Below are 72,089 nucleotides of genomic sequence, written 5' to 3' on the forward strand. Positions count from 1 at the left end.
TAAGTTAAATAATTCCATGCATTAACTCAATGGGCTGAATTTTACCAGTGCCAAGAGACAGGAAGGAAAGTGAAGATGGTATTATGCTGTTACAGGGAGTGGAGTGGGATTGATACAGTCCTGGCATCAGGAAAGTTTACCTACAGATAGACCAATTTTGACAGACTCCTCACCACAAGGAGGCGAGAAACAATTTTACTTATTGAAATGCTCCATTAAAGGCCACATTGCCAGGCCATTGACATTTAGCTGATAGTGGATCAACCACCTCCAAACCACACAGAGTAGGCAGGCTGCCGGCTGAATACAGATGGCCTCTCGCAGCAGCTTAGGAAGAAAGTTGTTTTTATGAATCACAATTGGGAAGCAGAAGGGAAGGCCTACTTCCTGGCCCAAATAACTTGGTAAGAGTTTTAACAACACCAGGTTAAAGTCCAACAGGTTTATTTGGTAGCAAATACCATTAGCTTTCGGAGCGCTGCTCCTTCGTCAGATGGAGTGGAAATGTGCTTTCAAACAGGGCACAGAGACACAAAATCAAGTTACAGAATACTGACAAGAATGCGAATCCCTACAGCCAACCAGATCTTAAAGATACAGACAATGTGGGTGGAGGGAGCATGGAGATGCCGGCGTTGGACTGGGGTGAGCACAGTAAGAGTTTTAATCTCATCTGTATCTTTAAGATCTGGTTGGCTGTCGGGATTCATATTCTAATCAGTATTCTGTAACTTGATTTTGTGTCTCTTTGCCCTGTTTGAGAGCACATTTCCACTCCATCTGACGAAGGAGCAGCGCTCCGAAAGCTAATGGTATTTGCTACCAAATAAACCTGTTGGACTTTAACCTGGTGTTGTTGAAACTGTTACTGTGTTCACCCCAGTCCAACGCCGGCATCTCCATATCATGCCCAAATCTGAAGACAGGAATGGGTTAATGAACTCTAATACTTAGAGTGAAATCTGTTATACTTAGAGATGTTGTGAGAAACACTCTAGACCTCATGTTTACGTTAGAGCTCGGTGTTTTCATGTCTGTGGAGCTCCTGTTTTCATGTATCCAAAACAGATAATAGAGACAGCTGTCCTTGTTGTTCCCAGCTAATTGTGTATCAGGAATGTGGCTAAGCTAAGCAGAATCAGCTAAGCAGACTCCATTTTATGTTCCTTTCTATTATGTACCTTTGTTTAACACGGTGGAGCTGACATGTATGCCTTCTGTGATCGTATAAGCATAGATTCATATATATTCATTATATACCATTCATCCTTATCAATATAAATTGCTATATAGGCCCCTGTGCGTCAGTTAACCTGTTTTTGCAAACTTATAATCTTGTGAAATAGTTAAACAACGCACAGGTGGCAACAAAACAGATATTCGCAGCCTTGAGAGGGCCACGGTTACACGGGAAAGACAGAACTGCCGTGACAGCAATAATCGTGGGAAGATGCGGATGTGACCAGGGGCGAAAATATATGTATAAATGTTTGCTCTTGACCTGTATTTGATGAGAGGTCTGGAGACCATGTTAGGGATTGGACCTCTCCCACAATTGTGCAAATAAACCACTGTACTTTGACTCTAGTAAAGGTAAAATAAAAGGTAAAATAGACCACTAGTCTCAGAGGTATTATTTTACCTACAACACCTCCATAAGAGTATTTTTAAGGTTTTCCTTCCATCTTGGCCTACCTGGTTTAGGCTGCAGTGCCTTCATCAGCAGTGGTCACCATTTTTCGACATGTGACTGAGGTTGCCAGGCTTCTGCACAGGAGCTGCTGCCCATAAAAAACTGGGTGTGTTCTGACTTCTGTCAGGACTCTAAAAATTCAGTTAAATTTCACAGCCGAACCGCAAGGCCATAAACATCAGTTGGGAAACCGGAATCAATTACTGTTCAGTTACAGATTGTATTTCCTAATATTATTCATAAGTTATGATTCATGGGGGTGAATTCAGATTTCAGCTTAATCTTCTGTAATTTTGTTGGAAGAGCAGTAAAAACCTCACTAAGCCAATGTCAACACCACTTCCAGAGTTCTGAGGATTTTCGGTCAGGTTTTGTTGAACAAGTGGGAGAAATCCTTGGATATTCATCCTCTAAATGTCAAACTCCCCTCACATTCCATCCTGGTCACTGGACTGGATGTTAATGTCAAAGCCAAGATTTAACAGTCTCACTCAAACTGAATCAACCTTTGCTGTTCAAGGAGGTCTTATGCAGTAATTGCAAAGATTGGCGACCACAAGTTACTAGAATGAACTTAACGACTTATTTACAAACAGATAAATATACCAAATACTTTTACAATGTTAACACTTCCAGCTCTAGGATCCATGCCAGTTGCAAGAGCCTGCACTCTGCACCGAGATTCCTGCGCTCATTCCCCATTGGGCAATCAGGTAACATGAGCCTCTCAATGTATGCTCCTTATGGGGTCCAGCGACTACATTCCCCCCCTCCCTTAAGTCCCTTACTATACAATACATAAATAACTCATACAACTCAGAATAGTTAACTATTATGGGTGGTTCCTCCCAAATTTATCAACATTGTTAAATGTGTTGCTAAAGAAGTGTCAAAGTTGGTAAAAGAAGAGTCCACATAAAGAGGATTTTAGTCAAGTTAAGCAGAAATGTCAATCTTCAAGTTTATTGGTGCATTTTGACCCTTGTAACAAGATCGTACTTAATGTGACGTATCACCATATGAATGGGGCTTTATTATCCCATGCAATGCAAGACAGGCTGAGAGACCCATAGGATAAGTATTAAGAACACTATCTGATGCTGAAAAAGGATACTCTCAGATAGAAAAAAGTCCTAACTATTATCTTTGCCATCAAGAAATTTCATCAATACATTTAAGGAATCATTTACTACCATCACAGACCATATCTGTATGGCACCTCTTACTATATTTATGGATTCTCCGGTAGCTAGTTTTGCTGCAGTGCTCCTCAACATCAGGGGTTGAACTCTAATTGCTGGCTTCTATGTTTGTGCCTTAAATGACCTTTTTGCAGCAACCGAAGCATTCTGTTCCTCTAAATCTTATGGGAGGTGGCTTTCCCCAAATCAAAAGCATTGTGTTACTCCCCAGCTGCTTAAATCATATTTAGTGATTCTTCCCACTTCTACATTTAATGCACTGCTTGAATTTGACTCCACACCCTCACATTTGGCAACATTGCTGCTCACAATTTCCCACCGTAGCTGGTGGACCTCAATGCTTCGTTTGTTTGAGAACTCTTGAGTGCCTTTCTTTGTGCACTCTGTAACTGTTGCCATTTTATCGTCTTCTTAAAAGTCAATTCAGACTCAGCCAATAGTTTCTTTTGTTTAGCTGCATTATTTACACCGCATACAAAACGATTACTTAACATGACATTTAAAGTGGGCCCAAAGTCGCAATGCTCAGCAACCTGCTGCAATCTTGCTACGAAGGCTACAATGGACACCCCAAGGCCCTCCCATTGAGGCTGTAGGGTGGTAATGCCCCTTTGCAAACTTAACGAGCTCTGCAACTGTTTTCATGTTGGGAGTCTCTGGGAGTTAAACTTCAGATCAAGTTATATGTCTGGCTCCCACATGCGGCTAGGAAAATAACTTTCTTCTTATCTTCTCCCTCGATTCCATTAGCACTGAAAAAGTACTCCAATGATTTCACATATTGTACTATGTTCTCAGTGGTCTTGTCAAAGGTTTCTAGCTTCCCAATGAGAGGCATGCCTGCTCCCTCTTTTTCAGGCTGGGATCAATCTGTTTCACTCTGCAGTTTTGCAATGACATTTGTTGTGAATTCCTGGCTGCAAATGGAGTTGCTCTGATTTACCGTGTCGCCAATGTAGAAATTGCAAGGATTGGTGACCACCATTTCAGTATAACAAAGTATAAGGGTTAACTTACAAACAGATAAATATACAGAGTACTTTCCCAATGTTTACACTTCCAGCTCTAGGATCCACTCTGGCTGCAAGAGTCTGCCCAAGATCCCCACACTCATTCCCTATTGGGTGATTGGGTCACATGACCCTCCCAATGTCCTCCCCATAAAGTGGCCAGCTACTCCATGTCAGAAACAGCAAAAACACAAAAATGGAAGAAAAGAATTACAATTAGATTTCACACAACCACTAACTGTCACTTGCTGTCCAAAACCTTTAAAATATTTACATGTTGGAGGTTATGCGGCAAAGTTTTCATGATTCCCACTGGACAGCGGGAGTGAAAGATCCTGCCCTTAAATTCCCAACCAGCAGAAATGATTTGCTTTGAGGCCACAGTATCATTCTGGTGAACCTCAGCTCCAAATCCTCTGGGGGAAGCATATCCTTTATAAATTGTGATGACCAGAACTGATCACAGTACAATTGGAGTAGTCTAACTATGATCATCATTGGCCTTTTGTATTTTAGTCCTCAGAAGAAAAGACTGACATTCCAAATTAAAGGAATGCCTTCCAATTCAATAAGATCTTTGGAAGATTATAGTTGGGGGATTGGTGATGTTTTGGTGTACTTTCTTTAAAACTTTCGGATCAAAGCCATCAGGTCCTGGGGATTCTGCATTTTAATGTCCTTCAGTATTCTTAACTCATTTACATTCATTATGGTGAGTCCCTGTCCCAATGGTAATTCTCTTGGGATGTTTGACATGCTGTCCTCTTCCTCTATTTTAAGCACTGAAGTAAAATTATTCTTCAACATGTCCACTATTTCCTTACTTTCATTAATAACGTCACTGTTATCAGTTTTCAAGGACACACATTGCTCCTGAATGCAACTTTTAAAAAATATTATTGGAAAAGTTTGTTGCGTTGATTTTGATATCATTTTCAAGTTTCTTTTCACACTGCCTTTCTGTACAAATACAGATGAACATATGAATTAGGAGCAGGAGTAGATCCTGGTTACCATTTAATTTTCAGTTCACTTCTGAAAGTCTGGCGGTAAGAACAATCCCCTACGGAAAGTAAATGTTTCACTCCATTTACCCTCTTTCTGTTTCATTATCCTTTCCTCTTCTTAAGGTCACTCCCTGTACTAGGGTCTTGAGTAGGATTTTTTTGCATTTTTGTATGCTATTTTCCTTTGATTCATGTTGTCTCTTACATTGTTATCACCATTTTCTCACAGGAATAAGGGATGGGCAATAAATGCTGGCCTGACGAGTGGCACCCACATCCCATGAATGAATACAAAGATTGCAGTATAATCCAAAATAATATAACTAAATTCAACCAAATCACATCTGTGTGACTGGATTTCTAAGTATCCATTTCTTGCTATGCTTTCATTGATTATTTTCACACTGAGAATTTCCTTGAATTGGAGAAACAGTGAAATAAAATTTTCTTTGGCATCATCTTGAATTGTGTCTGGTTCCTGTTGCTCTGTGTCAACTCCTGCTGACTCCTGCTGTCCTGGCTGTGCAAGTTAAAATAAATTAACAAATGAATAAACAAATTAAACGTCAAAAGACACCCAAGATATGAACCCAGATCCATTCAAGTTTCCCTCATTTTCTGATGAATCCTCTATGTTTCCACAATGGGAAAGCTGTCAGGGTTGATTTCATTCTGTATTAATAATCCTAGTAAGAGGGAATTCAGCTGGAATAGGATGTGTGTGACCAGTTGCAGGAGTTTATTTTTCACTGGGACCTCACTAGGAGTCAAACTCAATTTATTCGGGATGGTGAGGTCCCAGCAAATTGGAGTCTGACGTAGAGGCCTGAATTTGACATTGGTCAGGAAAGCATGATGGGCGGGACTTGGAGAAAGATGTGAAATTGCCTCCCACCTGTGATTGTCCTCCGACAGCGACTACACTCTGGCTGCTCAATTAAATGATGTGGAGATGCCGACGTTGGACTGGGGTAAACACAGTAAGAAGTTTAACAACACCAGGTTAAAGTCCAACAGGTTTATTTGGTAGCAAAAGCCACACAAGCTTTCAGAGCGCTTGCTGCCCCTTCGTCAGGTGAGTGGGAGTTCCATTCACAAACAGGGCATATACAGACACAAACTCAATTTACAAAATAATGGTTGGAATGCGAGTCTTTACAGGTAATCAAGTCTTAAAGGTACAGACAGTGTGAGTGGAGAGAGCATTAAGCACAGGTTAAAGAGATGTGTATTGTCTCCAGACAGGACAGTTAGTGAGATTTTGCAAGTCCAGGCAAGTCGTGGGGGTTACAGAAAGTGTGACATGAACCCAAGATCCCGGTTGAGGCCGTCCTCATGTGTGCGGAACTTGGCTATCAGTCTCAACTCAGCGACTCTGTGCCGTCGTGTGTCGTGAAGGCCGCCTTGGAGAACGCTTACCCGAATATCAGAGGCCGAATGCCCGTGACCGCTGAAGTGTTCCCCAACAGGAAGAGAACACTCTTGCCTGGTGATTGTCGAGCGGTGTTCATTCATCCGTTGTTGTAGCGTCTGCATGGTCTCCCCAATGTACCATGCCTTGGGACATCCTTTCCTTCAGTGTATCAGGCAGATAACATTGGCCGAGTTGCAAGAGTATGTACCGTGTACCTGGTGGATGGTGTTCTCACGTGAGATGATGGCATCCGTGTGGATGAACTGGCCGTCTTGCAGAGGTTGCTGTGACAGGGTTGTGTGTCGTAGTCAATGTTCTCCTGAAGGCTGGGTAGTTTGCTGCGGACAATGGTCTGTTTGAGGTTGCGTGGTTGTTTGAAGGCAAGAAGTGGGGGTGTGGGGATGGTCTTGGCGAGATGTTCATCTCCATCAATGACATGTTGAAGGCTCCGGAGAAAATGTTGGAGCTCCTCCGCTCCGGGGATGTACTGAACGATGAAGGGTACTCTGTCCACCGTGTCCCGTGTTTGTCTTCTGAGGAGGTTGGTGCGGTTTTTCGCTGTGGCGTGTCGGAACTGTGGATCGATGAGTCGAGCGCCATATCCTGTTCTTATGAGGGCACCTTTCAGCGTCTGGAGGTGTCTGTTGTGATCCTCCTCATCTGAGCAGGTCCTGTGGATACAGAGGGCTTGTCCGTAGGGGTTGGCTTCTTTAACGTGTTTAGGGTGGAAGCTGGAGAAGTGGAGAATCGTGAGGTTATCCGTAGGCTTGCGGTACAGTGAAGTGCTGAGGTGACTGTCCTTAATGGAGATGCGTGTGACCAAGAACGCAACCGATTCCGGAGAGTAGTCCATGGTGAGTCTGATGGTGGGATGGAACTTGTTGATGTCATCATATAGTTGTTTCAGTGATTGTTCACCATGAGTCCAAAGGAAGAAAATGTCATTGATGTATCAAGTGTTTAGCATCGGTTGAAGGTTCTGTGTGGTGAAGAGGTTGGCATATTGAGGTGCAAATTTGGTCCCCATGGCTGTTCCGTGTGTCTGGATGAAGAACTGGTTGTTGAAGGTGAAGACATTGTGGTCCAGGATGAAGCGGATGAGTTATAAAATTGCATCTGGAAACTGGCAGTTGTTGGCGTTGAGTACTGAGGCTGCTGCAGCAATGCCATCGTCGTGGGGGATGCTGGTGTAGAGTGCCGAGACATCCATTGTGACGAGGAGTGCTCCTGGTTCAACTGCTCCATGTGTGCTGACTTTCTGAAGGAAGTCCGTAGTGTCGCGACAAAAGCTGGGGGTTCTTTGTACAATGGGTTTCAGGATGCCCTCGACGTAGCCGGAGAGGTTCTCGCACAGGGTCCCATTGCCCGATACGATGGGACGGCCGGGTGTGTTTGCCTTGTGTATCTTCGGGAGGCAGTAGAGATCTCCAACGTGGGGAGCGCGTGGGATGAGAGCACGGAGGATGCTCTGAAGGTACGGATCAAAGGTCTTGATCAGAGTGTTGAGTTGACGGGTGTGTTCTTTGGTCGGATCTGTGGGTAACTGTCTGTAGTGTTCCCCGTTGTTCAGTTGTTGGTACACTTCTTTGCAGTAATCTGTTCTGTTCAGTATGACGATGGCCCCTCCTTTGTCTGCTGGTTTGATGACAATGTTGCAGTTGGTCTTGAGAGTGCAGTTGGCATTGCGTTGTGTTTGGGTGATGTTCGGGGCTGTCTTGTGAACATTGTCAACTCGTCGGACTACACACTTCAACCAGATAAAATCGAAGTTCTCAGCCGAGGGTTCAATTTCTGCCCCACCACCAAAATAGACCCCATCAATCTCGCAGCAGACAGAGGAATTCATCAGGTGAATGAGGCTGCGGGAGTTCTTCCACAAACCCCAAGAGGCCAACAGCGAACATAATGAGACAGCCAACGAACCAGACAGCCGACAGAGAGATCCGCAGTGCAACAACTGAAGAAGAAAGTGTCGAATTGGACTCCCCCGGAAGTCCGCTGCCCTCAACTTGACATGTATGCCCAAGCCATCAGGAGGTGTGTCAACACCAGATTCATCAGCCGCACTCACACGACGTGATCAACTTAACACTCTGATCAAGACCTTTGATCCGGACTTTCAGAGCACCCTCCGTGCTCTCATCCCACGTACTCCCTGCATTGGAGATCTCTACTGCCTCCCGAAGATACACAAGGCAAACACACCCAGCCGTCCCATCGTATCGGGCAATGGGACCCTGTGCGAGAACCTCTCTGGCTACATCGAGGGCATCCTGAAACCCATTATACAAAGAACCCCCAGCTTTTGTCGCGACACTACGGACTTTCTACAGAAACTCAGCACACATGGAGCAGTTGAACCAGGAGCACTCTTCGTCACAATGAATGTCTTGGTACTCTACACCAGCATCCCCCACGACGACGGCATTGCTGCAACTGCCTCAGTACTCAATGCCGACAACTACCAGTTTCCAGATGCAATTTTACAACTCATCCACTTCATTCTGGACCCCAATGTCTTCACCTTCAACAGCCAGTTCTTCATCCAGACACATGAAACAGCCATGGGGGCCAAATTCGCACCTCAACATGCCAACATCTTCATGCACAAGTTCGAACAAGACCTCTTCACCGCACAGAACCTTCAACCGATGCTATACACTAGATACATCGATGACATTTTCTTCCTTTGGACTCATGGTGAACAATCACTGAAACAACTATATGATGACATCAACAAGTTCCATCCCACCATCAGACTCACCATGGACTACTCTCCGGAATCGGTTGCATTCTTGGACACACGCATCTCCATTATGGACGGTCACCTCAGCACTTCACTGTACCGCAAGCCTACGGATAACCTCACGATGCTCCACTTCTCCAGCTTCCACCTAACCACGTTAAAGAAGCCATCCCCTACGGACAAGCCCTCCGCATACACAGGATCTGCTCAGAAGAGGAGGATCACAACAGACACATCCAGACGCTGAAAGATGCCCTCATAAGAACAGGATATGGCGCTCGACTCATCGATCCACAGTTCCGACGCGCCACAGCGAAAAACCGCACCGACCTCCTCAGAAGACAAACACAGGACACGGTGGACAGAGTACCCTTCGTTGTCCAGTACTTCCCCGGAGCGGAGAAGCTACAACATCTTCTCTGGAGCCTTCAACATGTCATTGATGAAGACGAACATCTCGCCAAGGCCATCCCCACACCCCCACTTCTTGCCTTCAAACAACCGCACAACCTCAGGCCATTGTCCACAGCAAACTACCCAGCTTCAGGAGAACAGTGACCACGACACCACACAACCCTGCCACAGCAACCTCTGCAAGACGTGCCGGATCATCGACAGGGATGCCATCATCTCACATGAGAACACCATCCACCAGGTACACGGTACATACTCTTGCGACTCAGCCAACGTTGTCGACCTGATACGCTGCAAAAAAGGATGTCCTGAGGCATGGTACATTGGGGAGACCATGCGGACGCTACAACAATGGATGAATGAACACCGCTCGACAATAACCAGGCAAGAGTGTTCGCTTCCTGTTGGAGAACACTTCAGCGGTCACGGGCATTCGGCCTCTGATATTCGGGTAAGCGCTCTCCAAGACGGCCTTCACGACACACGACAGCGCAGAGTCGCTGAGCTGAGACTGATAGCCAAGTTCCACACACATGAGGACGGCCTCAACCAGGATCTTGGGTTCATGTCACACTATCTGTAACCCCACGACTTGCCTGGGCTTGCAAAATCTCACTAACAGTCCTGTCTGGAGACAATACACATCTCTTTAACCTGTGCTTAACGCTCTCTCTACTCACATTGTCTGTACCTTTAAGACTTGATTACCTGTAAAGACTCGCATTCCAACCATTATTTTGTAAATTGAGTTTGTGTCTTTATATGCCCTGTTTGTGAATGGAACTCCCACTCACCTGATGAAGGAGCAGCACTCCGAAAGCTAGTGGTTTTTGCTACCAAATAAACCTGTTGGAATTTAACCTGGTGTTGTGAGACTTCTTACTGTGCTCATTTAAATGCCAGCCTGTGTAAAAACCACACTGAGAGGCTCAGCACTTCCCGATGGGGGCAGGCAGTAGCTGGATCCGCCCAATTAGAGCTCACACAGGCCCTGCTGAGCAGAAGATGGCCACCAAATGTATTCATGCCGACAGACACACTTGGCATGCGCCTGCCAGCCAAAATATCGTGAGACAACAAAATGACATTGAGAAGCTCATCCCAAGGTCATCAGATGCACTGCATCATGACTGCATCGCACCCACACGCCAAACATAAAATGTCACCTCTTCGAGCTCCAGTGACAATGAATGAATGGAACATTGCAGCAAAAATAAGTGGCTTCTCATTTGGAAATAATGCTTTTTATGCTTTAAAAACAAACAGATAGGGAATAACAGGCCAGAGGTCCAAGGGCACAGTGGACAGCCCCAGGAGGAGATGTTTGTACTGAGAATGAGTTGATCAGGGTGTCAAGGGGAGAATTGATCCTTCAGAATATTGTCAAGGGAGGGGAGGGGAAGTTGTGTTTGGTGATGACATCATACTGGAGACGGCGGAGATGAGGAGGGTGATCCCAGAGTTTGATGGGGTGGAAGATGTGACTTACAATTCCACCAGAAACCAGCCCTGCATGTAAGAATTAGAAAATCAGTGTTCATCATGTGCAGGCAGCCTGCTCTGTAGCCAACTGGTCAGAAAATAAATAAACACAAACCAACCCCCTCAGCAGAATCTGGCCTTCCACAACTTTAAATGTGACTCTTGATCCTCTGGAACACAGGAACAGAAGTGGGTCATTTATCCCCATGAGTGTACCCACTATTCAATGAAAACCTGATTGACCTTTGATCTAATTCTATACCAACCTTTGCCCCATAACCCTTAATGTAACTGGATAACAGAAATCTACTGTTCTCAGATTCAGAATTATCAATTGATCCAAGTATCAATTGCTGTTTGCGGAAAGAATTCCAAACTTTCACAACCCTTTTTGTGAAGAAGCGCTTCCTCATTTCTCTCCAGAAAGGTTTGCTTCCTTTAATATAATCAATTAAATTACCCTTTAACCATCAAATTTCCAGGGAATTCATCCCTAGTTTCTATAATCTCTCTTTATAATTTAACTCTTGGAGTCCAGGTTGTCATTGGCTTTCCATTAATTCAAAGTCACTAGTTTCTGCCATGGGTCTTCATGCAGCTGTACTGCCGATTCTCAACCCACAGAGCTTTGGATACATGGGGGAGGTCATCCCATGAGATATTTGTATCTGGAGTTCAGGATTTACTTTCTTTTCTTTCCTTCTCTGTTGCTACTCTGCCTCATCACTAAGGCATTTAGCCTCAAAGTGTGATGTAGCTTGATTGACAAGTGTTCATCATTTTGAATAATTGGCAGCAAACTCCTCCCATCATCAATGTCATTGCTGCCATACTTTAAACATGCAAACATACAAATCAGGAGCAGGAGTAGGCCACTCAGCCCTTCAAGTCTGCTCAACCACTCAAGTAAAATCATGGCTGATCTGATTGGAACATCAAATCCATATGATCCCACATGCCCCAAATAACCTTTCACCCTTTCTCTAATCAAGAATCTATCTAGCTTTAAGAATATTCAAAAGCTCTCCTTCCACTGCATTTTGAGGATGAGAGTTCCAAAGACTCAAGACCCTCTGAAAGAAACAAATTCTCCTCATCTCTGTCTTAAATGAGTGACCAATTACTTATAAATTGTGACCACAATTTTAGATTCTCCAACAAAAGGAAACATCCTCTGCATATTTACCCTGTCAATATCCCTCAAGATCTTAAATGTTTCAATCAAGTGGCCTCTTACTCTTCCAAATTCCAGAGGAACTTGAGGAGAGCTTTCAGAGTGCTTTTGATGCATTTTCTTTTCCACCACTGTATGTTAACTATTTGAGTGTTGAGAAAACAGGACTTGGTGGGCAGACAATTCTTTGCTCTCTGGTCACAGCAAAGTTGATTTTGCAAGTCCAGTCCAGAATATCAAAGTTGATTTGCGAGAGTTTTGTCTGAATGCTTATGGTACTGGCTTCAAAAAGTGCTATGGTGTTTCTTCAATTGTCATCCCATTGAATCTGGAGAGTATAACGGATTGTTGCTGATGGAATTTCTCTCATGCTCTCATGTGTCACCGATGCACAGTCCAGGTCTTGCTGCAGTACAGGTGTGTGCTGATGACAACTACTCTGTAGACTGGGACTTTTGTTGACTTGCAGAGATCATTGATGAAGGAACTGAGGGCATTGTGGCTAAGTTTGCAGATGATTCAAAGATAGGTGGAGAGGCAGGTAGTATTGAGGAGGTGGGGAGGCTGCATAAGCACTTCGACAGGTTAGGAGAGTGGGGAAAAAAATAGCAGTTGGAATACAATGCGAGAAAGTGGAAGTTATGCATTTTGGTTCGGAAGAATAGAGGCGTAGGCTATTTTCTAAATGGGGAAAAAATCAGAAATTGGAAGCACAAAGGGACTTGGGAATCCTAATTCAGGATTCTCTTAAGGTTAACTTGCAGGTGGACTTGGTAGTTAGGAAGGTAAATGCAATGTTAGCATTCATTTCACGAGGATTAGAATACAAAAGCAGGTATGTACTGCTGAGGCTTTGTAAAGCTCTGGTCAGACCGCATTCGGAGTCTTATGAGCAATTTCGAACCCCATATCTAAGGAAGAATGTGCTGGCCTTGGAGAGAGTCCAGAGGAGGTTCACGAGAATGATCCCAGGGATGAAAAGCTTGATATATGAGCAGCGTTTGAGGACTCTGGTTCTGTGCTCGATGGAGTTTAGAAGGATGACTGGGAATTTAATTGAATTGTCATTGAATACTGAAAGGCCTGGATAGAGTGGACATGAGGAAGATGTTTCCGTTAGAAGGAGAGACTAGGATCTGAAGACACAGCCTGAGTAAAGGGCCGACGCTTTAGAACTGAGATGAGGAGGAATTTCTTCAGCCAGAGGGTGATGAATTAATGGAATTCATTGCCACAAAAGGCTGTGGAGGGTGGGTCATTGAGTGTATTTAAGACAGAGATAGATAGGTTCTTGATTGATAAGAGGATCAAAGGGTACAGGATAAAGGTGGGTGAATGGGGTTGAGAAATCTATCAGCCATGATTATATGGTGGAGCAGACTCAATGGATAGATTGGCCTAACTCTGCTCCTATATCTTATTGTCTTGTGGTCTTAGGGTTGTCAAACACTCACCGCTGTAGTTTGTCGAAGGCTGACCAGGCACAGTTGATCCAGTGTTGCATTTCCTTGTCAATGCAGGGTATAGGGAAAAGGCAGGGGAACAGCATTCAGTCTTGATGTATGTGAGGAGTGCTGGTTCAGAAACGATGGCCTGAATGGCCTCCTTCTGTGTCCTAACAATTCTGTGATTCTGTGATGGTCTTTTCACAGAGGTAGTATGGAAAGTACACAACATTTTCCAGAGTCTCTCCATCGACATATTTGGGAGGTGGAATATTTGACTAACCAGTTGTGGGCTGATGTGAGTTTTGTTTTAATAACATTCAAGGACAGACCGGGTTTTTTATATGCATAATTGAAGAGATGGAGAGTGACTTGCAAATCAGGTGCAGAGTGGACAATGACCCTGCAGTCATCTGCAAACTGTAGATCTTGTATATTTATGGTGGTCAGTGTATTTTTGACACAGAGACAACTGAAGTTAAAGAATTTTCTTTCTAGGCAGTACTTAAGACTCACACCAGAAGACAGTTGATCTTTGATGAGGGGAATTGGCTCTGTCAGATAGATTGTGAAGAGTATCGAGGCTATAGGTTGACTTTGATCTGAATTTTGAGAGCCTCTGTTTCAGATCTCTTACTCAGGACAGTTTCAGTCACATCATCATGCAGCAATTGCAGGATTGAAATGAATGTCTCCAGTGCAGAAGCCAACCTCAAAGTGCAGGCTGCAGTGTGTTGCAGTGATGGTACCAGTCGGTTCTGGTGATCAGCCTGCTGGATGGCCGTCTCCTGCTGTGTTTCAGGGTTTTGGGCCCTGCGCCACTCCGTCGAGCAGTCTGGTTAGTGCCGTCTCTGTGAAGCACGGTGCTGCCTTCTTGGCTGCCATTCCCTGCAATCGTTGTGGAACAAATGCTGGGGAGCTGTTTATATGGAGCTCCACAGTACCTGCAGCAGTTAAGTCATTACGCAGCGGGCATGTCAGAAGGAATGTGCTGCTGGAGTGGTGTGAAACTCATGGAATAGAAATTAATACTAACGAGCCATAAGATTTGGCCCAAAAACACGTCGGCGCTGTTGGTGCAAAACACTCCATATTTCGTGTCGCACCCAACACTCTGCCATTTTTTGTTAAGATTTTGCCCACAAATAGATTGTTTCACACATTTTTGCAACTTTTAATCTGCCCTTTCCTGCCAAGCGATAAAGCAATCTAATCAGATAAATATTACTTCCGAATGAAATAACCTTAATAAAGATAAATAGTTTAAAAGGATTAAAATGAAGCCAATGCTTATATGAAGTCATTATCAGAAAAGTATGATAGACCAATGCCTTCAAAAATTAAGGTACGAGCATTTCATAAACTCAATCTCCCACCATCTAGAAAATACATCCATATTCAGACCCACTGTTCTTACTCAAAAGGAGTAACGTGATGAAATTTTAGAAGAGATACATTTCAGAGCGACTGAGTTACGACGTGATTGATTTTGATGTTTTCCTGACAAATCTAAAATCTCCTTAAGTATATTAAGATCTTCTATTTGATTTATTTTACATTGAACATTGATGTCGCCACATAGAAAGGACACCTTAACCACATGATTTGTTGATGGTGTCAAATCTTTTATCATCCTTAATAGGGCACAGCCGGTATCTCTCCATTGAACTGTGGGAGACCCAAACTTCTGTCTCTCATTTTCAAATGCAAAATTCCATCAGTGATATTGGAATAAAACCTAAAATGTTTTTGATGACGGTCAAGTTTAGTTCATGTATTCTGGGATATCTAATCATTAATCCATTCCTCCCATCTTTGTAATCTGGAAGAAATCATTTTGTCAAATATTTGTCCAATCAAATTTTTGATTTGTCTTAATTTGGTCCTCTTCATTTTTAACTTTATCAATCAATTCATCAACTGAGTTAACCAATGTGACAATATCCTCTTTATAATTATTAACAATCTCACTTTCTACACTGGTTGGAATTAATTTCCTGCATTATAATCAGTTATCCCATCATTATTTCTTCAGAATGTTTTTCAATTTTGTCCTCAGATGATGTAAAAGTAATCTCATTAGATGTTACATGACAGAATTATTTCTTTCCATTTTTTGATTATCTCAGCCTATCTCCACTTAAAGTGTGCTAATTTATTCATGTAACAAGTAGGCTTAAATCAACACTTTAATGAAGTTACTGTGAAAATCCCCTAGTGACCAGACTCTGGAATCGAACCCAGGTCCCTAGAGCTGTGAGGCAGCGGTGCTAACCACTCTGCCACCATGTCGCCTATGTGTTTCAATTCCAGCTTGGGTCACTCTCTGTGTGGAGTTTGCACATTCTCCCCCCCTCTACCTTGTGTCTGTGCGGGTTTCCTCTGCGTGATCCGGTTTCCTCCCACAGTTCAAAATGTGAGGGTAGGTGCATTGGCCATGCAAAATTGCCCCTTAGTGTCCTGGAATGTGTGGGTTAGAGGGATTAGTGGGGTAAATATGTGGGGTTACAGGGATAAGGCCGAGGTGGGATTATTGTCGGTGCAGACCTGATGAGCCGAATGACCTCCTACTGCACTGTAGGGTTTCTATGGTTCTTTGGACTATGGGAGGAAACCAGAGCACCCAGAGGAAACCCGCACAGACATGGGGAGAACGTGCAAACTCCACACAGACAGTCACCCAAGGTGGGAATCAAACCCAGGTCCCTGGCATTGTGAGGCAACAATGCTAACCACTCTGCCACTGTGCCGACCTGGTATACATGAAGATGTGCAGATTAGGTGGATTGGACATGTTAAATTGTCTCAGGATATGTAGGTTAGGGGGGGGTTAGCAAGGTGGGGTTATGAGGATAAGACCAGGGTAAAATGCTCTGTGGAGAGTCAGTACAGACTCGATGAGCCGAATGGCCTTCTTCTGCACTGTAGAGATTCTATGAATTCTTCTATGAAAAAGCAGGGGACCTAGTGCTGAGCCCTGTGGAAGTGCACACTTTTACTTTTGTGGGAACAGGTTTACTCTGGAACCCTTGAATCTCACCTTTTAATGCCTCTCACCGCTCTGACACTGATCTGCCTTCAAGTAGCTGTTTCCACTCCACTTTAACTAAATCACTCCTCAGCTTAATAAAATTGGCCTTCCAGTCACACAAACACACATCAACAATTAACCTTTGTTTCCTTTCACTGAGTCAATTTTCTGCCCAGTTTGTAACATTTCCCTGGATTCCATGGGTTTTTACTTTTTTAACCAGTTCGCTATGTGAGAACTAGTCAAAGGCCTTGCTAAAATCCATGTACACCACATCGACTGCACTACGCTCATCAATCCTCTTTGTTATTTCCTCCAAAATTCATTTGGGTTTAGCAGACATGATCTTCCTTTAACAAATCCACGCTGATTGGTCCTTGATTAATCCATGCTTTTTTAAGGGACAATTTATCCTGTCTCAGAATTGATTCCCAGTATCAAAGTCAGAATGACTGGTCTATAATTATTTGGTCTATCCCTCACTCCTTTTGAACAAAGGTACAACTTTAGCAGAACTCCAAACCTCCAGCACCCCAGCTGTATCCAATGAGAATTGGAAAATGATGGCCACTCCCTCCATTATTTCCTCCCTGGCATCTTCAAACAATCTGGGGTATATTTCATTCAGCCCTGGTAATTTAATCACTTTCAAGGATGCTACATCCCTTAATACTTCCTCTCACCCTATGTTTATCATGTTCAATATTCCTTAACTACAATACCTGCCTGTCCCCCTCTTTTGAGAAGATGAATGTGAAGTATTCAATAAGAACCACATCCGCCACAGGTAGGTTTTGTTTTGGTCCGTTATGAGCCCAACTCTTTCTTTAGTTATCCTCTTACTCCAAATGTATTGATGAAACATTTTTAGGCTATCCTTGATATTCTTCCCTGCCTTCTCTTTGCTTTCCTAATTTCCTTTTTGATTTCACCCCTCCACTTTTTATATCCCTTTTGGTTTTCTATTGCTTTGACTTCTTGATATCGGTACATTGAGGAGGCTCTAGAATTGTTCACCCCACACTTCTACTTTTGTGGGAACATGTTTACTCTGGAACCCTTGAATCTCACCTTTCAATGCCTCTCACTGCTCTGACACTGATCTACCTTCAAGTAGCTGTTTCCACTCCACTTTAACTAAATCACTCCTCAGCTTAATAAAATTGGTCTTACCCCAGTTTAGAAATTTAACTCCTGTGCTAAATTTGTCCTTTTCCAAAGTGAATTACAATCACTCTGACCAAAATGCTCTCCAACTGTCACTGCTTCCATCTGCCCAGCTTCATGTCCAAAATCTAAGGGCAGATTTTCTGACCCTTCCTGCCACAAAGGCGAGTTTCCAGGCGGGTGGGCGAGCCGCGCAAATGCCATAAAAATCAGTGGGGCCGGAAGATTCCACTGATGGCCAATGGAGAGCTTCCTCCACCAGCAGGAAACACGGCACTGGGTAGGTTGATGGTGGGGGGGCCTTGGTGAGGTGGAGAGGGGGGTGCTGCGGTTGGTCTGGGTGCCCGGGCATGGCAGGTGTTGCAACTCGGGCCCCCGCGATTGCGGAGGGGGAGAGCTAGTTGAGGCTGCCTGCAGTAGCAGGGGCCTGACAGCTCTCTCTCTGCCCGTCAGACCCCTGCTACTGCTAATGCGCGTGTGCAGCATCAGAGGTCTGCACATGCGCAACACCACCCACTACAGGCTGTCTGATGATTTAAGCCCCACCACAGCCTCTCTGGCTAGAAACTGACGAGCACATCTTTTCAGAGACAGAGTGCATAAGATTGGGCACGAAAAAACGGATCTGGAACTCTCCCATTCCTACCGACTGCAGGTAAAGAGGCCCCCTTCTCCCCATTGGCCCCACCCACACTGTCCCCAACTGTGGCCCCGTCCTCTGACACACACCTCACTGGGCCCACCCCCTGGCACTGGCTGGTGGAAGGTGCCAAGGTGTACAGTGGCCATTGCCCTGTTGCCAGGCTGGCAGTGCAACGATGCCAGTATGGCACTGCCCTTGGGGCACCATCACCTTGCCCTTAGCCTTGCCTGGGGGCCTCAATGGCCTCGAGTTCCACCAGCAAGACCAACATGACTGTACCTCGTCCATGGGGAGCAAGTGCTATCCTCACCGGACAGAACCTCCCCCAACGAGGCCATAAAGGTAAGTCAGCCCAGACAATTGAGTGCCGGGCTTGCTAAGCAGATGTGTTTACATGAATTTAAATAAATTAATCAGCCTGTTACCCATTTCCGGCGAGAGACTGACTGCGCTGGAAATCCAGGTTTCGTAAAATCGTAAGAGCTGAGAAATCGGGCGTGATCCAGATTTCTTGGCTTTGCGCGATTTTACTGGCTCGCTCCGCCCATCGATGGGCATGGCGAGCCGGCAGAATTCCGCCCTCAGAGCCCATTGTAAAGGATGTAATAGTCGAACATTTAGAAATACTTAATATAATCAAGCAGAGTCAGCATGGCTTCATGAAGGGAAAATCATGCCTGGCAAATATATCAGAATTCTTTGAGGAGGTAATGATCAGGATTGATAAAGTCCAATCAATAGCTGTAATATAGCAGGGTTTCTAAAACTTATTCAATAAGGTACTGCACAAAAGGCTACTTAACAAGATAAGAATGTACAGTGTTTGGGGTAGTATATTAGCACCGATAGAAGATTGGGTGACTGATAGTAGACATGGTTTGGGATTTTCTGTGCAATCCGCAACATGTTTCGCGGCACTGGAGATAACCAGCCATTGGCCGGTGAGGGATTTTCTGGTTCCATCATTGTCAACAGGTTTTCCTTTGAATGCACCCCTCGCTGCTGGGAAACCTACAGCTGGGGTGTGCTGTTGGCGAGACTGGGAGATTCCACCGGCATGAAAATTCCAGCCAGAGAGTTGGGATAATATGGGCATTTTCAGGATAGCAACCTGCAACTAGTAGAGTGTAACAGGAATCTGTGCTGGGACCACTATTTTTACAAAAATATATTAATGACTTGAATGAGGAAAGAGAATGTACTATTGCCAAGTTTGCGGATTATACAAAATAGGTGAAAAGACAAGTGGTGAGGATGATGCAGAGTCTGCAGAGGATTATAGACAGGTTAGGTGATGGGCAAAAACTTGGCAGATGGAATATTGTGGAAAAAAGTGTGAAGTTTTGCACTTCGGTAGAAGGAATAAAGGAGCTGAATATTATGTAAATGGAGAAAGACTGCAGAAAACTGCAGCACAGAGGGATTTGGGGGTCATTGTGCACAAAATACAAAAACCTAGCATCCAAGTTCAGCAGGTAGTAGGGAAGGCGATTGGGACCTTAAACTTTATTTCAAAGAGAATGGAATATAAAAATAGGAAAGTCTGGTTGAAAATATGCAAGGCACTAGTTAGGCAACACCTGGAATGCTATGAACAGTTTTGGTCCCCTTAACTAAGGAAAGATATGCTGGCATTGGAGAAGTCCAGAGAAGGTTCACGGAATTGATCCTGGGTATGCAGGGATTTTCTTATGAGGAGAAGTTGAATAGTTTGGACCTATACTCAGTGGACTTTAGAAGAATGAGAGGCGACCTTATTGAGACATATTGGTTTCTCAGGTGGTTTGACAGGGCAGATGCTGAGACTTGTTTCCCCTTGTGTGAGAGTCTAGGGCCAGAGTACATAATTTCAGAGTAAGGGGTCACCCATTTAAGGCAGAGATGAGGAGGAACTTATTCTCTCAGAGGATAGTGAATCTGTGGAATTCAGAGGGTTGTAGAGGCTGGGTCATTAAGTATGTTGAAGGCTGAGATAGCCACCTGTTTAATCAGTAAAGGGAATCATGGGATAAGGCGGGAAAGTGGAATTGAGGAATATCATATCAAATCAGTCATGATCTCATTGAATGGTGCAGCAGACTGGATGGGCCAAATTGCCCATGCCCAACTGTTCCTACATTCTATGGTCTTATAGTCTTATCTGTGACAGGTAGATTGTTGAGGATATGGTCAAGTTCACTTTTCCTTCTTATTAGTTCCATCACCATCTGGTCCAGTCTAGCAGATTTGTCCTTCAAAATGTAAGCTGTTCAGTCAATAGTGGTGCTACCGAGGCACTGGTGAAGATGAACATTCAAGTCTCCCACCCAGAGGTGATCCTGTGCCCTTGCTACCATCAGTGTTTCTTCCAATAGATGACAATAGGCGGTAATCAGCAGGAGGTTTCCTTGCATGTCTTAGTCCTGAGGCCATGAGACTTCATAGGGTCCAGAATCAATGTGGAGGAGTCCCTCCTGACTGTTGCTGTCACCTCTGGTGGGTCTAATCTACCAGTTAGAAAGGGTTGATGCAGCGAAGATAATGAAGGTGTCTGGGACATTGATTGTAAGTTATGATAGATATGTTAATACGTTTTTTTTCCTCATGAGTACACACTCGCATTAATGACATTTACACAATGGATAAGCAGGACGTGGGGATGACTGGGTGTGGTGAAGATGGTGGATTTCTCAGAGTAAGCTAATGCTATTGTGGAAACTACTTCTTGCTGTGAATATGAATCAAAAAAGTGTTCAGGGATTTCTGAACTTTACCATTTAACCCTTTCACTAAAGGCTGGTGCACACAATGAGGAAGGCATTCTCTGCTCTTTAATGGTGAACACGAACCAGAATAGGCTGCCCATGATGCCACATGAGTCACACAGGATGTTAATTAGAGAACTATACCACACAGTAGCAGGTAGTTAATGACAAATAAATACTCACCACAATCTTCAAAATTAAAAGTTTCAGCATTTATTGAATCCAGCACATGATGTATGGCTATTACCTGCCTGACCTGGTACAGTAATGTCACAACTGTAGGCCAGGATTTTCCAGCAGTCACGGTGGAAGCGGCTGTGGACGATGTGGTGGGCCAGCCAAAAATTTCATTCACTTTCGGTGGGACCAGCAAATCCAGAAATTCCCAGCCACAGTATTCATGATGACATTTCCCACAACACCTTTGCAAAAGTACAATACATTTTCATATAAACCATAGAAACCCTACAGTACAGAAAGAGGCCATTTGGCCCATCGAGTCTGCACCGACCACAATCCCACCCAGGCCCTACCCCCATATCCCTACATGTTTTACCTGCTAATCCCTCTAATCTACGCATCCCAGGACACTAAGGGGCAATTTTACATGGCCAATCAACCTAACCCGCACATCTTTGGACTGTGGGAGGTACCGGAGCACCCGGAGGAAACCCACGCATTTTACCAAGGCAAATTTTATTGCATTCATGTTTAGAATATGTTGTGGTACAATTACACTGATCATCAATGTGACTTGTTTATATTACAATCTGATATTAACAGGTAAATATTAATTCATTCTAGCATGAATAATTTTTATTTAGATAGATCCTTTAACAAATATTAGGACCCAGTTTGGGACCATTAACATTCAAAGAGAAGTCCAAATACTCAGTAGTGTATTTGCAGACCAATTTCAACAAAAAAAAACATAAGGTGCAATCTTACCGGCCATTCACGCAATTCTCCCGCTGCAGTGAGGTCGGAGAATTTGGCGCCCAACCAAATCTCCGTTCACTGCAGCGGGATGGGAAAGTCCCGCCCGCGTGAATGGTGGTAACATTCCAGCCATAAGCTTTATTGTACTGAAAGAAGTAAACAAAACCGGCACTCTTAACACAATGGGTGAGGTTTTTCAGTCCCAGCAGCAGCGGCCATCATCAGGAAGTGAAACTTAGGAGAGTGGCAAAAGTCAATTGGCTAGTTTTAATTTTTCCAGTCCCATCTGTGATGATGTCCACTGCTGGTGGAATCGGAAAATCACACCGTATGTTTGTTCACTTTCTCAATATTTCCAAGCTTTCTTTTGGGTGCTTTCTTTTGCTGCAAGACCCTGTGAGGACCTGTGATTTTTGCACCAGCTGCAAGCTGGAAAATGTTTCCCAGTTTTTCCTCCTTCACAAAATTTAAATTGAGATTAAGTCTTAGACACATTTCATGCAGCGTAAAATGAAGTCAACATTTTTTCTGTTTATTCTACAAATCTAATTAACTGTTATTTATTTTGTTTATCTTCTCTCAGTGAGCTGCAGCACACAAAATCCAGTTTGCAACTAAAAGTACTCTCAGTAAACTCTCAGTAAAGCACTCCCAGATAAATTGAAACCAGAGAATTTCCCTAAACTCCATTCATTCCATGATGACATGGTGTGATCTGGGATGTCCTCAAAACTAACTTTTATATCAAGTATCCCTCGTTTAAAATTCCTTCTTTGATCTGAAGAAAGAAATGGATTTTGTTACCTGTCAGGGTTTAACAAATGTTTTTGAACTAATTTAGCTCCAATTCCCAAAACAAAAATATATCTCTCGAGACTGCCCTTACTGAAGGGATTACTGATGTTATGTCTCCACTGAGAGGCCCACAGATTGGTCACCAATTGTTTGAATTTCTCAATCAGCTGTTTAATGATTCTTACCCTTCTACTCTGACCTTCTGTAATGACCTCAATGAAGTCCATGAGGTTGGCCTCTTGGAGTATGAGCTCCCTGATTGAGGTAATGATTGGCTGCCCAATCAGGGCATCTCACCTGTATTTAAATGTTGAGGAGTTTCCAGATTCTGACTTTGTACCTGAAGCACTTTGAGTGAAATTGAGTTTGTAAATAAAGAGAATCTGGTGAAGAAACACTGGCCTCTGAGGAGGTATTTTAGTGGCAATGAGGAAAATGAATGACCCCAAGGAACTTGCTCACCAACAGCCCGCTTCGTTTAGAGCAGGGGTCTCCAAACTTTCAGTATGAGGGCCACATCATATATTTTACACATTTTTGGGGGCCAAAGAAACAAGATCAGTTTTATAAATGAATGAATAAAATTTAAATGAATGAATAAGTTTTATTTGGATCATCTTTGTAATCAGCATGATATGATTCAGAACAAAAGAGAAATGTGACAATTACAAAGAAACAATGCCGTGCTTCCACTGAGAAATGATATATCATGAGTAAAAATGTCAAACATTAGCAAATGCTGACAAAATAATTACTTAACTGCAGATGAGAAAAGCAGGCTATTCATTTTTAAATTAATTTTATTTACTGAAATTTTACAAATGTTTACTTGAAATGAGAATTTGCCCAATTTTGTGGCACACAATAAAGAAAGAAAAAGCAAAGAAATTCAAAATAAACTTGAACCATTAATAAAGGTCGAACAAAAATAAATTCAGTCTGCACCTTTCTACACAATTCTGGCAATTGGAGTTTTCAATCCTAACCAACAAATCATGAAGTTTTGCACAAGATTGATGGAACTGCTTTTTTAATTTCAAAATATTGCTGAACTGAGGTTTCAAGCTTGAGGAGCCAATTATTAGAATGGACTTCAAATGCTCATCAGATAAATTTGCTCGATGTTTGGACTTGACATACTTCATTTTTGAAAATGTTTGTACCAAAAACTGATACAAATCCACAAGCAAATCGCTTCAAATTTGGAAACTGCTCAGGCTGCAAAGATTTATAAAATTGGATCAGATTTCCTTCTTTATACTTGTCTTTCAGCATGTCATCTGATTGGAGACCAATAATTTTCATTTGAAACTGACTTGGGAGTGTTTCAACATTGCAGCCAAATGGATTTTGAAACAGCTTTATTTCATCTGTGTTTCCATCAAGATCAGAAAATCATTCCTGAAATTGTTTTTGCGAGTCCTTAATGATTTCTGTTGCAAATGAAGAAGGAAATTCTGCTTAACTTTCTTCATGAATTTTTTCACAACATGGAAAACGAACCAAGTTATGAACTTTCAATTGTCCTTGAAATAGCATCAATTTTGCCCTGAATGCCTTGACATGTGCGAATAGATCACAAATCAAATTTGTTTCACCTTGCAACTTCAGATTCAATTGATTCATATGGCCTGTCACGTCTGCAAAAAAATGCCAAAAAAGACGTGACCCCGTACATTCTTCATTAAACAGGCGGCACTCGCTGTTCACTTTTCTTTTCTTTTTTCCTTCCATAACTGAATTGGTGCCATCATTGTCATTGTTCTCGCTCATTTCAGACAGATGGAGCTTACGGATTAGATAAAGCAGCTGTCACTCAGTCAATGCAGAGTGGCAACTGGATAACAGATTTCTCAATTGCTGATTCGTTTAAGTGAACTGTCAGTCACAGGACGGCAGCTCTGATTGGACAATGGGCCTGTAAAGAGGGCAGGGATTCCCATGGGTCCAGACACCATGCGGAGCAGCAGCAAATGTCCGGCCCTGTGGCTTCTGTCCCCGCGTCTGGATCCTGAGTCAGCGGCGGGGTTCCAGATGTGGGAGTGTTTTCGGCGGCTGGAATCCCATCCCGCCCCACTGGCTGCAGGCCAGATGTTAGCCCGCTGCGGGCCAGATGTGGCCCGCGGGCCGTAGTTTGGAGACCCCTGGTGTAGAGAAACAGCAACTTAGTGAGAGGTAGGTCTATTCAAAAGTCTGATGGCAGCAGGGAAGAAACTGTTCTTGAGTCGGTTGGCACGTGTCCTCAGACTTTTGTAACTTTTTGCTAATGGAAGAAGATGGAAGAGTATATGTCCGGGCTGCGTGGGGTCCTCAATTATGCTGGCTGCTTTTCTGAGGCAGCCGGAAGTGTAGACAAAGTCAATGGATGGAAGGCTGGTTTGTGTGATGGACTGGGCTTCATCCATGACCCTTTGTCATTTCTTGTGGTCTTGGATCAAGCAGGAGCCATACCAAACTGTGATACAACCAGAAAAAATGCTTTCTAAAAAGGTGCATCTGTAAAAGTTGGAGAGTTGTAGCAGACATGCCAAATTTCCTGAGTCTCCTGAGAAAGTAGAGGCGTTGGTGGGCTTTCTTAACTATCGCATCCGCATGGAGGCACCAGGACCGGTTGTTGGTGATCTGGATAGCTAGAAACCTGAAGTTCTCGACCATTTCTATTTTGTCCCCATTGAAGTAGACAGGGGCATGTCCTCCACTATGTTTCCTGAAGTCGATGATTATCTCCTTCCTTTTGTTGACATTGAGGGATTATTGTCGTCACACCAGTTCACCAGATTCGCTATCTCTTTCCTGTACTCCATCTCATCATTGTTTAATATCTGACCCAGTACAGTGGTGTCTTCAGCAAACTTGAAAATCAAATTGGCGGGGAAATCAAGTTGGCATCACCTGAAATCGATAACATTCTCATCTTCACTGGACACCAAGGTAATGCTCCTGCTTGGCAGTCAATTGATTCCTTTGTCTGCAGTTCATAAAATTGTTGGGAAATCACTGGAAGCTGATCATTCCAGTTGTCTTTATTGATGCTGTCCCTGGTCACCAGTGATGCTAATACAGCTGTCGATGGGAATGATGTAAAACAGAAACAACCTCACCCTCACTGGAGGCTGGGGCAATTCCCATTCAGATGGCTCTTAGATAATGATGTAGCTGTTGATGTGTCTGGTATGAATCCTAATCTTCACTGTAGACTGGGGCAATTGCCCTAGTGATTCATCATAAGATCAGAAACTTGAAGAACCCTAACATTTTGCTCCATTTACAGCCTGATCTTTGGATTGTTCCAAAACCAAGCTGACCAGTCTGTCTGAAGATTGGAAACAGGGATGAGTACCCAGAGCTATGATGAACATCCTTGACCTGATTTAATTCTAGTCACCACGTTTCACTGCCATAAAGTCAAGAATCGTCTTTGGAAAGAAAACGTAAATTGAACAGCAAGAATTCCAGCTGTGCATCATTTACTATGTCAATATTGATGAAGTATCAGAACTCTTTGTGGTTAGTGTTGAGTTCTGGATTGAGGACTGACATCTATTTTGCACCATTTATATGGTTAATGTTGTCCCAAACCACAGAGAAGAGGCAATTCAACCAAATTCTAACTGTTCTTGCTGTGGCTGCTCATGGTGGGATTCGGGACTCATGTGTCAACCATCATTGTGAGTTTAACTCTTTTTCCTGATCAGTGAGTTGCTCACACAATGACAGGTATCAGTGATATCGCCAGTGAATATCTGGATTGTTGCTGTGCAATGTTTGATTAAAGGATTTGCCTGGCTGTCTAAGAGCTGAGAAATCGAGGATGGGAATTTTAAAATGATCCATAAATAGGAGATAGAGATTGGGGAAATCTGTTGACATTCAACTGAGAGCTGAAAGTAAAGCTTGCACCATGGGCAGTTGCCAAGTCAATCGTCTTACCAGCAGAAAGGAGAGTAACAGAAGCACAGGGGGGTTGGGAAACAGGGTTTACTGCGAGTTAAGACATGTGTAGCTGAGATGGCAGAGACTATTCTCGGAAATTGATGAAGAATATTGCTAAAAATGAAATCAGCAAAAACAGAATACTGCAGAATAAAATTCCTGTAGGGTTAGACCTCTTTAACATATCAATTATAGCTCTGACTTTCAGGATTAATATTTCGCATAGACCAATTTCACGAGTTTTAAAAGCAGCCGTCACCACTCACTGTGCATTCTCTGTGAGATCATCCAGTGCATTACGCAGCAACTTGTAGGTCATAAGAAATGATGATCCTGCTCCAAAGATGGATCCGACAACTGGGATGAAGTCAAGTGCAAGCTCAAGACTAGAGCTGGCAACAGCAATGTAACCCCAGTACATCCTTGCAATTATATCTGGAGTTATTTTTCCGAACAGGGGAGTTTTCACCACGGCTTTCAGTTCTTCCACAGGTTTCCCTGTCATGTTGGCCAATCTTTGAAGAGAGACATCATCCAGACCCAGACATTTACGGAAATGTATTATTTCTTTAATCACGATCCCAATGTCACAAGCAAGGGAGACGCCAGGAATCGGCACTGCTCCCACTGCTCCGGAAAGTGTTGCCAACATCCAGATTCGTTTCATTAGCTCTTTCTTTTTCTGCTGTACAATTTCCACACTTACATTTGGAAGGGACAGTATGTACACCATTTTCTTCATCCTGGGAAGATCATCTTCAAGAGTTTTATTTAACAGATTAAAATCATACAGGTCCAGATCAAAGCTTGATATCAGGAAAACACAGGGCGATGGGATCCCTGCCTTGTCCAACTTGCTGATACAGTCTTTCCTGATCTTTTCCAGTTCTTCCACTTCATTAAATTTCCTCCTTCCCCTTCTCACTGAATCGAAATCCATGTCAATTTTAGATCGAATGAAGTAGAATTTCTTCCCCAGTTTTTTAATCTTTTTGGCAAGTTTTACATCATTTTCTCTGAATCGACAGGCTGAAATAATGATGAAGAAATCGTATTTTTCAAATTTCATTTTACTCAGGTATTTCTCCGCTGGGAATTTTGTCGTTCCAATTCCAGGCAGATCCCAGAGACAAACATTGGGCAGGTTGGGATGTTTGTATCCGATTGGTTCCATTGTGGTTTCTGTGGTTCCAGTTTCAGCTGCTCCCTCATCAGCGTTCTGAAGTCCCCTCAGTGCATTGATGAAGGTGGATTTCCCTGCACCTGATTCTCCTGACACTGCGATGTTAAGCTCTGTATTGTCCAGCTCAATTAACTTCTTCTGTATCAGTGGTTTAATATTTTCCATCCCACTCCTTTCAAAATCAGATTTCAATTTGGTGACCTCTTCCTGACTGAAGAAAGAAGAGCTTGAAGTCTGAGCCATCTGATTTCTAAAAGAAAACAATTTACGTCAGAAAACATCAGAGCAAAATAATTTGTATTGACGCAATACATTGTCACATTCCCATAGACTTCACATTTAATTAATCACTGAAGAGGTGTAATCACTGTCGTACACAATCATAATCTGTAACCTCATGGCCCAGCATTTCCCCACATGACAATTTCCAGGGAGTCAACCTGGTTGAAAGAGTGCAGGAGGGCATGTCAGGAGCAGCACCAGACATACATAAAAATGAGGAGTCAACCTGGTTGAACTACAGCACAGAACTACTTGTGTGTGTTAAACAGCAAAAGAAGCATGGAATAGACGAGGCTAAACAATCCCATGACCAACAGTTCAGATCTAAGATCTGCTGTCCTGCCACATCCAGTTGTGAATGGTGGTGGAAAATTAAGCACCTAAATTGAAGAGGAGGCTCCACAACCATCCCTCTTCTCAATTATGGAGGAGCCTAGCACATCAGTATAAAAGACAAGTATAAAACATTTACAACCATCTTCAGCCAGAAGACTCTTTCTCTTTCTCGGGCAGTCTCTCAGAGTGGGGCAGAGGGTGATTGGAGGAGGGGATGGTGAGGTGCCCAGGTTGCCATGTGCTCCTTTCGCTGTCGACGCTTAGCTTCAGCTCACTCTCGGTGATGAGACTCGAGGTGTTCAGCCTCTTCCCAGATGCTTTTCCTCCACTTCAGACTGTTTTGGGCTAGGGATTCCCAGATGTCGGTGAGAATGGTGTAATTTCCAAGGGGGTTTTGAGAATGTCTTTGAAGTGTTTCCGCTGCCCTCCCGGGGCTCGCCTGCTGGGTCGAAGCTCCAAGAAAAGGTATTTCGGGAATCTCATTTCAGGCATGTGGACAATGAGGCAGAGCTGATTGAGCGGGGTCAATTCTTCACTGTTGGCCCAAGGTGAGAACACTGATATTGGTGTGCCTATCCTGCCGATGAGTTTGCCAGATGGCGCAGAGGAAATGCTGGTGGTACTTCTCCAGAATTTTGAGGTGCCTGCTATACATAATCCACATTTCTGAGCCATGTAGGTGGGGGTATTATTACTGCTCTGTAGGCCATGTGTTTGGTGTTGGTTTTGCGGTCTGGTCTTCAATGCTCTCTTCCTCAGGTGACCAAAGGCTGCGCTGGAAAACTGAACACAGCATTAAACCTTGCCATTGATGACTGCCCTTGTTGGTAGGTGGCTCCAAGATCTGGAAAGTGGTCCATTTTGTTCAAGGCCTCATTGTGGATTTTGATAACCAGGGTGGCAGTGCTGTGTGGTGGGGGCAGGTTAATAGAGATCCTTTGTCAGGATCACAGATGATTGTCATTGTGGAGCAGGCAGAGGATGGTGAAAAACCTTTGAGTGCAACCGAAACAGAGGAGGACACTTCATAATCCCTCACAGTTGACATTGTCAAAGACCTTTGAGGTCAAAGAAGGCAAAAGACAAGGGTTGGTGCAGTTCCCTGCATTTCTCTTATCATTGCCACAGTGAAGATCTTGTCCTTTTTGGCCCCTTATTGGGCATAATCCACATTGAGGATCTGGGAGAAGGTGATTAAGGAGGAAAAAGTACAAGTGTCAAGTGAATGATAAATCTCAACTTCCTCTGGAGGTCCCCAGCATCATTCCAGTCTTCAGCCAATTTGATTCACTCCGGATAATAAATGGCTTAGCCACAGGATATTATTAAACTCACATCCTGAACTCCAATGACCCAGTTCCTCAATGGATGTCAGACCTCCTAACCTCCAATTTTCAATGATGGCAGATAAGGACGATGGTACTGAAGACTTGCACCGAGATGGATCTTCTTTTCAGCATTTCGGTTGAAGATGGTTGCAAATGCTTCAGTCTCTGCCCCCAATTCAATTTTTGGGATGTAGGTGTCACTTGCAAAGCCAGCATTTATTGTCAATTGCTAACAGGCCATTCCAACCATTACAAAGAGTTATACATTTCTATCTTGAGCACTTAAGGACTGTCTGAGGCAGTTGCTATGTACACAGTTAAAGCTAGATAAGAGCCGATTCTGCATCATTCCATATTCCATTGAATACCAATAATTTCATCTGAATGCTTGGAGACAAGTGAATGTTCATAACTGATCTCACTAAGTGCTGTACAAATTCATCTCAGATCAGTGACTTCGACTGATTACTTTCAAATGTCTAATGATGACTGAAAGATGGCTTCATAGCGTCTCACACCAAAGTGCAGGTTAACACTGTTACACACAGAATTCTGTCAGTTTTCAAGTAGGGAAGGTCATTAAATGGAACGGTTGAGCCTGGGACACTATTCTGAGTAACTTCTGCAGTGATGTCCTGGAACTGAGATGATTTACCTTCGATGACAAGAGCAAGCAGAGTGGTTTGCCCTTGATGCCCATTAACTCCAGTCTTGCTAGAGCTCCTTGATGCCACACTCAGTCAAATTCAGCTGTTTTGTCCATGTTTGAACCAAGGCAGTAATGAGGTCAGGATCTGAATGACCCTGTCGGAACCCAACTAAGTGTCAATGAGTAGGCTATTGTTGAGTAAGTGCCACTTGATAGCATTGACGACAGTGCTTTCCATCACTTTTCTGATGATCAAGAGTAGGCTGTTGGGGTGGGGACTGGCCAGGTTGGGTTTATCCTGCTTTTTATTAACAGGACATAATTTCCCATGTTGCCTGGTAGCTGTCAGTGTTGGAGCTGTACTGGAACAGCTTAGCTAGGAGCATGACAAGTTCTGAAGCACAATTCTTCACTAGTATTGCCAATATGTTGTTAGGGCCCATAACCTTTAGAGAGTGACCAGTATATTCAATTATTTGTTGATATCATGTGGAGTCAATGGAATTGGCTAAAGACTGGCACTTGTGATGACAGGCACCTCCAGAAGAGGCCAAGATGGAACATCCACTCGGCACTCCTAGCTGAAGATTGTTGCAAGTGAGTTGTTTAATCGTCCACCACCATTCAATGATGTGACAGGGCTGCAAAGTTAAATCAGAGCCTTTTGGTTGAGGGATCACTTAACTCTGTACATGTGCTTCTGCTGTTTAGCCTACAAATTGTCCTTTGTATCTTCACCACATTGACACTTCTATTTTAGGTTTGCTTGGTGCTGCTCCTGGCATGCCCTTCTGCACTCATCATTGAACCAGGGTGGATTCCCTGGCTTGGTGGTAATGATAGAGTGGGGAACATACTTGGCCATGAGGTTATAGTTTGTAGCTAAATACTGTACAAACACCCAAGGTGCAGGCAGATAGACGGGTGACCACTACAAGGGGCAGGCAGTCAGTGCAGGAATCCGTTGTTGTTGTCCCCCTCTAACAAGTATACCATTTTGGACACTGTTGGGGGGGGGCGGGGGGGAATGGCCTATCAGGGAATAACAGCAGCAGCAGCCAGGGCAGTGACACCACGGCTGGCTCTGTTGTTAAGCAAGAAGGGACAAAGAGCACTAGAGCAATAGTTATAGGGGACACTATAGTTAGGGGTGTGTGGTGAACCATTGTTGGTTACCACCAGGAGTGCTGAGCCATGGTCTGGCCAGTAATATGAATCTGTAGATATGTTACTGTTGGGGTTAGGGTTGGGCTGTTCTACCTGTTAATATAGTCCTATGGTACACCCCAGTTGGCTCCGCCTCCTGGGAGAGGTATAAAGGTCATTGCTCTGCCTGGTGACCCTTTAGTCTGGGATTGTATATTGTATATAGTAGCTCTGTTATTGTTGGCAACAAAAGCCTTTATTTCCCGGGTACATCCTGCCTCCCGTGTGATTTATCGCGCATCAATTTTATTGCCAACAAGTAACACATCTACAGACTCATAGTACTGGCCAGACCATGGCTCAGCACTCCTGGTGGTAACCAACAATGGTTCACCACAGGGTGCAGATAGGCGCTTCTGTGGACGTGAAAGAGACTCCAGGATGGTGTGTTGCCTCCCTGGTGCCAGGGTCCAGGATGTCTCTGAACGGGCAGAAAGCATTCTGAAGGGAGAGGGTGAACAGCCAGAGGTTGTGATACATATTGGTACTAACGACATAGGCAGGAAGAGTGATGAGGTCCTGCAGCAGCAGTTTAGGGAGTAAAGTAGAAAGTTAAAAAGCAGGACTTCTAGGGTTGTAATGTCAGGATTACTCCCTGTGCCACGTGCCAGTGAGGCTAGAAATAGGAAGATAGTGCAGCTCAACGCACGGCTAAACAGCTGGTGTAGGAGAGTGGGTTTTGGATATCTGGACCATTGGGATCTCTTCCGGGGCAGGTGGGACCTGTACAAGAAGGATGGGTTGCAGCTAAACTGAAAGGGCATAAATATTCTGGCCAGGAAGTTTACTCGTGTCACATGTGAGGATTTGGCAGGGGGTGGGAACCAAAGCAAAGGCGATTTAACTGACGGGGAACCAGAGAGTAGGGCCAGTAAGACTCAGAGGAAGAGCAGGCAGGATGTGGTTGCGAATCAGAGAGGGTCTGGTGGACTGAAGTGCATTTGTTTCAATGCGAGAAGTGTAACAGGTAAGGCAGATGAACTTAGAGCTTGGATTAGTACTTGGAACTATGATGTTGTTGGTATTACAGAGACTTGGTTAAGGGAAGGACAGGATTGGCAGCTTAACATTCCAGGATACAGATGTTTCGGGCAGGATAGAGAGGATGTAAAAGGGATGGGGGAGTTGCACTGCTGGTTAAGGAGAATATCACAGCTGTACTACGGGAGGACATCTCGGAGGGCTCATACAGCGAGGCAATGTGAATAGAGCTCAGGAATAGGAAGGGCATAGTCACAATGTTGGGAGTTTACTATAGCCCGCCCGACTGCCAGCAGGATATGGAGGAACAGATATGCAGGCAGATTTTGGCAAGGTGTAAAAGTAACAGGGTTGTTGTGATGGGAGATTTTAACTTCCCCTATATTGACTGGGATTTACTTAGTGTTAGGGGCGTGGATGGGGAAGAGTTTTTAAGGAGCATCCAGGAGGGCTTCTTGAAACAGTATGTAGATAGTCTAACGAGGGAAGGGGCCATACTGGACCTTTTATTGGGGAAATGAGCCTGGCCAGGTGGTCAACGTTTCAGTCGGGGAGCAGTGACCACAATTCAGCAAGCTTTAAGGTACTGATGGATAAAGACAAGTGTAGTCCTCAAGCTAAGATGCTAAATTGGGGGAAGGCTAATTACAACAATATTAGGCAGGAACTGAAGAATGTAGATTGGGGGCAGATGCTTGAGGGCAAATCAACATCTGGCATGTGGGAGGCTTTCAAGTGCAAGTTGATAGGGATTCAGGACCGGCACATTCCTGTAAGGATGAAGGATAAGTATGGCAAGTTTTGGGAACCTTGGATAACGAGAGATATTGTGAGCCTAGTCAAAGAAAATAAGGAAGCATTTGTGAAGGCTAGGAAGCTGGGAACATACGAAGCAAGTGTGGAATAAAAGGAAAGTAGAAAGAAAATTAAGCAAGGAGTAAGGAGGGCTAAAAGTGGTCACGAAAAAGCACTGGCCAGTAGGATTAAGGAAAATCCCAAGGCTTTTTATACATATATAAAGAGCAAGAGGGTAGCCAGGGAGAGGGTTGGCCCACTCAAGGACAGGGGAGGGAATCAATGCGTGGAGCCAAAGGAAATGGACGAGGTATTAAATGAGTACTTTGTGTCAGTATTCACCAAAGAGAAGGACTTGGTGGATGATGAGTCTGGGAAAGGATGTGTAGATAGTTTGAGTCATGTTGACATCAAAAAGGAAGTATTGGGGTTCTTGAGAAACATTAAGGTAGACAAGACCCCAGGGCCTGATGAGATATACCCCAGAATACTGAGAGAGGCAAGGGAGGAAATTGCTGGGGCCTTGAGAGAAATCTTTGTATCCTCACTGGCTACAAGGAGGTCATGATGTGGAGATGCCGGCGTTGGACTGGGGTGAACACAGTAAGAGTTTTAAAAACACCAGGTTAAAGTCCAACAGGTTTATTTGGTAGCAAACACCATTAGCTTTCGGAGCGCTGCTCCTTCATCAGATGGAGTGGAAATGTGCTCTCAAACAGGGCACAGACACAAAAATCAAGTTACAGAATACTGATTAGAATGCGAATCCCTACAACCAGCCAGATCTTAAAGATACAGACAATGTGGGTGGAGGGAGCATTAAGCACAGGTTAAAGAGATGTGTAGGCACAGTGTAAAGAGGATTTTTTTTAGAATAACAATGAGTGGCTGATAATCAGTTTTGACATTTACAAGATGACCATATATAAGTGATGGAACTTCTGACAGGCGAAGATTCGAGCAAGGAGTTTCTTCTCGACCTGAGCCTAACCAGTCTCACTGTCAGTGAGGAATTAGTTTAGAAAGATAATTCATCACCCCAAGGAAGCACTGTAAAGTGTACTTGTCCATTGGGATGGCAATCTGTTGTATACAGTAAGAAGTCTCACAACACCAGGTTAAAGTCCAACAGGTTTATTTGGTAGCGAATACTATAAGCTTTCGGAGCGCTGCTCCTTCGTCAGATGGAGTGGAAATGAGTGGAACATTTCCACTCCATCTGACGAAGGAGCAGCACTCCAAAAGCTTATGGTATTTGCTACCAAATAAACCTGTTGGACTTTAACCTGGTGTTGTGAGACTTCTTACTGTGTTCACCCCAGTCCAACGCCGGCATCTCCACATCAATCTGTTGTATAGCCATTGTCTTGTCTGAATCTAGATTCACACTATCGGCTGTGAATTGGTGACTCACGTAGGGAACCTGGTTGGCTCTGAATCTGCATTTCGTAGAGTTCGGCTTCAGCTGTCTGATCCCTAATCTGTCAAGGACGAGGCGAAGATGGGCATCGTGTTCCTGTATTGTACAACCCCAAACCAGGATGTCATTAACAATGATTTCACAGGGTTGTCCTGCACTGTTAAGAACATAAGAACATAAGAACATAAGAAATAGGAGCAGGAGTAGGCCATCTAGCCCCTCGAGCCTGCCCCGCCATTCAATAAGATCATGGCTGATCTGACGTGGATCAGTACCACTTACCCGCCTGATCCCCATGACCCTTAATTCCCTTACCGATCAGGAATCCATCCATCCGCGCTTTAAACATATTCAGCGAGGTAGCCTCCACCACCTCAGTGGGCAGAGAATTCCAGAGATTCACCACCCTCTGGGAGAAGAAGTTCCTCCTCAACTCTGTCTTAAACCGACCCCCCTTTATTTTGAGGCTGTATCCTCTAGTTTTAACTTCCTTACTAAGTGGAAAGAATCTCTCCGCCTCCACCCTATCCAGCCCCCGTTGGGATTCTATGATCAACAAGCACCTAAAAAAAAACTCCCAAAGTTTCTGAGCATTAATGCAACCTACTGATTTCACTTTCTCATATACACATTTTCACATTGAAGTCCATCTGCCATTGATATTCCCATTAACCTAATATGCCTCTGTCATTGTGCATCTTCCTGCTCCCAATCAAATTCTATTTCAAACTGGAGTCTTCTGGGTTAATTAAAATCTAAAAATAAGTAACAAACTGGGTGAATATTATTATTTTGATCTATTTGTTATTCTTACCTGCAATGTTTCTCTCTGAAAAATTTCTGCTACAGACACGTCCACACCTCAATCCTGTGACAGTTGTACGGTTTCAGCGTTGGAGCTACAGTGGGAGGAGAAAGAGAAAAACTCTGTTTAAAATTGTCTGTACCTTTGAGACCTGGCTGGCTTTAGGGATTCGCATTCTAATCAGTATTCTGTAACTTGATGTTGTGTCTCTGTGCCCTGTTTGAGAGCACATTTCCACTCCATCTGACAAAGGAGCAGCGCTCCGAAAGCTTATGGTATTTGTTACCAAATAAACCTGTTGGACTTTAACCTGGTGTTGTGAGACTTCTTACTGTGTTCACCCCAGTCCAACGCCGGCATCTCCACATCAAAATATGGCTTCACAGCCTTGTTAAAGGATCCGATTGCATTGACTGTCCAATGAGACTTCAATGAAGAACTGCATCATTTGTTGTCAGGCAGAATGCTGTCAGACAGGTTAGCATTCATTAAAAAGCATATGCTCATTAACTCATTTATTTCCGTGTTCCATTTTACTACAAGGATGACAATCCTGGCTAATAGTGCTTATAACTCAGCTTTGTATTTCCTGCTGCATTACTTTATCTATGGAATGAGAAAGATTAGGATGGTTTTAAATTGTTAAATACTTCCATTCAAAGAACAGGGGGCTTATCCACAATGGCCTGACTAATATTTGTCCTTCAATCAATGTCACTAGAACAAAGAACAAAGAACAAAGAACAATACAGCACAGGAACAGGCCCTTCGGCCCTCCAAGCCCGCGCCGCTCCCCGGTCCAGGATTGAATCCTGAATCCAGGATCCCCGCCCAATTTTCCAGCCTATCTACATACCAATATCCTATCCACCGAGCTGTCCCTCACAGCTACGATGCTTTGTTCATTACAACCTATTAACTCACCCCCACCCCCCTATTCCAGACCATGTGATCCCCAGGGAGAGGCGAAAACCCAGAGTGAAAAACCCCAGGGCCAATATGGGGAAAAAAAAAAATCTGGGAAATTCCTCTCCGACCCCCTGAGGCGATCGAAACGAGTCCAGGAGATCACAATGGCCCTGATCGGAAAATGCTTCCCAACCCTAGTCATTTCCACTTCCATGAACACCATATGAATTCCCTGCCCCCGAGACAGGTTCCCAACTATCCGCAGTCTCGCTCTGTACTGGCAGATTAATTAATTGAGCAGTATCACGACTTGTTTCAGGGATCTTGCTGGATGCAAGCACATGGTTGCCGTTTATCCCACATTATAACAATGATTACAGCTTAAACTCTTTATTGCTTTGGGACATCCTCAGCTAACAGATCATTTTGTCAAAGGAACAGATGCATCATGATATAAAGGCATGATATAGTGATCCCATGGTGGCCAGATTAGAGACCAGGGAAGGTATAAAATGAAAAAGGGACCGCACTGGACCAGTTTCACAATGTTATTCCACTGTTGTCCCTGATCCATATCAGACTGCCCTGATAGCACAGCCTTACAATGAACAACAGCAGGTAGGTAATTAATGCTATTAAATAGCCAGTTGACAGCAATTTGGGATTTTTAAAGGATTGCCTGGAGTGTTAAATTTTTTAAAATGTTATTCCTTTCTCAGAATTACAAAGCCAATGCACAGAACGGACAGGGCAAGCCTTTAATCCATTGCCTTTCTTGCTCCAAAAACCAATTCAAATTTAAATTGAATCCAATTCGTAGTCCCCACAAGAGAGAGACATATCAGATGCAAATAGCTGACAAGAGCAGGCATTACGCTTGATCTCGAGTTTGACCACAAGTATTGAGAGCTTTTTGGCAGTGGTGCAGTTGTGAGAGTGGGATCCACTGTTTGCAACTTTACTGCATAGAAGTGAGGCTGGGTAGGTGTGAAGGCAGTGCAGAGGGTGAAGCTGAAGTGAAGACTGTTAGTGGAAGACTGTTAGTGGAAGGGTAATCCACATTTGGCATGTGGGAGTCTTTTAAGGAGCAGTTGATAGGACTGCAGGACAGGCATGTGCCTGTAGAGAGGAAGGATAGGAAAGGTAGGATTCGAGAGCCGTGGATAACCAGTGAAATTGTGGGTCGAATCAAAAAGAAAAAAGAGGCATACATGAGGTCCAGGCAGCTAAAAACAGATGGAGCGCTGGAGGAATACAGAGAAAGTAGAAAAGAACTCAAACAGGGAGTTGGAAGGGCGAAATGTCCTTGGCAGACAGGATTAAGGAGAATCCTAAGGCATTTTATACATACATTAGGAACAAGAGGGTTGTTAGGGAAAGAATCGGACCTCTCAGGGAAAAAGGAGGGGAATTATGCTTAGAACCAAAGGAAGTAGGTGAGGTCCTAAACGAATACTTTGCATCGTATTCACAAAGGAGAGGGACATGTTAACTGGTAGTGTCTCAGAGAGATGTGTTGACCCGTTAGAAAAAATCTCAATTACAAGGGAGGAAGTGTTAGGTTTTTTAGGAAACATTAAGACAGACAAATCCCCAGGGCCGGATGGCATCTATCCTAGACTCCTCAGGGAGGCAAGAGATGAAATTGCTGGGCCTCTAACAGAAATCTTTGTCTCTTCACTGGACACAGGTGAGGTCCCAGAGGATTGGGGGATAGCAAATGTGGTCCCGTTATTTAGGAAGGGTAGCAAGGATAACCCGGATAATTATAGGCCGGTGAGCTTGACGTCCGTGGTAGGGAAATTGTTGGAGAAGATTCTTAGAAATAGGATATGTGCGCATTTAGAACAGAATAATCTCATTAGCGATAGACAGCATGGTTTTGTATGAGGGAGGTCATGCCTCATCAATTTGGTTGAGTTTTTTGAGGCGGTGACAAAAACGATTGACGAGGGAAGGGCCGTGGATGTAGACTATATGGATTTTAGTAAAGCGTTTGACAATGTCCCTCATGGCAGGCTGGTGCAAAAGGTTAAATCTCACGGGATAAAAGGTGAGCTAGCTAGATGGGTGGAGAACTGGCTTAACCATAGAAGACAGAGGATGGCAGTGGAGGGGTCTTTTTCCGGTTGGAGGTCTGTGACTAGAGGAGTTCTGCAGGGCTCTGTACTGGGACCTCTGCTGTTTGTGATATATATAAATGATTTGGCGGAAGATGTAGCTGGTGTGATCAGTAAGTTTGCGGACGACACAAAGATTGCTGGAGTTGCGGATAGTGATGAACATTGTCAGAGAATACAGCAGGATATAGATAGGCTGGAACATTGGGCGGAGAAATGGTAGATGTAATTTAATCCAGATAAATGCGAAGTGATGCATTTCGGTAGATCTAATGTAAGGGGGAGCTATACAATAAATGGCAGAACCATCAGGAGTATAGACACACAGAGGGACCTGGGTGAACAAGTCCACAGATCCTCACAGGTGGAGAGGGTGGTGAAGAAGGCATATGGCATGCTTGCCTTTATTGGACGGGGCATAGAATATAAAAGTTGGCATATGATGTTGCGGCTGTATAGAATGTTGGTTCGGCCACATTTGGAATACTGCGCCGAGTTCTGGTCGCCACACTACCAGAAGAAAAGGTTTACCAGGATGTTGCCTGGTATGGAGGGTCTTAGCTATGAGGAGAGATTGGGTAAACTGGGGATGTTCTCCCTGGAAAGACGGAGGATGAGAGGTGACCTAATAGAGGTGTATAAAATTATGAAGGGCACAGATAGGGTGAACAGTGGGAAGCTTTTTCCCAGGTTGGAGATGACGAACACAAGGGGTCAGAGGTTCAAGGTGAGGGGGGCAAGGTTCAACACAGATGTCAGGGGGACGTATTTTACACAGAAGGTGGTGGGGGCCTGGAATGCACTCCCAAGCAAGGTGATTCAGGCGGACACGCTGGGATCATTTCAGACTTACCTAGATAGCCACATGAACAGACTGGGAATAGAGGGATACAAATGAATGGTCTAGTTGGGCACATGAGCGGCACAGGCTTGGAGGGCCGAAGGGCCTGTTCCTGTGCTGTATTGTTCTTTGTTCTTTGTTAACTCCTGTGTCCGCTGCAGAAACTGGAGGCAGAACTAGATGCTTGAAATATTCATCACCCTGAAGTTTCATTTGCCAATTGGGCCTCAACGTTCAGAGTTTGAATCCTCCAAATGAGGAGGAGAGTGATGGAGAGATGGGGATTCAGCAACATGGAAGTGACTGTGCTGCAGCGATGAGTCTCTAGTGATTTGAGGAAGTGCAACCACATGGGACAAGAGCGCAGCTGCTATTCATCTCAAAATGTTTACCATCAGAGGTTGAATTCCATGGAGATGACCCAGCGGGTGCTCCGGTTTCCTCACACAGTCCAAAGATGTGCAGTTTAGGTGGATTGGCCATGCTAAATTCTCCCTCAGTGTACCCGGACAGGTGCTGGAGTGTGGCGACTGGGGGATTTTCACAGTAACTTCATTGCAGTGTGAATGTAAGTCTACTTGTGACTAGTAAATAAACTTTAAACTTTTTTTCATTAGTTTCAATGAAGACTGTCTAGGTAGTGGGGAACTGGTGAAATGTTGGTGTGGGAATTGACGCCACTGATTCATGGTTGAAACCCAAATCCTGTTGCATTGAACGTGACAGTGGTGCTCAATTCTTTCACCTGTAATTCAATATGGGCAGTATGGACTCTCTCTGTGCCAGAGGCCTGGTCGTTATATCAATGAATATATCACTGAGAAAAAGAGGATAGTCAACTTCAGGGCAATGGCTAGATGGGGCAAAAGCAGGATTTTGGGAGAAAACAGGATTAGGTTATTGAGTTGGATGATCAGCCATGTGATGAATGGCAGAGCAGGCTTGTAGGGCTGAACAGCCTCCTCCTGCTCCTATCTTCTATGTTTCTATTTTCTCAAGTAGGTGGGTGATTGCATTCTTGAGGTCATCAAGTCTCCCTCAGAGCAACCAGATTCCTTTTATAAACAGGAAAATCTTTCACTTGCTCAAGTCGTCTGTGACAACAGGAAGTGGATCATGTGGGTGTGCATTAGTTTTCCTGGAAGAGTGAGCAGGTCAGAGAGGCAACATACAAACATACGAGCAAGGAGCAGGTGTAGGCCTTTCACCCCCTCGCGCCTGCTTCATCATTTAATAAGATTATAGATGATCTGATAGTAACCTCAAATCTGCATCCCGCCTAGCCCCTGATAACTTATCATACCCTTGCTTACCAAGAATCTATCTACCTCAGCCTTCAAAATAGTCTGCTTCCACCACCTTTTCAAGAAGAGAATTTCAAAGATTCACAACCTTCTGAGAGAAAAAAATTCACTTTAGTCATATTTTAAATGGGCGACCGCTTATTTTTAAACAGTTATCTCAAGTTCTAGATGCCCCCACAAGAGGAGACATCTGCACCACATCCACCCTGTCAAGACCCCTCAGTATCTTATATGTTTCAGTCAAATCAGCTCTTACTCATCTAAACACCAGTGGCATGAAGCCTAGCCTTCAGAAGACAACCCACCCATTCCAGGGCCTGAATTTTCAGAATGGCAATCACTCAGTTGATCGGACTCTGACAGTGTCACTGTCAGTTCAGATTCAATGAAACTCTGCTTGGTAGCAAGCGAGACTTCCATCCTTACATGGATATTCCACCTTGGAGAACTGTCAGCCAATCTGCTGTCCAGCCCATCCAGCTGTAGCACCGTATTGGCCAGAACATCTGTCTTTTGTGAGGACACTATTTTACAGAAAATTGATTACCATTGCATAAATGATGAGAACACACTCATTTGATTTTTCACCTATTTCAAAGTAAACACTGAAAGCATCAGCACTATGATATGTTGTCCAGATGGACATCCACATTTTGCAATGTTAGCACCAGCTGTAGGCAACCTGGCCAACAAAGTGTTAACACAAATTCAATCACATATTCACACATGATGTGAAGTTGCAGGCATTGGACTGTGGTAGGCACAGTAAGTAGTCTCACAACACCAGGTTAAAATCCAACAGGTCTATTTGGTAGCACAAGCTTTCGGAGCGTTGTCCCTTCATCAGGTGAGTGAAGAGTTTGGTTCACAAACAAGGCATATATAGACACAAACTCAGTTACAAGGTAATGATTGGAATGCGAGTCTGATCACATAATCAAGTCTTTACAGGTGCAGACAATGTGAGTGGAGAGAGGGTTAGGCACAGGTTAAAGAGGTGTGTATTGTCTCCAGCCAGGACAGTTAGTGAGATTTTGCAAGCCCAGGCAAGTCGTGGGGGTTACAGATAGTGTGACATGAACCCAAGATCCCGGTTGTGACCGTCCTCAGGTGCGGAACTTGGCTATCAGTTTCTGCTCAGCGATTCTGCATTGTGTGTCGTGAAGGCCGCCTTGGAGAACACTTACCCGAAGATCAGAGGCTGAATGCCCTTGACTGCTGAAGTGTTCCCCAACAGGAAGGGAACACTCCTGCCTGGTGATTGTCAACGGTGTCCATTCATCCATTGTCGTAGCATCTGCATGGTCTCACCAATGTACCATGCCTCGGGACATCCTTTCCTGCAACGTATCAGGTAGACAATGTTGGCCGAGTCACAAGAGTATGTACCGTGTACCTGGTGGATGGTGTTCCCATGTGAGATGATGGCATCCGTATCGATGATCCGGCACGTCTTGCAGAGCCAGCTGTGGCAGGGTTGTGTCGTGTTGTGGTCACTGTTCTCCTGAAGGCTGGGTAGTTTGCTGCAGACAATGGTCTGTTTGAGGTTGCATGGTTGTTTGAAGGCAAGTAGTGGGGATGGCCTTGGCGAGATGTTCGTCTTCATCGATGACATGTTGAAGGCTCCGGAAAAAATGTCGTAGCTTCTCGCTCCAGGGAAGTACTGGACGATGAAAGGTACTCTGCCCGCAGCAACCTCTGCAAGACGTGCTGGATCATCGACACGGATGCCATCATCTCACGTGAGAACACCATCCACCAGGTACACGGTACATACTCATGTGACTCGGCCAACGTTGTCTACCTGATACGCTGCAGGAAAGGATGTCCCGGGGCATGGTACATTGGGGAGACCATGCAGATGCTACGACAACGGATGAATGGACACCAGTCAACAATCACCAGGCAGGAGTGTTCCCTTCCTGTCGGAGAGCACTTCAGCAGTCAAGAGCATTCAGCCTCTGATCTTCGGGTAAGCGTTCTCCAAGGCGGCCTTCACGACACACGACAATGCAAAATCACTGAGCAGAAACTGATAGCCAAGTTCTGCACATGAGGACAGCCTCAATCGGAATCTTGGGTTCATGTCATGCTATCTGTAACCCCCACAACTTGCAAGGGCTTGCAAAATCTCACTAACTGTCCTGGCTGGAGACAATTCACACCTCTTTAACCTGTGCTTTACCCTCTCTCCACTCACATTGTCTGCACTGTAAAGACTTGATTACGTGATAAGACTCGCACTCCAACCATTATCTTGTAACTGAGTTTGTGTCCATATATGCCCTGCTTGTGAAACAAACTCTTCACTCACCTGATGAAGGGGCAGCGCTCCGAAAGCTTGTGCTACCAAATAAACCTGTTGGACTTTAACCTGGTGTTGTGAGACTACTTACGTACTCACACATACATTTGTAACATCCTGCTGTTGTTTATACACCAGCATACACTCTGCTGCACTACCATTTTAAATATTTGACCTTTCTACAACACTTAACTCAGAATAGATGTTTTGTTATGACAATTGTTCACCTTTGCTTTGAAGCATCATTTGGGAATGCCTGTCAGTCAGGCAAATAGAATTTAATAAGGCCGGGTAGATATTACCAGAAAACAGAAAAAATGTTCACACATTGCATGGTTATGTTAAAAGTGCTGTGGTCAAATGGACAATGGTCATGGCAATTAGGCCCAACTTAAAATTGGACACCTTAAATTAATACAGCTAAAATCGCTTCTACGAGGTTACCACAGGTGAAAAGCCCACAGGGACACAGACCAAAACTGTCTCGCATATCAAAAAGAGGTACTTCACTTTAACAATAGGAAAGTCATTATGACCCGAAACCAGAACCCAGACCTCTTGCATATTAAATAGAGAGGCTCAACCTTTAGAATGCCAGAATCGTTATGGCCCGAAACCTATCAGGAGGTATTCAGCCAGAAGACGTTATGGTTGTGTATTCCCTACTTGCAGCCAGACTTCCTGCTATTAGCCATATCCTGAAAGGAGATATGTACAACTAGGATGACCTGGCCTAACCAGATTGGGTGTTGTGACTCCCTCTCACCTCCTACCGCCACCCCCCCCCCCCCCCCCCCCCCGCCCCCCCCCCCCCCCCCCCAACACCCGACCCTGTTACCCCATTGGCTGAAAACCAACCACATTCCAGAATGTGATGATTAGGGGATTTTCACAGTAACTTTATTGCAGTTTTAATGTAAGCCTACTTGTGACACTAATGAATGAATAAATAAGCTGGGCTCAAAGAAGGGAGAGGATAAAAACAACCATTTTCAAGATTAACTCCAGTGAAGACTCCACCAAACCCACTGTGACATGGGACAACACAAAAGGGCATGCAAGATCCACTTTTATAAGAAGTGAGCTCAGTGAATTGAATCCAAAAGCCCAATCGATTTCACCAAACTGAATAATATCTATTTCTCAGGCAGTTAAACTAGTTTGGGGAAAAGCTAACTTAATTTAATGTGTAAGAATTAGTTATTTAAGCTGTGAGTATTTTTAGCAAAGTTGAAGCTTAAAGTTTAATTTTTAAGAAAGTTAAAGCACAGTTCTTTGTCTGTCTCATAAAGTAAAGCACGTTAGCAAAAGTGTGTTCAGTGATAAACTGGTCAAAGTGTCTGTGTAGAATAAGACCATAAGTCATGGGAGCAGAATTAGGCCACTCGGCCCATTGAGTCTGCTTCGCCATTTTTCTCATCCCCATTCTCCTGCTTTTCCCCATAACCCCTGATCCCTTTTATTAATCAATAACCTATCTATCTCTGTCTTAAAGACACTCAATGACCTGGCCTCCACAGCCTTCTGCGGCAAAAGGTTCCACAGATTCACCACTCTCTGGCTAAAGAAATTCTTCCTCATCTCTGTTTTAAAGGATCATTCCTTCAGCCTGAGGTTGTGCCCTCTGGTTCTAGTTTTTCCGATGAGTGGAAACATCTTCTCCACGTCCACTCTATCCAGGCCTCGCAGTATCCTTTAAGTTTCAATAAGTTCTCCCTTAATCCTTCTAAACTCCAATGAGTACAGACCCAGAATCCTCAACCGTGCTTCATACGGCAAGCTCTTCATTCTAGTAATTTTTATTACTAGCTACCTTAGACTCATATTTCATCTTCTTCCCTCCTTATTGCTTTTTTAGTTGTCCTCTGCTCACTTTTAAAGGCTTCCCAATCCTCTGGCTTTCCACTAATCCTTGCCACTTTGTATGTTTTTTTTGCTTTTATGCTGTCCTTGACTTCCCTCATTAGCCATGGATGCCTCATCCTCTCCTTAGCATGTTTCCTCCTCCTTGGGACGAATTTCTGTTGTGCCTCCCGAATAACCCCCAAAAAATCCTGCCATTGCTGCTCCACAGTCCTCCCTGCTAGGCTCCCTTTCCAATCAACTCTGGCCAGCTCCTCCTCCATATCTTTGTAGTTACCTTTATTTAATTGCAATACCATTACAAAGAAAAAGAACAAAGAAAATTACAGCACAGGAACAGGCCCTGCAGCCCTCCAAGCCTGCACCGTGCTGCCCGACTTAACTAAAACCCCCTACCCTTCCGGGGACCATGTCCCTCTATTCCCATCCTGTTCATGTATTTGTCAAGACGCCCCTTAAAAGTCACTACCATATCCGCTTCCACTACCTTTCCCGGCAACGAGTTCCAGGCACCCACTACTCTGTGTAAAAAATCTGCCTCGTAGATCTCCTTTAAACCTTGCCCCTCGTACCTTAAATCTGTGCCCCCTAATAATTGACTCTTCCACCCTGGGAAAAAGCTTCTGACTATCCACTCTGTCCATGCCTCTCATAATCTTGTAGACTTCTTTCAGGTCTCCCCTCAACCTCCATCGTTCCAGTGAGAACAAACAAAGTTTCTCCAACCTCTCCTCATAGCTAATGCCCTCCATACCGGACAACATCCTGGTAAATCTTTTCTGTACCCTCTCCAAAGCCTCCACATCTTTCTGGTAGTGTGGTGACCAGAATTGAACACTATATTCCAAGCGCGGCCTAACTAAGGTTCTATAAAGCTGCAACATGACTTGCCAATTTTTAAACTCAATGCCCCAGCCGATGAAGGCAAGCATGCTGTATGCCTTATTGACTACCTTCTCCACCTGCGTTGCCACTTTCAGTGACCTGTGTACCTGTACACCCAGATCCCTTTGCTTATCAATACTCTTAAGGGTTCTGCCATTTACTATATATTTCCTATCTGTATTAGATCTTCCAAAATGCATTACCTCACATTTGTCCGGGATTAAACTCCATTTGCCATATCTCCGCCCAAGTCTCCAACCGACCTATATCCTCTGACGGTCCTCATCGCTATCCGCAAACCCACCAACCTTTGTGTTGTCCGCAAACTTACTAATCAAACCAGTTACATTTTCCTCCAAATCATTTATAATACATATATATATTACAAACAGCAAAGATCCCAGCACTGATCCCTGAGGAACGCCACTTGTCACAGTCCTCCATTCAGAAATGCACCCTTCCACTGCTATCCTCTGTCTTCATTGACTGAGCCAGTTTTGTATCCACCTTGCCAACTCACCTCTGATCCCATGCGACTTCACCTTCTGCACCAGTTTGCCATGAGGGACCTTGTCAAAGGCCTTACTGAAGTCCATGTAGACAACATCCACTGCCCTAACCTCATCAAACATCTTCGTCACTTCCTCAAAAAACTCGATCATGTTCGTGAGACACGACCTGCCTTTCACAAAACCATGTTGCCTCTCACTAATACGTCCCCTTATTTCCAAGTGGGAATAAATCCTGTCTCGAAGAATCTTCTCCAATAATTTCCCTACCACTGATGTAAGGCTCACCGGCCTGTAATTATCTGGATTATTCTTGCTACTCTTCTTAAACAAAGGAAAAACATTGGCTATTCTCCAATCCTCTGCGACCTCCCCTGTAGGGGACCCTCCTCGACCTGCTCCCTCCTGCCGATTTGCTCAATTTCCCACTGGGGTAATCTGTAGAGCCTGAACCAATCAAATGGCCCTCAAGAAATTCCCCCCTTTAAAGGGGGCACTACTACACTCCTTCCCCCTAAAATCTGAAATACAGAGAGCAGATTTCCACTCCATCTGACGAAGGAGCAGCGCTCCGAAAGCTAGTGGCGTTTGCTACCAAATAAACCTGTTGGACTTTAACCTGGTGTTGTTAGACTCCTTATTGTGTTTACCCCAGTCCAACGCCAGCATTTCCACATCATGACCTCCCCTGTAGCCAGTGAGGATACAAAGATTTCTCTCAAGGTTCTCTCATCTGATTCAAGCTTCTCCCTCTCAAACTGCAGGGCAAATTCTATCATATTTCACAGGCAAGAAGAGAAATACTTCAGATTTAGAAATCCAGCCCTGTTTTGATCATTTGAAGGTTCTTCCAGTTCACGAGAGGGGTGTAAATAAAGTTGGAGAATCTAAGATTTTCAGATATTAATCCTATGGTTACCAACATAAAATGGCAGAATTGACTTTAGCTACTTAAGATGGCAGGTAATTTGAATTATTGCCAGTGTATTTATAAAACATAAGGAGGCCTTTAGACAGTGAGAAATTGGAATGCAACCAAAACCGACATCTGTGCTTAGAATCAGTACCTTTATTAATAGAACATCCTCCAAGCACAAAATCACTTCAGATAAGGAAAAATTAAAAACATAGTCCAGTACAGGACAGTTCAGCCTTGAAGACCTTAAGACATAGGAGCAGAAGTAGGCCATCAAGTCTTCTTGTCCATTGAATGGAGATCTTCCCATTCAATGAGATCATGATTGATCTGGCATATTCCTAAACTCCACTTTCCCGCCTTATCCCTGTAACCCCCGATTCCCTTTACTGATTAAAAATTTGTCTATCTCTGCCTTCAACATTCTTAATGATCCAGCCTCTATATCCCTCTGCAGTAAAGAATTCCACAGATTCACTCTCTTCATAGAAATCATAGAAACCCTACAGCACAGAAAGAGGCCATTTGGCCCATCGAGTCTGCACCGACCACAATCCCACCCAGGCCCTACCCCCATACCCCTACATATTTTACCCACTAATCCCTCTAACCTACGCCTCTCAGGACACTAAGGGCAATTTTAGCATGGCCAATCAACCTAACCCGCACATCTTTGGACTGTGGGAGGAAACCGGAGCACCCGGAGGAAACCCACGCAGACACGAGGAGAACGTGCAAACTCCACACAGACAGTGACCCAAGCCGGGAATCGAACCCAGGTCCCTGAAGCTGTGAAGCAGCAGTGCTAACCACTGTGCTACCGTGCCGCCCAAAGAAATTCCTCCTCATCTCTATTTTAAATGGCCCACCCTTTACTCTGAGATTATGCCCTCTGTTAAAACTGTTAACAGTATTCCAGGTGTCAAGCTTAATTGATGAGATTTAATAATAAAATAGACAATGAAAGCCTGATTTTTTTCTGTAGAAATTGTCTTTTAAAACCTACACTGCTCGTGTAATAAATCAAGGGCAACTCAATGTGGTTTGAATCAACGAAGGCTTTGTTGCCAACAATGAGAATAATATATATACAAGGTCAGACTGAATTAGAATGTCCCTGGCTCCAATTGCCAGACCCTCCTCGACCTGCTCCCTCCTGCCGATTTGCTCAACTTCCCACTGGGGTAATCTGTAGAGCCCGAACCAATCAAATGGCCCTCAAGAAATTCCCCCCTTTAAAGAGGGCACTACTACACTCCTTTCCCCCTAAAATCTGAAATACACCTACGGAGGAACAAAGAATAGGATTAGTAAGGCTCACAATAGGATTTAAATAAAAAGGATAACAGGAAGAAGCTGGAAAAGGTTCAATCAGTCTGGAGACTTCCAGGCTCTGGTAGAGCACCTCAATTCAGCTCTTCTACATGAAAAGGGACCAGACTGGACAGATGAGAATGGCAGACTCATTCATCCAGGATCTAGTTGCTCTTTGGCAGCTTCTGGCACCTCAGTCACCACAACCATCAGTTGCTCTGGTTCCACATTCTCCACCAAAATCCCAGTAACCAGACCTGGTATCCTCAAACTATCTGCAGGGGTTGCCTGTGGATCCCGTGTCCATTGCTGCTCGCGTCCTGAAATGGTCCACATTTTTCCGAAGCCATAGGGCCAGTCTCCCACAATGTGGGAGACTGGCCTTGTTCGCTCCATGATTTTACCAGACACCCATGTCAGACCTGCTGCAAACATCTCTCGCCAAGACTGCATTCTCCACTTTAAATACTCTGTTTTTCCTTCCTGAATCGTGATTTTCCTTCTGAGAGGCTTGTCTATCCTTCACCCTCCCTGCCAAATTTGGGAACATCTTGTCCAATTGTGTTCTTAAAAGGCGTCTTATCAGTAACTTGGCTGATGGTCATATTTGCATACGTGGTCACATTTGCAGTGGTGTTATAAGACAGTAAAAAACTGGCTATAGAACATAGAACATAGAACAGTACAGCACAGAACAGGCCCTTCGGCCCACGATGTTGTGCCGAGCTTTGTCTGAAACCCAGATCAAGCTATTTCCTCCCTATCACCCCGAAGTACTCCATGTGCCTATCCAATAGCTTCTTAAATGTTCCTAAAGTTTCTGACTCCACTATCCCTGCGACAGTCCATTCCACACCCCAACCACTCTCTGCATAAAGAACCTACCTCGGACAACCTTCCTATATCTCCCACCATGAACCCTATAGTTATGCCCCCTAGTTACTGCTCCATTCACCCGAGGAAATAGTCTTTGAACATTCTCTCTATCTATCCCCCTCATCATCTTATAAACCTCTATCAAGTCTCCTCTCAACCTCCTCCGCTCCAAAGAGAAAAGCCCAAGTTCCCTCAATCTTTCCTCATAAGACCTACCCTCCAAACCAGGCAGCATCCTGGTAAACCTCCTTTGCACTCTTTCCAGTGTCTCCACATCCTTCTTGTAGTGAGGTGACCAGAACTGCACACAATATTCCAAATGTGGTCTCACCAAGGTCCTGTACAGTTGCAGCATAACCCCACAGCTCTTAAACTCAAACCCCCTGTTAATGAACGCCAACACACTATAGGCCTTCTTCACGGCTCTATCCACTTGAGTGGTAACCTTCAGAGATCTATGGATATGAACCCCAAGATCTCTCTGTTCCTCCACATTCTTTAGAACCCTACCTTTGACCCTGTAATCCACATTTAAATTCGTCCTACCAAAATGAATCACCTCGCATTTGTCAGGGTTAAACTCCATTTGCCATTTTTCAGCCCAGCTCTGCATCCTATCTATATCTCTTTGCAGCCTACAACAGCCCTCCACCTCATCCACTACTCCACCAATCTTGGTGTCATCAGCAAATTTACTGATCCACCCTTCAGCCCCCTCCTCCAAGTCATTTATAAAAATTACAAATAGCAGAGGACCAAGCACTGATCCCTGTGGCACTCCGCTGGTAACCGGTTTCCAGTCGGAAAATTTTCCATCCACCACCACCCTCTGTCTTCTGTTAGATACAGTAAGAAGTTTAACAACACCAGGTTAAAGTCCAACAGGTTTATTTGGTCGCAAAAGCTACCAAATAAACCTGTTGGACTTTAACCTGGTGTTGTTAAACTTCTTACTGTGTTTACCCCAGTCCAACGCCGGCATCTCCACATTCTGTTAGATAGCCAGTTACCTATCCAATCGGCCAAACTTCCCTCTATCCCACACATCCTTACTTTCTTCATAAGCCGACCGTGGGGGACTTTATCAAACGCCTTACTAAAATCCATGTATATGACATCAACTGCACTACCTTCATCTACACACTTAGTTACCTCCTCAAAAAATTCTAACAAATTTGTGAGGCAAGACTTGCCCTTCACGAATCCATGCTGACTCTCCCGGATTAAGCTGCATCTTTCCAAATGGTCGTAAATCCTATCCCTAAGGACCTTTTCCATCAACTTACCGAGCACCGAAGTAAGACTAACCGGCCTATAATTACCAGGGTCATTTCTATTCCCTTTCTTAAACAGAGGAACCACATTTGCCACTCTCCAGTCCTCTGGCACCACCCCCGTGGACAGTGAGGACGCAAAGATCAATGCCAAAGGCTCTGCTATCTCATCCCTTGCCTCCCAAAGAATCCTAGGATATATTTCATCAGGCCCAGGGGACTTATCAACTTTCAGTTTATTCAAAATTGCTAGTACATCTTCCCTCCAAACATCTACTTCCTCCAGCCTATCAGCCTGTGACACCTTCTCTTCCTCAAAAACATGGCCCCTCTCCTTGGTGAACACCGAAGAAAAGTATTCATTCATCACCTCTCCTATCTCTTCTGACTCCATGCACAAATTCCCACTGCCGCCCTTGACCGGCCCCAGTCTCACCCTGGTCATTCTTTTATTCCTCACATAAGAGTAAAATGCCTTGAGGTTTTCCTTGATCCGACCCGTCAAACACTTCTCATGCCCCCTCCGAGCTCTCCTAAGCCCCTTTTTCAGCTCATTTCTTGCTAACTTGTAACCCTCCATCGAGCCAACTGAACCTTGTTTTCTCAACCTAACATACACTTCCTTCTTCCTCTTGACAAGACATTCCACCTCTTTTGTGAACCATGGTTCCCTCACTCAGCCATTTCCTCTTTGCCTGGCAGGGACATACCTATCAAGGACACGCAGTATTTGTTCCTTGAAAAAGTTCCACTTATCATTAGTGCCTTTGCCCGACAATTTTTGTTCCCATCCTATGCTTCCTAATTCCCACCTGATTGCATCATAATTACCTCTCCCCCAATTGTAAACTATGCCCTGCCGTATGGCCCTCTCCCTCTCCATTGCAATAACAAAAGACACCGAATTGTGGTCACTATCTCCAAAGTGCTCTCCCACAACCAAATCCAACACTTGGCCCGGTTCATTTCCCATTACCAAATCCAATGTGGCCCCACCTCTTTCCTTTATACATAAAGGAGAGCCTATTTATTCTTTTTTTTAATTGACAACCGAAATATCTGTACCACCCACTGTGCCAGCCCATTTGATGTTGACTGGTAAGGTGCCAAACTGACATGATGAATGCCATTGGATTTGAGAAATTTTGGACTTATTCCGCCATGAATGATGTGCCATTGTCCAACACCACCACTTCTGGGATGCCATGGAATAGCAAATATCTTCCTTAAGATAATTCCAGTGGTGGCCATGGTTCTTGTGAACTTCTGACCCATAAATGACCTGGCAAAATCAATATGTAGCCTCGCCCATGCTTGACCTAGCCACTCCCATGGATGCAAATTCGCTGGCAGTGGTAAAGCCTGTTAAGCTTTGCAACAAAGGCATTGACTAACCATCTTTTCTATTTTCTTGTCAATGCCTGGCCACCACACATAACTCCTGGCTCGAGCCTTCATTCTACTTTGACTTGGATGAGAGTCATGCAATTCTTGCAACAGGAGTCTTCTCCCCTGGATGGGATTATAAATCTGGCCCACCATTGTAAAACCTCGTTTTCACAGATTGGCCACGATTCTCCCATCGCGACCTGCAACTTTTCTGGCGGGCCGAGGTGGGAGATGCGCATCGCCGGCCCTGTACGGGATTTGTGCATGTGTCGGGAAGGCATGTGTATCTCCCAGAGCCGGTGAACAGTCGCCGGTTAGACCACGCTGGAAACTGGCGGGAAGACAGGTAAAGTAATTTGAATCTTTTAAAAATGTATTTTAAATATGTTTAGCAGGTCATTTTCGGGAACTTTCGGGTCCCAATCGAATCTCCCATCCCGTCAGGAGTACTTCATTCTGGCGGGGTTTAGACTAGCTCCGTACATTCGGGGAACTAGCGGGAGACCCCGCCGGAATGAAGAAGGGGCAATTGGGGCCCCCAGGGGGTTGGGCAGGGAGGGTGGTGCCCCCTGGGCATGGGCACCCTGGCAGTGTCAGCCTGTGCCTCCAGCACTGCCCAAAGGGCAAAGTGCCCATTGGGCAGTGCCAGGGGGGCAAGGCCTATTGTGGGTGGGGTCTAGGGGCGATCAGTGGGGGTGAGGGGTTCTGCTGCCACTCTGCATGGGGATCGGTCTGGGCTGGAGGGAGGGCAGTGATTGGGGCGGGCTGGAGGGGCATTGGTCTGCCGGGGAGGGCTGCCTCAAGACTCTTCCCTCTCTAACTGCACACTGCAATCCCCGACGACTTACAAAGTTTTTCACATCACAAATGTGATGGATTGGGGTGAGTCAATTTGGTTTGAATAAACAAAGGCTTCATCGCCAACAATAAATAATTATATATACTAAAAGGTCAGACTGCAGTATCTATGCGACTGAACAACTCTCCTCCCAGGCTCCAACTGCGGGACCTTCCTCGACCTTGGGTAGTACCCTCTTCCTGATTGGTTCAGCTTCCTGTTTTGACAATCCAGAGGGTCCAGCCTGATCACATGGCCCTCAGGTAACACTCTCTTAAAGAGCCATGCTACCACACAATATAACACTGATACCTGGACCACTCATACAAAGGCCCAGCCTAATGTTGTCTGATCATTCCTAACTTTTGTCCTCTCTGCCACATGATGGAACCAAAGTTTGACTTTTTTCTGGATGAAATTCATGTGGTGGGTTAGGTTATTGCGATCCTTGCTGAAATATTAACAACTAGGATAAAAGCAAATTACTGTGGATACTTTTTTAAAAGTTTATTTATTAGTGTCACACGTAGGCTTACATTAACACTGCAATGAAGTTATTGTAAAAATCCCCTAGTTGCCACACTCCAGCAGACTGCAGTCAAAGCCGGGACTCAAACCCAGGTCCCTGGTGCTGTGAGGCAGCAATGCTAACCACTGTGCCACCATGATGCCCAGATACTAGAATCTGAAACAAAAACAGAAAATGCTGGAAAATTTCAACAGGTCTGACAGTCTCTGTAGAGATAGAACAGAGCTCACGTTTCAAGTCTGGATGACCCTTTGTCAGAGCTGAAGACAATTGGAATATGGGTGACACGATGGCAAAGTGATTAGCATTGCTGCCTCTGGGTTCGATTCCTGGCTTGGGTCACTGTCTGTGCGGCGTCTACACGCTACCCGCATGTCTGACATGGGTTTCTTCCGGGTGCTCCAATTTCCTCCCACAGTCTGAAAAACATGCTGGTTCGGGCTAAATTCTTTCTCGGTGTACCCAAATAGGTGCCGGAGTGTGGTGACTAGGGGATTTTCACAGTAACTTCATTGCAGTGTTGATGTAAGCCTATTCGTGACAGTAATAAAGAAACTTTAAATATGATGAGATTTATACTGAACTTGGGGGTGGGGGGGGTGGGGGGGGGGGGGCTGGTGGGGGTGGGGGGTGGGAGCGGGGGGTGGTAGTGGAACAGTAGGGGTTGGTTAGAGGACCAGCGGTAGGTAGATGCAAGGGCGTGATTAACAAAGATGTCATAGACTAAAAGACAAAGGGAATGTAAATGGTGGTGATCATGGCTCACAACGGTGCTGATAGTGACCATTAAGAGATCAGAACGTGTAAATTGCAGAACAAAGTGTCAAAGGATAATCTGAGACGTGTAACAGGTGGCCCTGGTGGGTGGTAGGTGGGGTGGGGAAAAAATATGGAAAGTGAGATTTTAAAAAAGGGAATTGAAAAATGAATCAATGGAAGAAATGAAAAACAATATACAAAAAGTATATTAAATAAATGTCCTTGGCCTGTTCCAATGTTGCAGTGAAGCCCAATGCAAACTGGAGGAACAGCACCTCATGTGGGCAGCACGGTGGCACAGTGGTTAGCACTGCTGCCTCACAGCACCAGCGACCCCGGTTCAATTCCGGCCTCGGGTCATTGTGTGGAGTTTGCATATTCTCTCCGTGTCTGCATGGGTTTCCTCCAGATGCTCCGGTTTCTCCAAAGATGTGCGGGTTAGGTTGATTGGCCATGCTAAATTGATCCTTAGTGTCAGGGGGATTAGCAGGGTAAATATGTCGGGTTATGAGAATAAGGCCTGGGTGGGATTGTGGTCGGTGCAGATTCGATGGGCCGAATGGCCTCCTTCTACACTGTAGGGAATCTACGAATCTATCTATCTCTGTTCCGAATGGGCACGTTACAGCCTTCCGGACTGAACATTGAGTTCAAAAACTTCAAAGTATGAACTCTTTTCCTCCACCTTCACCCCATTTCCAACAAATTTTTAAATTTATTTTTCATTTTTTGGAGCTATATTTTCATCTCTTCCATTGATTCATTTTCAATTCCTCTTTTACCACAAACTAAAACAGAAAGTGCTGGAAAATTTCAGCAGGTCTGACAGCATACCGTGGGGCGGCACGGTAGCACAATGGTTAGCACTGCTGCTTCACAGCTCCAGGGACCTGGGTTCGATTCCCGGCTTGGGTCACTGTCTGTGTGGAGTTTGCACATTCTCCTCGTGTCTGCGTAGGTTTCTTCCGGGTGCTCCGGTTTCCTCCCACAGTCCAAAGATGTGCGGGTTAGGTTGATTGGCCATGCTAAAATTGCACCTTAGTGTTCTGGGATGCGTAAATTAGAGGGATTAGTGGGTAAAATATGTAGGGATATGGGGGTAGGGCCTGGGTGGGATTGTGGTCGGTGCAGACTCGATGGGCCGAATGGCCTCTTTCTATACTGTAGGGTTTCTATGATCTTTGGAGACAGAACAGAGTCAAAGTTTTGAGTCTGACGAAGGGTCATCCAGACTCTCAACATGAGCTCCATTCTGTCTCCACAGATGCTGTCAGACCTGCTGAGATGTTCCAGCATTTTCATTTATTTGCTGCAATATTAACAAACTCTGCCTCATGAAAAGGACTGAATGTGCCGTTGAATGACAATCACCATCGGATGACCAAACTACTTCTATTTACCAACAGAATGACAGAGCTCCATATTTCTGCACAGGACCTCTTCAGAAGTACCTGTGTTTGGAGTCCTCCTTCATTTGGACAAGATTGTTAAGTGGTGCCAAGCCATAGCCCCTTTTTACAGCATTTGCTGTCGTACTTTGGTAAGTCATCATTCACCAACAGAGGGGAAAGCTTTGGGACATTTAAATAACTTTCCTCTGTGTTAATTAATGGGAGTGAGTGAAATAAATGGGAAAATGTGGTACGGTTGGGTCAGGTCAGTTCAGGTTGGAGGGTTGGGGTGAATTGGGCGGTTGGGATGAATTGTGGCAAGGAGAGGGGTCAATGTGAATGATTGGGGTGCCACTTGTAACATTACCCGTAATTTAGATATGGTTTTTATCTGTTTAATATTTCCTGAGTTACTGTCCATGGAAGTATGTTGGATTGCTCCCAAGTCATTGACTCTAACTTGGCATTGGAGACATTTTCAGGGGGTGCTGCTCATTTAAGTTTACACTTTAAATTCATGGACAATTCCCGCAGGTTCCTTGGGTGGGATTTTACAGCCTCGCTCAAGCAAGACAGGAAACTATCCCCCAAGATCAACCGAGATTTCTGTTGTCAGACCCTCGCTCGCTCCGATTCCATGGCGGGCGAGGTGGTAGAGTTCTGGCGATTGTGTTGGGATCTCCAAGGGATCTCATGGTGCATCTGGTGGGGTACATCTGGTCTACAACAATCTGGAGATCAGAAAATCTGGGCTGATCGATCTGTTTTCAGAACTCAAACCAGTGCAAAGCATTTCCACCTGATGTAAGTCTATTCGAGTTGAAATTCCAGAGTTCCTACCATATAGAACTTTCTGGAAATCAGAATGAGAAGAATTCAAATTGAATGTTAATGTTTAAACCAAATTCAGCATTGGAGTGAATTTCTACAATAATTTATTTTTCAGATAAAAATCCATGGAAAGATATTGCTTAATTGCTGGAGTTTTCCGCTGCTCCTTTGTGAGGTTGTGATGGATGAAGTGGGAGAATCTTGGTGTGAGTTCACACTGTGGTTGTTTCAATGTTGCTGTTCTGGGCATTGTTTGAAAAGAAAAGACCCTGGGTAATGTTCAGTGCTGTGTCAATCACCACTTCTCCTCACTCTGTAATCTCCTTGCTGATAGCGCACATTTAGGGCGAATTCTCCCATGGCACTGCCAGCGATTCGATGGTGAGCAAGCAGGGGAGAATTCCGTAGGAGTGCAAAAATCGATTTTGGGTCAATGTGAATTTCCGATGGGATTTTCCACTGGTGCCCATCATAACGGATCAGGAGACCCCCCTGGAGGCTGGCACAAAACCCATTTATATCCTGCCCATGGATGAAGCTTGGATTAGAATCCTCCACCACATCAAATTCTCCACAACGCCAGCAAGAAAATACACCGATCCAGAACACATCTGGAACAAAGTGGCGTCCAGATGTTGGGACTCACCTGCCCGGGGCTGCACCTGGAGTTTGGGATGGATGCTGCAGGTCAAAAGATAGGATCCATAGAATGCTAACAATACAGAAGGAGGCCATTCGGCCCTTTGAGTCTGCATCAACTCTCAAAATAGCATCTTACCCAGGCCCCACCTCTCTGCCCTGTGCATTTATCATGGCTAATCCCCCAAATCTACACATCTTTGGACACAAAGGGACAATTTAGCATGTCCAATCCACCTAACCTGCATATCTTTGTAGTGTGGGAGGAAATCAGAGCACCCAGAGAAAACCCACGCGGACACGAGGAGAAAAATGAAAATTCCACACAGTGACCCAAGCCAGGAATCGAATACAGGTCCCTAGTGCTGTGAGGCAGCAGTGCTAACCACTAAGCCACTGTGCCGCCCACATGTTATAAAGGTTCTCTGAACATTTGATTACCTTGTGTTCACTTTGACATTAAAAGAAAAAGAGGAATATGCAGAGCTATCGAAGGATGAATGAAGTTGAAGTTTGGAGAGGTGTTTTTGGACGTGTTTTGTGTGCGGTGCGTGAATATCTGACAATCTCTCACCATGCTTTTGTTGTACTCTTACCATTTCCGACAACATACCCCTGCGAGCCAGCATTTTAAACACTGGCGTAATAGAAAAACACCAGATGGGTGCGCTGGTCAGTGGAGCAGGATTTGTGAGTGGCTCTCTGCGCACACCGGCAGCCCCGGGTTCCCCCCCCTAACCTCATACGTTGCTATTAACTCAACTTTCCGTTTTGCTCTGAGCCATTGAATTTCAATTGCACGCTGTAAACCTCTCGAGTAAGACTGTAGCCAATGTAAATAAATATGACGTTTCTGAGGAATCGATCCAGCTAAAATAAAGTGGAATTGTTTGTCTCATTGAAGTGTGCTGTGTTACTGAACAGGTTGGGAACCACTGGTCTAGGTTGTGTGAAGTATTTGTTATTTGCTAACTTCACATCCAGAGGGAATGCTTTCCACTTCCTGCTATGATGCAGTAAGCTCGTTTCACGTATTAATCTGCCTTTGAATCTCTGCCAGTTTCACTTCTGAGTTTCGTTTTACCAGAAACATTTTGCAGCTGAGAAACTTACAAAAACATGCTGGTGGAGTTTGCATTTCGAACACAGACAGAATCTGAAGAGAAACAGGGATTGCAGACAGTGAAGGAACTCTACAACATAAGTACCTCCACATCCATACTAGTCTCACTGCTAAGACCAGCTACAGATCTCTGTGTGTCGAATGCATGTGTGCTGTTTAATTCCCTTAGTAAATGTTATCACAGTCCTGGCGCCCAGAGCTCAGGGAGTGTGATGTATAGGAGCTCAGGAAAGTGATGGGAGGTCAGTGGACAGAGGTCGAAAGCTAGTGGGGAGAGTCACGTCTCCTGGTTGGTGGGAGGCAAGAGATAGGATCCGATCCGGTCCACGGATCGGGGGTGTGGGCCTGCGGTGGGGAGATCCTCTGGGAGTTTGGGGTCATGGGGAAGACCGTGGGGGTGAGGACAACTGGGGGAAGGAAATTGGGGGTTGGGAGAAGGGTAATGGGGAAAGGTAATGAGGGGTTAGAAGGGCAATTAGGGGGAGGGTAATCGGGAGCTGGAAGGGTAATTGAGGGGAGGGCAATCCAGGGTTTGGAAGAGGGTAATGGGGAGAGGTTAATTGAGGATTAGAGGAGAGTAATTGAGGGGAGGGTAATCATGGTGGGGGTGTATTGGAGGGAGGGTAATCTGGTTAGGGGAGGGTATTGGGGAAAGGGTAATTAAGGGGGAGGATAATCAGGGATTAGGGAAGAGTAATTGGAGGAGGGCAATCAAGGGTTGAGAGTGTGTGGAGAGTCCCCTTGATTGTCGGGTGTGTGGCGGGGACGGGGAGAGTCCCGTTTACAATAGTTATCCTGAAGTTAGAAGTAGTTTTAATTCTTCTATTTTGTTCAGTGTAACTATTGATGTAGCCCTGGTGGAACCATCCAAAATTTGTGATTTAAATCACATTTTCAGGTGGTTCCCAGCGCAGGACAATTGTCATGCAAACTCTTACCTGCAATGTTCCGAAAGCGACTCAGCACACCTTTGGGATATCTTACAAATCTGACACTGGGGAGCTCGGAAGTTACAGCTATTTATATTCTCTGTTTAGTTCCTATAGTCTGGGGCTGGGATTCTCCGGTCCCGCTGCAGTGAAGGGAGTTTTGGTTGAGTGCCAGTGATGGTGGAGCAAATGACATAGGAAAATTCCAACCTATACCTCTTTTATGGGATGTGGGAATCTCTGGTTAGGCCAGTCTTTATTGCCCATCCCTAATTGCCTTTGAAAAGGTGGTAGTGAGCCACCTTCTTGAGCTGCTGGATTCCATATGGTTTAGGTAAACCCACAGTGCTGTTAAAGTGAGAGATTTTATTTTATTTATTTGTGGGATATGGGCATCAATGGCTGGCCAGCATTTATTGCCCATCCCTAGTTGCCCTTGAAAAGTTGGTGATGAGTTATGTTCTTGAAACACTGCACATTCCAGAATTCCAGAATTTTGACCCAACCACAGTGAAGGACAACAATATTATGTCCACATCAGGATGGTGAGTGGCCTGGAGGAGAGCATCCAGGTGTTAATGTTCCCATGTGTCTGCTGTCATTGTTCTTCTAGAAAGTAGAGGTCAGTCTTTGGAAGGTGCGCTGTTGAAAGATCCTGAGTGAGTTGCTGCAGTGCATCTTGTATATGGCACACACTTCTGCGACAGTGTAGTCCAATAATGATCATGAAACCATTGTTGATTGTCACAAAAACCCATCTGGTTCACTACTTCATGGGGAACCTGGCCTGGCCTATATGTGACTCCAGACCCACAGCAATGTGATTGACTCTTAAATGCCCTCTGAAATGGCCGAGCAAACCACTTAATTGTATTCAATTGCTACAAAAGAAACAAGAGGGATGAAATCGGACAGATCACCCAGCATCAAACTAGGCACCAGAAATTACAATGGCAATTCCAGCCCTGTTGACCCTGCAAAGTCCTTCTGACTAATATCTGGGGGCTTGTGTCAACGAGGGAGAGCTGTCTCATAGGCAAGTGAAACAACAGCTCGACATAATCATACTCACAGAATCATACCTTAATGATAACGTCCCAGACACTACCATCACTGCGGCAGGTGGTGAGGGAACCAACAAGAGGGAAATCATATTTGACCTCATCCTCACCAATCTGCCTGCCACAGATGGAACTGTCCATGACAGTATTGGTAGAAGTGACCACCGCACAGAATTAATGGAGAGAAAGCCCTGTCTTCACATTGAGGATACCCCCACGTTGTTTTGTGTGGCGCTATCACCATGCGAAATGGAATATGCTTCAAACAGATCTAGCAACTCAAATCTGGGCATCCATGAAGCACTGTGGGCAATCAGCAGCGTCAGCAGAATTGTACTCGACCACAATCTGTAACCTCAGGGTCAAGCCAGACTGAATGAGAAAATGATTAGCAGATGCAGTATAATTTAGCTAAATGTGTGATTATCCTCTTTGGTAGCAAATAGAGGAAGGCAGATTATCATCTGATAAAGGCAAAATACAGTGGATGCTGGAATCTGAAACAAAAACAGAAAATGGTGGAAAATCTCAGCAGATCTGACAGCATCTGTGTAGAGAGAATAGAGCCAACGTTTCGAGTCTGGATTAGCCTTCGTCAGAGCTTCAATGGCTATAAATTAGAAAAGGGAAATTTGCAATGAGACCTAAGTGACCTCGTACACCAGTGGCTGAAGGTAAGCATATAGATGCAGCAGGCAGTAAAAAGGCAAATGGTATGTTGCTCTTCATAGTGAGACAATTCAAGTTCAGGAACAGTGATGTCTTGATGCAGTTGTATACAGCCTTGATGAGACCACATCTGGAACCTTGTTTGCAGTTTTGGTCTCATTATCTGACGAAGGATGTCCTGGCTATAGAGGGAGTGCAGAGAAGCTTTACCAGACTGATTCCTGGAATGGCAGGACTGACATCTGAGGAGAGAATGAGTTGGTTTGGATTATATTCACTGGAGTTTAGAAGAATGAGGGGGGGATCTCATCGAAACCTATAAAATTTTAACAGGGCTCGACAGAATGGATGGATATTCCCGATGATGGGGATGTTCAGAACCAGAAATGATTGCCTAAGGATAGGGGTGAACCATTTAGGACTGAGATGCTGAGAATTTCCTTCATGCAGAGAGTGGTAAGCCTATGGAATTTACTACCACAGGAGGCCAAAACGTTGTTGAAGTCAAAACATTGAATGTTTTCAAGGAGTTAGATATAGCCCTTGGGGCAAGGGGATCAAAGAATATGGGGGTAGGCAGGATCAAGCTATTGAGTTGGATGATCAGCCATGATCATAATGAATGGCAGAACAGGCTCGAAGAGCCAAATGGCCGCTTCTTGCTCCTACATTCTGTGTTCCTATGTTTTTATATGCCCCACTCTATCATTACCTTCAAGCTGGGAGATTAATCCTGGTTCAATGCAGAGTGCAGGAGGACATGCCAGGAGCAATATAAGGCATACCTAAAAATAAGATGTCAACCTGATGAAACTACAACACAGGATTACTCGCATGCCAAACAGCATAAGCAGCATCTGATAGACAGATCTAAGTGATTCCACAACCAATTTTAGGCCAATTTGATTCACTCCACATGATATCAAAAACAGTTGAAGGAACTGGATACTACAAAGGCAATGCACCCTGACAATGTTCCAGCAATAGTACTGAAGACTTGTGCTCCAGAACCTGCCACACCCCGTGCCAAGCTCTTCCAACACTTCTACAACACTGACATCTATCCAACAATTTGGAAAATTGTCCAGGTATCTCCTGTAGACAGAAACAGGACAAAGCAAACCCAATCAATTACCACCCATCAATCTACTCTCGATCATCAGGGAAGTGATGGAAGGAATCATGAACAGTGCTATCAAGCGGTACTTCCTCAGCAATAACCTGCTCATTGATGCTTGGTTTGGGTTCAGCCAGGATCACTCAGCTCCTGACCTTGTTATAGCCTTGGTTCAAACATGGACAAAAGAGCTGAACTCTAGAGGTGAGGTGAGAGTGACTGTGCTTGACAGGCAGCATTTGACTGTGTGGCTTCAATGAGCCTTAGCAAAACTGGAGTTAATGAGAATCAGGGGAAAATTGTCCATTGATTGGCATCATGGATTGAGAATTGCGAAGCAGACAGGAAATAGAAAGTAGGAGTAAATGGGTCTTTTCAAAGTGGCTGGCAGTGATTAGTGGGATCCTGCAGGAATCAGTGCTTGGGCTGCAGATATTCACAATATTGTATGACAGAACCAAAAGTAATATTTCCAAGTTTTCTGACACCATGAAACTTGGTAGGAATGTAACTGGTGAGGAGGATATTAAGTGGCTTCAAAGTGACTTAGACAAGTTGAGTGAGTGGGCAAGTATTTGCAGATATAAAGTGGATAAATGTGAAACAGAATGGCAGAGTATTAATTGATAGGTTGGGAAATGTTGACATACAAAGGGACCTGGATGTGCTAGTATTCTAGTCACTGAAAGCAAGCATGCAGGCATAGCAAGCAGTTATGAAGAGAAGTGGTACGTTGGCTATCCCGTTGCAAGGGACCTTGAGTACAAGAGCAAGAATGTCATACTGCAGCTGTACAGGGCCTTGGACAGACCACATCTGGAGTATTGAGTGCAATTTGGTGCCTTTATCTAAAAATATATAAATTTGCCACAGAGGAAGTGCAGCAAATGTTCACCAGATTGATTCCTGGGAAGGCAGAATTGTTTTATGAGGAGAGATTGGATTGACTGGGCCTCTATTCACTAGAGTTAATTAGAATAAGAGGGGATCTGTTGAAACATATACAATTCTGACAAGGATGATATTTCCACTAATTGGGGAGTCTAGAACAAGGGGTCACAGTCTCAGGATATGGGGTAGGCCATTTAGGACAGAGATGAGGCACGGTGACACAATGGTTAGCACTGCTGCTTCACAGCACCAGGAACCCGGGTTCAATTCTGGCCTTGAGTGACTGTTTGTGTGGAGTTTGCACATTCTTATCGTGTCTGTGTGGGTTTCCTCTGGGTGCTCCAGTTTCCTCCCATGATCCAAATGATGTGTGGGTTAAGTTGATTGGCCACGCTAAATTGCCCCTTAGCGTCCCAAGGTATATAGGTTAGGGGGATTATCGGGGCAAATATTTGGGGTTATGGGGTAAAAGGTGGTGAAGACTTGATGTACCGAATGGCCTCCATCTACATTGTGGTAATTCTATACAATTTCTTCACTTAGATGGTGGTGAAACTGTGGAATTCTCTACCACAGAAAACTGTGGGGGCCAAATCACTAAATATATTTAAGAAGAAAATAGATAGATTTTTGGACTCTAAAGGAATTAGAGGTATGGGGAGATACCGGTAGTATAGTGTTGAGATAAAGAATCAACCAAAGTATATTGAATGCTGGCACAGGTTCGAATGGGTGGAATGGCCTATTCCTGCTCTTATTTTCTCTGTTTCTATTATACCTGGCACAACGAAAAATGGTTTTGGTGGCTGGAGTTCTATCATCTCAGCTCCAGGTGATCAGTGGAAGAGGTACACAGGGTAGTGTCCTAGGCCCAACCATCTTCAGCTGCTTCATCAGTGACCTTCCCTCCATCATAAGGTCAGAAGTGGTGATTTTTGCTGATGATTGCACAATGTTCAGCACCATTTGTAATTCCTCAGATGCTGAAACAATCCATGTCCAAATGCAGAAAGGTCTGGACAAAAGCCAGACTTGGGCTGATCAATGGCAAGTAACGTTCATGCCACGCAAGTGCCAGGCAATCACCATATCCAACAACAGAGAATCCAACCATCTCCCCTTGACACTCAATGGCATTACCATTGCTGAATCCTCCACTATCAACATCATGGGCGTTGCCTTTGACCAGAAACTGAACTAAAAAATCGTTTATTTATTAGTCACAAGTAGGCTTACATTTACACTGCAATGAAGTTACTGTGAAAATCCCGTAGTCACCACACTATGGTGTCTGTTCCGGTGCACTGAGGGAGAATTTAGCATGGCCAAAGCAACTAACCAGCGCATCTTTTGGACTATGGGAGGAAACTGGAGCACCCAAAAGCAACCCACGCGAGGAGAACATGCAGACTCCACACAGACAGTGACCCAAGCCAGGAATTGAACCCGGGTCCCTGGTGTTGTGAGGCAGCAGTGCTAACCACTGTGCCACCGTGCCACCCTCGTGCCACCGTGCTGCCCTATATAAATATATATATAGCCATATAAATACTGTGGCCACAAAAACAGGTCAGAGGCTGGAAATTTTGCAATGAATAACTCACCTCCTGACTCCCCAAAGTGTGTCCACCATCTGTTAGGCACAAGTCAGGATTGTAATGGAATGTTCTCCACTTGCTTGGATAAGTGCAGCTCCAACAACACTCAAGTTCAACACCCTAGATGAGAATAGAAATCATAGAAATCATAGAAACCCTACAGTACAGAAAGAGGCCATTCGGCCCATCAAGTCTGCACTGATCACAATCCCACCCAGGCCCTACCCCCATATCCCTACATATTTTACCCGCTAATCCCTCTAATCTACGCATCCCAGGACAGTAAGGGGCAATTTTAGCATGGCCAATCAACCTAACCCGCACATCTTTGGACTGTGGGAGGAAACTGGAGCACCCGGAGGAAACCCACGCAGACACGATGAGAATGTGCAAACTCCACACAGACAGTGACCCAAGCCGGGAATCGAACCCAGGTTCCTGGAGCTATGAAGCAGCAGTGCTAACCACTGTGCTACTGTGCTGCCCCAATTAATATAGTAAGAAGTTTAACAACACCAGGTTAAAGTCCAACAGGTTTATTTGGTAGCAAAAGCCACACAAGCTTTCGGAGCTGCAAGCCCCTTCTTCAGGTGAGTGGGAATTCTGTTCACAAACAGAGCATATAAAGACACAAACTCAATTTACATGAATAATGGTTGGAATGCGAATACTTACAACTAATCAAGTCTTTAAGAAACAAAACAACATGAGTGGAGAGAGCATCAAGACAGGCTAAAAAGATGTGTATTGTCTCCAGACAAGACAGCCAGTGAAACTCTGTGGGGGTTACAAATAGTGTGACATGAACCCAATATCCCGGTTGAGGCCGTCCTCGTGTGTGCGGAACTTGGCTATCAGTTTCTGCTCAGCGACTCTGCGCCGTCGTGTGTCACGGGCATTTGGCCTCTGATATTCGGGTAAGCGTTCTCCAAGGCGGCCTTCGCGACACACGATGGCGCAGAGTCGCTGAGCAGAAACTGATAGCCAAGTTCCGCACACACGAGGACGGCCTCAACCGGGATATTGGGTTCATGTCACACTATTTGTAACCCCCACAGAGTTTCACTGGCTGTCTTGTCTGGAGACAATACACATCTTTTTAGCCTGTCTTGATGCTCTCTCCACTCATGTTGTTTTGTTTCTTAAAGACTTGATTAGTTGTAAGTATTCGCATTCCAACCATTATTCATGTAAATTGAGTTTGTGTCTTTATATGCTCTGTCTGTGAACAGAATTCCCACTCACCTGAAGAAGGGGCTTGCAGCTCCGAAAGCTTGTGTGGCTTTTGCTACCAAATAAACCTGTTGGACTTTAACCTGGTGTTGTTAAACTTCTTACTGTGTTTACCCCAGTCCAACGCCGGCATCTCCACATCCCAATTAATATAGCCCAATTAATAGTAATCCATTCCCCACCTTAAACATTCACTCTACCATTACACAGTGGCAGCCATGTACGCTGCCTATAACATACACTGCAGGAGCTCATCAAGGGTCCTTTAGTGGTTCAAGAAGGCAGATCACCATCACCTTCTCAAGGTGCATTAGGGATGGACAATAACTTTGCCAATGATGTCCACATCACACAAAGAATTAGAACTGCAACATCTGTTTAGATAAGAGAACATAATGAACACGCTATACTTCTTCACGTCAGTAATCTGTGGTCTAGCCAGCGACGCCCAAATCCTATGAATGATTTTTAAACCATATTGGCTTCACCATATCATCTTCATGTTAACTGTTCTGCCTCTTCTGTACAGACAAAAGTAGATCCATCCATCCATCCAGAACTTGCCTTTGTCCACAAAGGACTATAGCAGCTCTCTTTGTGTGGAGAGAGACAAGAGGGACAGCACTCTGCATCAAGCATGACTGACCAGGAGTTTCTCCCACCTTTGTGACTGCTAATGATGTTTTAGAAGTTTTTGCCTCCATCATGGAAGCTCCTTCTGTGGTCCAAACATTTGGGAACTAATGTAAAAGTTGAACTTTTGAGACCAAATCTTTAAATAAATGGAGATAAATGAAAAATTAACAATTCTTTGGACAAAGGTCGGGGGTCGACTTTCACACAAGATAGACTACTACTCGAGTATATATAGTACTAAACTTCTGAGAGTTAATGCTCTTAGTTATCATTGCGTTAACCCCTCTCTTTTCCACATCGAGATAAAGGACCAAGCATTGCATTCAGTTTCCATTCTTCAATGTGCCCTCTTTGCCCCTATAGGACAGTGTTAATGATAATAACCTGACTGAGTATCTGACATATGTTAAGTGTACCAATTGAGATGAAGTATATGCAGGTGGTGGCCATTGATTTGATGCTTACTTGAGCGAGCACATATAAAAAGACAAGTATTGACCAAGGGCCTGCCTTTGTACACAACACACATAAATATGGATAAACCGTAATATTTCATAATGTGAAGAAATCAATTCCATCTAAAGGCTGTTTCTGTTTCTTTTATCAAGGATTGGCTATCAGAATTAACCAACATGTACTGCTGTCTATAATTTTGTCTGCAAGAAGTGTGTCCAGCTGCAGCTCCTCACAGACCGCATTGTTCAGTTGGAGCAGCAACTGGACACACTGCGGAGCATACAGGGGACAGAGAGTGTGATAGACACGAGTTAAAGTGAGGTTGTCACACCACAGGGTCAGTCAGGTAGATGGGTGACTACCAGGAGAAGCAGCCAGGTAGTGCAGGAGTTTCCTGTAGTTATTCCCCTTTCAAACAGGTAAACCATTCTGGATACTGCTGAAGGGGATAGCCTCTCAGGGGAAAATACCAACAGCAGCCAGGCTTATGGCACCACACCTGGTTCTGCTGTAGAGCAGGGTTGGGCAAAGAGCAAGCAAGTAGTAGTAATAGGGGATTTGCTAGTTAGAGGAACAGACAGGTGTTTCTGTGGCGGTGATTGCGACTCCAGGATGGTATGTTGCCTCCCTGGCGCTAGGGTCTGAACAGTTGTAGGACATTCTGAAGGGGGAGGGTGAGCAGACAGAAGTTGTTGTACACATTGGTATCAACAACATAGGTAGGAAATGGGATGAGGTCCTGATCTGCGAATATAGAGAGTTAGGCAGAAGGCTAAAGTGCAGGACTTCGAGGGTAGTAATTTCTGGACTACTGCCAGTGCTACATGCTAGTGAGAGTAGGAATAGGAAGATTAGGCAGATGAATGCGTGGCTTGAGAGCTGGTGGAGAGGGCCAGGATTTAGATTTGTGGATCATTGGGATCTCTTCTGGGGCAGGAGTGACCTGTTCAAGAGGGATGTGTTGTCACAGGTTGAACTGGAGGGGGATATTTGCTGGAGCCACTCGGGAGAGTTTAAACTAGTTTGGCAAGACGTTGGGACCCAAAACAGTAGGGAGACAAAAGAGAAGGTTGACCACAGCCTGGAAGTTAAAGAAAGCATGTTAAGTAGTAAAGTCAGTGTCAGTAATCCTAGTACTAGACAGGTCAGGCAAGAGCAGGACAGAGAGCAAGAGAAGTCTATACGCAGAGAGTGGTGGGAGTGTGGAATGAGCTGCCGGATAAAGTGGTAAATGCGGGGTCACTTTTAACATTTAAGAAAAACTTGGACGGGTTCATGGATGAAAGGGGTGTGGAGGGATATGGTCCAAGTGCAGGTCAGTGGGACTAGGCATAAAATGGTTCAGCACAGACAAGAAGGGCCAAAAGGCCTGTTTCTGAGCTGTAATTTTCTATGGTTCTATATTAAACTGCATTTATTTCAATGCAAGAGGTCTGACAGGCAAGGCAGATGAACTCAGTGCATTAATGGGTACATGGCACTGGGATATTATAGCTACTACTGAAACATGGCTAAGGGAGGGACAGGACTGGCAGCTCAATGTGCCAGGGTACAGATGCTGTAGGAAAGATAGAGCAGGAGGTAAGGGAGGAGGGGGAGTTGCGTTTTTGATTAGGGAGAACATCATGGCAGTACTGAGAGAGGATATTTCTGAGTGTTCGCCCACTGAGTCTATATGGGAAGAACTAAGAAGGGGGAGATAACTTTTATAAGATTGTACTTAAGGCCCCCAACGAATCAGTGGGAAATTGAGGAGCAAATATGTAAGGAGATTACAGATAGCTCCAAGAAAAATAGGATGGTAATAGTAGGGGACTTTAATTTTCCCAACATTGACTGGGGCAACCATAGCATTAGGGGCCTGGATGGAGAGAAATTTGTTGAGTGTGTTCAGGTGGAATTTCTCATTCAACATATGAATGGCCTGACTCGAGAGGAAGCAAAACTTGATCTCCTCTTGAGAAATAAGGAAGGGCAGGTGACAGAAGTGTTCATGGGGGATCACTTTGGAAACAGTGACCATAATTCCATTAGTTTTAAGATAGCTATGGAGAATAATAGGTCTGGCCCAAAAGCTAAAATTCTAAATTGGGGCAAGCCCAATTTTGATGGTATTAGACTGGAACATTCAAAAGTTGATTGGGGGAGTCTGTTGGCAGGCAAAGGGATGTCTGGTAAGTGGGAGGTTTACCAGGGTTCAGGGTAAGCACATTTAGAGTGAAGGGCAAGGCTGGTAGAAGTAGGGAACTCTGGATGACTCAGGATATTAAGGCCCTGGTCAATAAGAAGACAGGGGCACATGACATGCATAGGCAGTTGCAATCAAGTGGATCCCTTGAAGAGTATAGAGGATGTTGGAGTGGAGTTAAAAGATAAATCAGGAGAGCAAAAAGGGGACACAAGATTGCTTTGGCAGATAAGGCAAAGGAAAATGCAAAGAACTTCTCCAAATACGTAAAGGGCAAAAGAGTAACTAAGGAGAGATTAGGGCCTCTTAAGAATCACCAAGGTCATCTATTTGCAGATTCACAAGAGATGAATGAGATCTTAAATGAATATTTCTCAATAGTATTTACTGTTGAGAAAGGCATGGATGTTAGGGAACTTGGGGAAATAAATTGTGATGTCTTGAGAAGTGTACATATTACAGAGAAGGAGGTGTTGGAAGTCTTAAAGCGCATCAAGATAGATAAATTCCCCGGACCTGATGAAGTGTATTCCAGGATGTTATGGGAGGCTAGGGAGGAAATTGCGGGTCCCCTAGCAGAGATATTTGAATCATCGACAACCACAGGTGTGGAGCCTGAAGATTGGAGGGTGGCAAATGTTGTGCCTTTGTTTAAGAAGGACTGCAGGGAAAAGCCTGGGAACTACAGGCCAGTGAGCCTAACATCTGTACTGGGTAATTTCTTAGAAGGTATTCTGAGAGACAGGATCTCCAGGCATTTAGAGAGGCAAGAACCGATTAGGGACAGTCCACCATATCCCGTGTTTGTCTTCTGAGGAGGTCGGTGCGGTTTTTCGAAGACAAACACGAAGACAAACACGGGACACGGTGAACTGAGTACCTTTCGTCGTCCAGTACTTCCCCGGAGTGGAAGTAATCTCTGGGAGGCAAGAGAAGTGATTGCAGAGCCTCTGGCTCTGATCTTCAGGTCGTCGTTGGCCTCTGGTATAGTACCAGAAGATTGGAGGTTAGCGAATGTTGTCCCATTGTTTAAGAAGGGGAACAGAGACTTCCCCGGGAATTATAGACCGGTGAGTCTCACTTCTGTTGTCGGCAAGATGTTGGAAAAAATTATAAGGGATAGGATTTATAGTTATTTGGAGAGTAATGAATTGATAGGTGATAGTCAGCATGGTTTTGTGGCAGGTAGGTCGTGCCTTACTAACCTTATTGAGTTTTTTGAGAAAGTGACCAAGGAGGTGGATGGGGGCAAGGCAGTGGACGTGGTATATATGGATTTTAGTAAGGCGTTTGATAAGGTTCACCATGGTAGGCTTCTGCAGAAAATGCAGATGTATGGGATTGGGGGTGATCTAGGAAATTGGATCAGGAATTGGCTAGCGGATAGGAAACAGAGGGTGGTGGTTGATAGTAAATATTCATCATGGAGTGCGGTTACAAGTGGTGTACCTCAGGGATCTGTTTTGGGGCCACTGCTGTTTGTAATATTTATTAATGATCTGGATGAGGGTATAGTTGGGTGGATTAGCAAATTTGCTGATGACACCAAAGTCGGTGGTGTGGTAGACAGTGAGGAAGGGTGTCGTAGTTTGCAGGAAGACTTAGACAGGTTGCAAAGTTGGGCCGAGAGGTGGCGGATGGAGTTTAATGCGGAGAAGTGTGAGGTAATTCACTTTGGTAGGAATAACAGATGTGTTGAGTATAGGGCTAACGGGAGGACTTTGAATAGTGTGGAGGAGCAGAGGGATCTAGGTGTATGTGTGCATAGATCCCTGAAAGTTGGGAATCAAGTAGATAAGGTTGTTAAGAAGGCATATGGTGTCTTGGCGTTTATTGGTAGGGGGATTGAATTTAGGAGTCGTAGCGTTATGTTGCAACTGTACACAACTCTGGTGCGGCCGCACTTGGAGTACTGTGTGCAGTTCTGGTCCCCACATTACAGGAAGGATGTGGAGGCTTTGGAGAGGGTGCAGAGGAGGTTTACCAGGATGTTGCCTGGTATGGAGGGGAGATCCTATGAGGAGAGGCTGAGGGATTTGGGATTGTTTTCGCTGGAAAGGCGGCGGCTAAGAGGGGATCTTATTGAAACATATAAGATGATTAGAGGTTTAGATAGGGTGGATAGTGATAGCCTTTTTCCTCTGATGGAGAAATCCAGCACGAGGGGGCATGGCTTTAAATTGAGGGGGGGTAGTTATAGAACCGATGTCAGGGGTAGGTTCTTTACCCAGAGGGTGGTGAGGGATTGGAATGCCCTGCCAGCATCAGTAGTAAATGCGCCTAGTTTGGGGGCGTTTAAGAGATCCGTAGATAGGTTCATGGACGAAAAGAAATTGGTTTAGGTTGGAGGGTCACAGTTTTTTTTTTTAACTGGTCGGTGCAACATCGTGGGCCGAAGGGCCTGTTCTGCGCTGTAATGTTCTATGTTCTATGTTCTATGTTCTAAGTTACGGCATCTCCTCCGGAGCCTTCAAATTGTCATTGATGAAGACGAACATCTCGCCAAGGCCATCCCCACACCCCCACTTCTTGCCTTCAAACAACCGCACAACCTCAAACAGACCATTGTCCGCAGCAAACTACCCAGCCTTCAGGAGTACAGTGACCACGCCACCACACAACCCTGCCACAGCAACCTCTGCAAGATGTGCCGGATCATCGACACAGCTGCCATCATCTCACGTGAGAACACCATCCACCAGGTACACGGTACATACTCTTGCAACTCGGCCAACGTTGTCTACCTGATACGCTGCAGGAAAGGATGTCCAGAGGCATGGTACATTAGGGAAACCATGCAGACGCTGCGACAACGGATGAATGAACACTGCTCGACAATCACCAGGCAAGACTGTTCTCTTCCTGTTGGGGA

At 44.6% G+C, this 72,089-nt stretch overlaps 1 protein-coding gene across 2 annotated transcripts; it reads right to left on the reverse strand.

The window, feature by feature from the left end:
• Positions 1-23,493: 23,493 nt before the first annotated feature.
• LOC144492794 (interferon-inducible GTPase 5-like) lies at positions 23,494-36,235 on the reverse strand. Of its 2 annotated transcripts, XM_078211222.1 has the most exons (4): positions 36,135-36,235; positions 35,834-35,918; positions 35,014-35,115; positions 23,494-28,272 (listed from the first exon to the last, which is right to left on the reverse strand). In XM_078211222.1, the coding sequence occupies exon 4, from the start codon at positions 28,263-28,265 to the stop codon at positions 27,102-27,104; it is 1,164 nt and encodes a 387-aa protein (XP_078067348.1). In that variant the 5' UTR covers positions 28,266-28,272; positions 35,014-35,115; positions 35,834-35,918; positions 36,135-36,235; the 3' UTR covers positions 23,494-27,101. The 2 variants fall into 2 exon arrangements, with proteins under 2 accessions (XP_078067348.1, XP_078067349.1); XM_078211223.1 differs by lacking the exon at positions 35,014-35,115 and having other exon boundaries at positions 23,500-28,272; positions 36,135-36,180.
• Positions 36,236-72,089: the final 35,854 nt, after the last annotated feature.

Source organism: Mustelus asterias, chromosome 4 (genome assembly GCF_964213995.1).
Source record: "Mustelus asterias chromosome 4, sMusAst1.hap1.1, whole genome shotgun sequence".
In the NCBI taxonomy this organism is placed as follows: Eukaryota; Metazoa; Chordata; class Chondrichthyes; order Carcharhiniformes; family Triakidae; genus Mustelus; species Mustelus asterias.

Coding starts and splice junctions, on each gene's coding strand:
- LOC144492794 (XM_078211222.1), bottom strand. CDS start 28,265: ATGGCTCAGACTTCAAGCTCTTCTTTCTTCAGTCAGGAAGAGGTCACC.